Source organism: Podarcis raffonei, chromosome 1 (genome assembly GCF_027172205.1).
Source record: "Podarcis raffonei isolate rPodRaf1 chromosome 1, rPodRaf1.pri, whole genome shotgun sequence".
In the NCBI taxonomy this organism is placed as follows: domain Eukaryota; kingdom Metazoa; phylum Chordata; class Lepidosauria; order Squamata; family Lacertidae; genus Podarcis; species Podarcis raffonei.
Genome location: NC_070602.1, coordinates 1081133 through 1153221, shown reverse-complemented (window position 1 = coordinate 1153221; position 72089 = coordinate 1081133).

The window sequence follows — 72089 nt, the reverse complement described above, 5'->3', positions numbered from 1 at the left end:
CGCCAGACATGGAGAATCAAACACAGAATCCAGTCTGTGTTTGAAGGGGCCCTTATTTATTTATCTGTATATTACATTTCTATTCCACCTCTCCTCCCACCCCAGGAGCCGAGGGTGATGTACATATACAATTATAAAGTGTCCAGATCAAGGGAAGTAATGGTACTACTCTATTCTGCCTTAGTCAGACCACACCTGGAGTCCTGTGCCCAATTCTGGGCACCACAATTTAAGAAGGATGTTGACAAGCTGGAAGGTGTGCAACCAAGGAGGGTGTCCAAGATGATCAAGGGTCTGGAAACTAGGCCTTATAAGGAACGGTTGAAGGAGTTGGCTGTGTTTAGCCTGGGAAAGAGGAGAGTGAGAGGAGATATGAGAGCCATCTTCAAGTATCTCAAGGGCTGTCACATGGAGGAGGGGGGCAAGCTTCTTTTCTCCTGCTCTGGAGGGGAGGACTCGAACCAATGGCATCCAATGACAAGGAATGAGATTCTGACTAAACATCAGGTAGAAGTTTCTGAAACTGATAAATAAAATGTCCTGAGAATGAAGCTGAACTGAAGGACAAGTAGCATATATTTGTTAGAAAATAATCTCATGGCAGCGCCTGTGGTTCTATTTCTCTTAACTATAGCTTCTGTAAAGAAGGCTAGGCTGAGGAATATTCAGTGGCTGAGGACCACCTAGTGACCTTCATGGCTAAGTGGGGATCTGAACTGGGGTCTGCTCAATCTGAACGCAAGACACCACCTTTCTCCTGACCCTGAGAGCCGGTGGCCAAGAGCAGGGATCTGTCCATGGTGCTGCTGCTGACAGTACCAGTGTCAAAAGCATAAGAGTCCCAGAGTTTAACTGTGCATTGCATGAAGAGAGGCTTTCTTTTCTCTGCCTCGAACCTCTCAACATCCAGCTTTGTTGGAGTTCTCATGTTGTGAGAGAAGTAGAAAAGCTCTCTGCTACCCACTTTCTCCTCCCTCCCTAGAAAGACCCTCCAGGCAAGTTTCACTGCTGAGTTTCAGAAGAGGCTGATGAATATCTCCACTCTCGGAAGAGCCTTCGCAGAGCAGGCCTGGGTCTCTGGTCTTCGGTGGTCATGTTTTGATTTGTTTTGAAGTGTTGTGAGCTGCCCTGAAAGACCTTGTGCCCCCAACCCCCCTCCAGGGAAAGAGGATGGCGGTAATAAATGAAGCAGGATGAAGCGAGGCAGCGGATTTGGGCTCAATAAGTGCAGTGCCACTCAATAAACATAATTCCACTGTGGCCGTTTACAGCAAATGTAGAGCAATTATCTTGCAATCAGATGTTAATTGCCAATTGCATCTGTCTGCCCTGGTGAAGCCTCCTTTGATGGAAGCAGCTGAAAGATGTGATTATGGTTTGGGTGACTTTGGGTGTGAGACATTCTGCCCAACTCCTTCCACCACTTCCTAATTAGAAGACTGTTCCCAGGAAGGGTCTTTTACAAATGATTTTGGGGGGAAAGTTCGGTGGTTCATTCATTCCATCCCTGATAGAAGAAACTGATGAGTCCAATTTATTGTGAAAGTAATATATAATAATACTAATGGACAGTGCAACATTTTAAACTGAGACCAGGGAAACGGAGTGTAAACCATAAATGTAAACGGAGTGCCAAAGGGAGCAGAAGTCACAGAATCCCATGCAGACTGTTCTAGGCTGCCCATAAAAGGTAAAGGACCCCTGGACGGTTAACTCCAGTGAAAGGCGACTATGGGGCTGTGGCTCTCATCTTGTAGTGGTTAAGAGAGGTAGACTCGTAATCTGGTGAACCGGGTTCGTGTCTCCGCTCCTCCACCTGCAGCTGCTGGGTGACCTTGGGCCAGTCACACTTCTCTGAAGTCTCTCAGCCCCACTCACCTCACAGAGTGTTTGTTGTGGGGGAGGAAGGGAAAGGAGAATGTTAGCTGCTTTGAGACTCCTTTGGGTAGTGATACAGTGGGATATCAAATCCAGACTCTTCTTCTTCTCTTCTTCTATAAGCTGAGGGAGCCGGTGTTTGTCCACAGACAGTTTTTCTTGGTAATATGACCAGCGTGACTAAGCCACTTCTGGCAAACCAGAGCAGTGCATGGAAACGCTGTTTATCTTCCTGCTGGAGCGATACCCATTTATCTACTTGCACTTTGACGTGCTTTTGAACTGTTAGGTGGACAGGAGCAGGGACCGAGCAACAGGAGCTCACTCCGTCGCAGGGATTTGAACTGCCATCCTTCCGATCGGCAAGCCCTAGGCACAGTGGTTTAGACCACAGCGCCACCCGCGTCCCATACCCTGCACCAATTATCAGAAAGGAAGAGAAACCTATTTATAGGAATTCAGAATCCTGGGGGGCAAAATGTATGCAATGAGAAGAGGCATGAGAGCCCTCTTCAAATGTCTCAAGGGCTGTCACATGGAAGAGGGAAGAAGGAGCAAGCTTGTTTTCTCCTGCTCTGGAGGGGAGGAACCAAGACAATGGCTTCAGGTTACAAGAAAGAAGATTCCGACGAAGCATCAGGGTTGGGATCAATAACCCTTTGGTGCCCCTCTCAATTTTTTGATTCTGTGACCCCTCCTTTTCAAAAACAAAAAAAGCCAACAACTGTAATTTGACCTCTTTTGTTCTGTGAGTAGCCTAGTTATTTTTTTGCAATGGCAGGTGGTGGGGGAAGGGTTCCCACCTCCAAAATATTGATCAATGAGGAATGGACAAGACAGTTTGACTCCTCTAGCTGCTCTAGCTGCCCCCCCAGCCCACAATCTTGCAAATGAGTTCCTCCCGGGGGTCAGGGCCACCCTCTCCTTGCCCTTCCCTCTAATAGCTTCCTGCCCGACCAGCTAGTGGAGCTTGACAGCCCCCTGCCCCCCCCGCCAGCTCCCCAGGGAGAGGAAGATGCAGCGTTGGCCCCTTTTGCTTCCCACTCTCCTCTTCATTCCCTTTGCTTCATTAGGCCTGCAGTGGAAAGGCAGGTTAATAAAAGGTAAGATTTAGATCACTCACTACCCAGCGGTGCAGAAAAACAAAAATCAATCACGGGGCATTCAAACAATTCCTGCCCACGCATTTCATACGCCACTGAGCCGCAGAGGAGAGGAGGCCCTTCTGCTAATTGCCGTTTGTGTGTGTGTGCATGTTGCTAACCAGGAAACAAAAACTGGCATTCTGCTGCCTCTTTGGGGCTTTGCTGCTGGAGGAAGAATTTTCCTGCAGTGGAATCGTCCGATCCAAGATGTTTTATGGTGGACTGTAGCTAAACTGTGGAGGCAGAGCACAGGCATTTTGGCTAGTAGTCCTTTTTAAACCACGCACAAATAAATGGTTTTTATTGGTTTTACATATAATCACATTACATAACATCGTACCCTCTTGTTTTATCTCTTTGGGTCAACTGAGCCTAATGACTTCCCTCCCTCCCGTTTGATGGTTTACAAAAGGTTTGCAAAACTTTACATCTTCACATTTCGCTTCGTTTCCTATCCTTGTTGTATCATTACCTGAAATATTATATTACTCAACCTGAATAGGTAGCAATTTCATCTTACAGATCTTCAGATAACCCTGCCAATGATGTTAATTGCTTACAGTTCTCTTTCAAATATAATATAAATTTGTTCCAGTCCTTTTGAAATGCTTGTTCTCACTGGTTCCAGATTCTTCCTCTCAGTTTGCCAGTTCTGCAAAGTCCATCATCTTCGTCTGACGCTCTTCTGTTGTTCCCATCTTTGGGCTAACACATTTTGGCTAGCAGTCCTTGATAGCCGTCTCCTCCATGAGTTTCACCATCTATTGCTTCCTGAGCCTTGCTGTCTTCCTTTCCTTCTGTGAACATAGGTAGATCTACGGGGGGGGGGCCTGAGGCATGAACTGTCATGGAAGCCCCTTTGCAACCAGCAACGAGGGCTTGGTAACCACTGTTATCTTCTTCAATGGGGTTGTTCCATGACTGCCAAACTTTGAGCCAGTGAGAGCCAGTGTGGTGTAGTGGTTAAGAGCGATAGACTCGTAACTTGGGGAACCAGGTTCGCGTCTCTGCTCCTCCACATGCAGCTGCTGGGTGACCTTGGGCCAGTCACACTTCTCTGAAGTCTCTCAGCCCCACTCGCCTCACAGAGTGTTTGTTGTGGGGGAGGAAGGGAAAGGAGAATGTTAGCCGCTTTGAGACTCCTTAAAGGGAGTGAAAGGCGGGATATCAAATCCAAACTCTTCTTCTTCTTCTTCTTTGGGGTTGTTGTTGGCTTCCAATGGCAAGAAAGGAGATCCCGACTAAATATTAAGAAGAACATTCAGACTACAAGAGCCATTCAACATTGGAACGGTCTCCTTTGGGAGGTTGTGGACTCTCCTTCCTTGGAGGTCCTGTGATTCATTATCCTGTTGATACCCATTTGGACATTAAAGTGCTTACATTAAACTATATGCCTAACTTTAGATGGATGAAGGAGCGTCTCCACCCCCATCAGCTCAGACACTGAGGTCCAGCTCCGAGGGCCTTCTGGCGGTTCCCTCCCTGCGAGAAGCCAAGTTACAGGGAAACAGGCAGAGGGCCTTCTCGGTGGTGGCACCCGCCCTGTGGAATGCCCTCGCATCAGATGTAAAAGAGAAAAACAACTACCAAACTTTTAGAAGACACATGAAGGCAGTCCTGTTCAGGGAAGCTTTTAATGTTTGATTGATTACTGTATTTTAATATTTTGTTGGAATCCGCCCAGAGTAGGCAGGGTATAAATAATAATAATTTGTTGTTGTTGTTGTTATGTACTTATATTCTTGATGTGAACCTATGGTGGATTATCATTACAGTGGTACCTTGGTTTACAAACTTAATTTGTTCCAGAGGTCCTTGCTTAACCCAAAACCATTCTTAACCTGAGGCACGCTTTCACTAATGGGGCCTCCCGCTGCTGCCATGCAATTTCCGTTCTCAACCTGGGGCAAAGTTCTCAACCCAAGGTACTACTTCCAGGTTAGCGGAGTTTGTAACCCGAAGCGTCTGTAACCCGAAGTACCACTGTACTATTCATATATTATTTCTTTTTCTCTCATTGTTAAATTTGCAAATAAAAAAATTAAGGAGGGGTGGAAGGATTAAGAAGAAAGGACCTTGAGGTTGTAGTGGACAGCTTGATAATGGTTTCTATCCAGTGTGTGGCAGCTGTGGAAAGGACAAATTCCATGTGGGGAAAGGATTAAATGCCTGGATACAGATCCGTGGTTTCTTCTGACTTTGAATAATGTGCGCATTGCAGAGGGTTGGACTAGATGAGCCTTAGGGTCCCTACAACTCATTGACTCTTCACTTTTGCTCATCCTACTTCAGAAAGGATGTTGGAGGGCTGGAAAAGGTCTATGAAAGCATCAAGGGTCTGGAGCAACTCCTCTCTGGTGAAAGGTGTGCTTCTGAACGCTGCTTGCACCCGGATCCTGCTTGCGGGCTCCCAACATGGGCATCTGGTTGGCCACTGTGAGAGAACAGGATGCTGGGCTGGACTGGCCCCCTCTGGCCTAATCCAGCTGCTGCAGGCCTCTCCTGATGTTCTTGGCATGGATAAATGAGCAAATTTGGAGCAGCTCCAAAGGTCAGCTTCTTGTCCCTCTCTTTGTGTTCCAAATCCAAAGGAAGATTTAGCGGGGGCTCTAATTGCATGATGCATTACAGTCAAAAGACTCAGCACATTCAGAGCTGCAGGCTCTTGTAATTCTGGCGTACCCCTCGGAGTTCATCGTTAATTAATTCCGAAAAGGTTTTTTTCTTCCTTTCCCTGTCGTTCTTTGAAGCCTAATTAAACCAATCTAAGGCCAAAAGCTTTGTAAACCAGACCCTGCGGATTAGGGCATAATTTTGCGTCTGTCTGTCCATCCAAGGCAGCCAACCATCCATCTAGTTATCTGAGTTTCAAATTGTACACTAATTGCAGGCACTGCCCCCTGCTGATTTCCAAATGGCATTTGAGTTATTTCCATGTGAAGCAAGCCCAAAGTGCAGCTAAATGTCCTTTCGTGAGAAACAAGCCCCCCCCAAAAAAAATATCTGGCATCTCTGCGGCAGATTAATTGTTAGTAATTAATTTAAGGAGGAACCATCTGAAGAAAAGCCATGCTGCTGGAGACATCTGGTCCAGCACCTTTTCGACAGTGGCCATCGTAATCAAATGAAAAGAACGAACATATTCAGCATTGCATGAATTTAGGTTTTTTGTGGGAGGGTTGAGGGGTGGTTTTTTTCCTGCAAGGGGTCAAAAGTAGCTCAAGAGCTCTTCCTGTAGTCAAGGTTGCATTGTTAAGTGTCTGTGCCCCTCTCCTTTCCAGGCTATTATTCCTTGACTTGAACCCTTGGCTTGGCCAGGCGATACATTCCTGCACTCAACTGCCATGGCTTTGCCGACAGTTTCTCAGTTGCAGAACGAAGCAACATCTTGTCGTGAGCCTTCCCAAACTTTTGTACCGAAGGCACGAGGCTGCTCTGTATTCCCAGAGAATCTGCCGAGTTACTCAGTCTTCTGGTTCCATCAGTTTGGCTCTTGTGATATGATTAAGGCACATCTATGGCTTAACAAGACTTCACGGTCTTCCTCCTTAATATAAATCACTATTCATTGCTCATGCTGTTCCAGCCTGCGGAGGGAAATGCATTTAAGGAGTTTTATACCTGTTGGTGATTCATAGTTTGGAGATTGTAGAGCTGAAAGGGACCCCCTGAGATCATCTAGTCCAACCCCCTGCAATACATGAATCTGAACTAAAGCATCCACGACAGGTGGCCATCCACCCTCTGCTTAAAAACCTCCAAGGAAGGAGAGTCCATCACCTCCCAAGGGAGTCTGTTCCGCTCTCAAATGTCTCTTGCCACCAGAAAGTTCTTCCCGCTGTTTAGTCAGAATCTCATTTCTTGCAACTTGAAGCCATTTGTTTAGGCCCCAAGCTCTGGAGCAACAGCAGAAAACAAGCTTGCTCCAACTCTTTAGATATTTGAAGATGGCTATCATATCTCCGCTCAGCCTCTTCTTATCCAGACTAAACATCCCCAGCTCCTTCAACCATTCCTCATCAGGCTTGGTTTCCAGACCCTTGATTATCTTGGTCACCCTCCTCTGCACACCTTCCAGCTTGTCAACATCCTTCTGAGAATCTGGTGCCACCTCACGCAAGTTCCCTGCACTGTCCTTGGTCCTGAAAGCTGCATAGCTGACCTTCTTCCTTCTCTTGAACTCTAGGCCTGTCTCAGCTGCCTGAGGATAACAGGTGAGCCTTTCTGCCCTCTTAATCTGCCTTCTTGCACTCAGAACAGACTGCTTCTCTACACATGGACAGGGGCATTGCTTTCATGTAAGGTGGACATGTATGATTTCCCCATGAGATTGACTCTATACCATGGCAAAAAACAGAACAGAACAGAACAGAACAGAATGAAACAAAACTACTAAACAAACACACTTTTAAAATGTGGGGAACTCTTACTTCCAGCTACATGGAGTTTTCCTTACCCCCAAAAAATCAGTTTAGCTTTTCATTATCCAAAATGCATTTATCTGTAAATTAAAAGAACAAAGTATTCCAACCAATAGACACAAAAATGTCAGGTTTGCATTTTTGGGCACAGAAAGTATTGGTTTAAAGTGCAGAGATCTTCCCTATTCTAATTGATTCAAGAAGGTTCTGGAAGCTTCTCTGTGTGATATTAGCTGGAAGTTTCTAGCTGACAAGTAAGTTTCTATTCTGCCTGGAAACAAGCAGAAGGTTCCTGATGTTTGGCTTATTCCTTCAGAGAAGCTGAAGAGCTGGTTCAAACTGGTTCTGTTATCTCTTTCTTGAAGGTCATGCTGACTATAAGAACAGGCCAGAAGGAGCCTGGTTTTCACTTTCTGTCTCTCTTTCCTTCTGGTGTGGTGGTCTGTACTATATATAGTATGCTTAGTGCTAAAGTTTTAGTCTTATTGTAAGTTTCAGTTAAGTCTGCTGTAACTGGATTTCTTAAGGACTGCGCCCATCCTGAAAACTTGGATTTGTGACTGTTATGCTCATTTGCCTTCAGCAGTGAAAAGCTCTGCTGGGTGAAGCTGATTGCCTTTGAGTTGTTTTTTTGGGAACCCTGCACCGTGTTTGAGCTTTTGCTCTGCTAATTATACGTTGAAGTCTGCTCTGGATCAATATGGAGCAAAATCACGGTAAAAAAACTGATTATTTCATTTGAGCAAGGGCACATTGAAACACAGGAGGACAGATTTGCAATGCCCAAATAGGCAAAATTATAATCTCTGCCCCTATGCAGAACACATCACAACAGTCGAATCACAATCAGTCGAGATTTGGAAGAATATCTTTCAGGTTTAGGGAAGGATGTAGAGTCATGCAGGCAGACACAGAGCTTACACTTTTCATTTTAGAAATTTGGTGGTAAACTCACTAAAAACCAAGGTAGAAAGAAAAGCAAATGCGTTTTCCTCCATCCTTCTGCGTTCAAGATCTTCTGCACTTGAGCTTTTGGGAGTCAGATTCACAAGCTTTTCATATATATATATATATAATTAGTTTTCAAATACAAAACAGAATTATACACTCCATACATCTTAATTACATCTTATTTCTCTTTTTTGACTTCCCTCAATTTGTCTGCCAATCCTTCATATTTTAACTTTTTACACATTTCTACCTTATTATTTATAACATAACTGTAAACTTCCTCCCATTTTTAATACTTATTATAACATTCTCCCATCACAGCGCTTCATTGAAACTTACAAATGTAATTTTATTATCACTCAGTTTTTGAATATATTGGATAAACCTTTCCCAATCTTCTGTAAATCTTTGATCTCGTCGATTCCGGATCCTTCCTGTCATTCTGTCCAGTTCTGCTTAATCCATCATTTTTGTTCTCCATTCTTCTATCGTAGGTAGCTCCTCCTGCTTCCATTTCTGGGCCATCAATATTCTTGCCGCTGTCACTGCATATAAAAATAACTTCTTTTCTTTCTTATTTATCTCGTTACCTGTAATGCCTAATAAAAATGCTTCTGGTTTCTTAACAAATGTATATTTTAACATTTTCTTCAATTCATTATATACTATTTCCCAAAAGCTTTTTACTTTCTTGCATTCCCACCACATATGATAGAATGTACCTTCTTTTTCTTTACATTTCCAACATTTGTTACTAGTCTTGTACATTTTTGCTAATTTCACCGGTGTTACATACCATCGATACATCATTTTCACCACATTTTCACAAGCTTTTCTGGGGCTCAGAACAACCTGCCCAGTCTAACCCAGCAGCTTTGAAAAGGAGACTGCAAGGAAATGGTTAATGCAGTACGATCACACCTTAGGACCATTTGACACATGCATTTTCAGCCTTGGCATTTGAAGGCCAACTGGTTGACACTGAGGAGATTAAATGCATGCAATGTTTTCCCCGTGTGAAAATAGCTTTTCTGCTCTCTGCCTTGCTTGCCCAGCAAGGCTCTTGCAGTGCACTGGCCCTGGACGCCTGGGAACGGCCCAGCAAGATCTCGCGTGAGCATCCCAGAGTCAACGCATGGAGCAGGCTTTGCCTGGCTTCAGAAGGCTAAGGATACCCCCATAGGGGAAGTTCAGGTATATGCGTCTTTGCATATCCTTGGAGCCAATCCCCTGCATAAGATGCAATTCTACTGTGCAGAGTTTGTTGCAACACATATATTTACACAAACTACACAGTATATGGTGGAGGAGAAGGGCTTATTGGTTTGGTTTGTTCTCGTTCTTATTACGTATTTTGTGTTTTTTATCCTGCATTTTTTACATTCTGAACTGTCCTGAGATGGCTAAAGGGCAGTACACCACTTTAGTAAATAAAATAATAACAATAATGGCAACATTTCTCCTCGGAAGTTGGTCAACTCTCCTTCCCTGGAGGTTTTCAAGCAGAGGTTGGATGGCCGTCTGTCAGGGATGCATGAGTTGAGATTCCTTCGCTGCAGGGGGTTGGACTAGATTAGTGATTGATTGATCGATTAATTAATTACATTTCTATACCACCCTTGATCCGAGGATCACAGGATGGTTTACAATATAAAACCGCAAAAACTTATACCTTATTTTGTTGTTGTTTAGTCGTTTAGTTGTGTCCGACTCTTTGTGACCCCCTGGACCAGAGCACGCCAGGCACTCCTGTCTTCCACTGCCTCCTGCAGTTTGGTCAAACTAATGTTCATAGCTTTGAGAACACTGTCCCACCATCTTGTCCTCTGTCGTCCCCTTCTCCTTGTGCCCTCCATCTTTCCCAACATCAGGGTCTTTTCCAGGGAGTCTTCTCTTCTTATGAGGTGGCCAAAGTCTTGGAGCCTCAGCTTCAGGATCTGTCCTTCCAGTGAGCACTCAGGGCTGATTTCCTTCAGAATGGAGAGGTTGGATCTTCTTGCAGTCCATGGGACTCTCAAGAGTCTCCTCCAACACCATAATTCAAAAACATCAATTCTTTGGCGATCAGCCTTCTTTATGGTCCAGCTTTCACTTCCATACATCACTAATACCATATTAACAAACACAAATAGCACAGTTTAAAAAGGTAGAGATTGTTTAATCAGCCAAAGGCTTGGTTGTAGAGAAATGTTTTCACTTGTTACCTAAGAATATATGTCAGGGTACTGCCATCGGAACAGGGTAGGGAAGCAGAGGGGCAGTTGGGTTACAGGGTACCTCCGAAAATCTTGCGAAGCAGTTCCTCTTCCTGTGGTGAGGAAAGCCACACCTCCAGTGGGAAAGAGGGGAAGGGACCAGAGGATGCTGCTGGGAGCCTCAGCACTGCTCCTGGCCAAGCCGGTCAGGAGGGAAGCACGCCCCTTCCGTCACCCACCCTGCACAGAGGTGTAAGACACAAAGAAGGGAGGAAAAGGCTGGGGGTGACTAAGCTCTTAAGTTGGGGAAGGACCCGGAAACGACCACTCCCAGATTCTGCTGGCGATTGATGCAGACATGAACTTGTGGCTCTATACTGTAAATAGTTTTACAGCAAAATTAAACCTGTAAAAGACAGGTCGGAGTCCTGACTGGTTGCTCACGAGCAGCCACCATTGCCATCTGACAATATATAATAAAAGTGCCAGGCGAGCCTCTCTGGGGAGAGCATTCCAGACAGGGAGCCACCACAGAAAAGGCCCGTTCTTGTTTTGTCACCCTCCAGACCTCATGTGGAGGAGGCAAACTAAGAAGGTGATCTCAGGGTCTGGGGGGTTGACCATTGGGGTCCCTTCCATCTCTACAATTCTTTTATTCCTCCCAGTTCTGTACACAAAAATAAACACAAAAAGCGTAAGTATAATCCCAAGGATCCAGTGGTGGAGTAAGGTCAGGTGGCACCCGGTGCAGAAAATTTCTTGTCACGCCCCCCCCATTGAATTATTATTATTATTATTTGCCAGCAAAAATGGTTTGACTATATTTCATATTTTGGGGGGGGGGACCTCATTGAGCTTTTTTCAGGGAGCCAGGAGATTGTTGAGGGTTTTTTGCAGAGATTGCATGCCTTGCGACGAGGAGTCTGCCTGGCGCACTATGGCTGGGGGGCGGGAGGCGTCGTGTGGACTGTTTCGGCAGCGGGAAGCCTCCACGCGCCAATGCAACAGCGTCTCTCACAGAGAGCCGCACAGCATTTTGTCACCCCCCTCGGAGGTAAGACCCGGGGCGGCCTGCGCACACCGCACACACCTTGCTCTGCCCCTGCAAGGATCATCTAGCAGGAATCTCAACCAAAGCATCCATGACAGATTACTAAGAAAACTTATTTAAGGGAAGAAGTATATGGCTGTTAGTTTCTGTTTGCCACTGAGCAGTTGCTTGGAGTCACAGGACTCTGTTTACTTTCCAGAGACCTTTCAGGCTGTTGGAAGTCTCACGGGAGACGGGAGACGGGATGTGACGTTAGTCGTTTCCTGTTCCTTTGTTCCTTTGTTCTGTTGCCCTCTGCTTTCATAGAGAGAGGATTTCTTTGCTGTCTGTGTAGTAAGAAATAAAGCCTAGCAATGTAGCCCAAACCTCTTGTATCTTTCCTGTGCTGGAAACTCTGCTGAATGGGGGAACGGGCCTTGGAGCCTCATCAAAGGCTCAGGTCGTTAGTTATTCATTGGGAGGTGATTCCGAAGGCTCGGCCGGAAGATGAGCTTTATCAGCTTGGCTGAGTGGAGATTCCGACAATGACTATAGATACTGACAGCTACAGATTCGCTGAAGTAGTCAGGAATCAGAATGTGGGTTTTAATTGTTATAGGCGAACATTATTGAAGGTACACAGGCTATTACGGAACGTTAAAGCAAATAATTATTGAAGTTCTTTATTTCTCACAACAAACACAACAAAGTCGATATTTATTATAGAAAAATATGCAAACCTTGTCCTATTTATTCCAGCTGACAGAGTGGCGTTGGCAGAGCACATTTCTCCACCCTTGACGGCTGCCCATCTCTCCCTTGGCCCTGGACGGAACAACGGACCGTGCAGGCCTGCTTTCAGAGTTAATCTTCTTCCTTGCAGGGATGGAACTTGCCCTCACTTGGCAAAGGCATTGGAGAAGGAGATTTCCCCAAGCCCTCTTCCCAAATGAACAGGTTGGATCTGTTTGTTTTCCATGTGCCTGTCATTACCTTCAGATAATAAACAACATCACTTAATGGCGTAATTATGACAGAGAGCGCCGTAAATAGAACAACACAGTTTGAAAATCTTCTGCAGCAGAAGGTGAGCACACATGGATCCAAGAAGATGTGTTTGCCCACCTTTCTTGCATTATTAGACTAATGATTTTGTCCTCACCTTGCCTGGGGCTGAATAATAGACACAAGCTTTGCCACAACCAGTTGGGAAGAGTGATCGCAGGGCTGTCAGATTCAGCTTCAGTGCAAGGGGACGATGACCAAAATTGCCTTCATTTGTTGACATCCTGTGTGGCGTAATGGTGAGAGTGTTGGACTAGGACCTGGGAGACTCGGGTTCAAATCTCCACCGGGCCATGAAGTCCACTTCTTGGTAGTGGCACTCACCCTATGGAACACCTTCCCATCAGATGTTAAGGAAATAAACAACTATCTGACTTTTATAAGACAGCCCTGTTTAGGGAAGCTTTTAATGTTTGATGTTCTACTGTGCTTTTAATTCTGTTGGGAGCTGCCCAGAGTGGCAGGGAAAACCCAGCCAGATGGACCGTGTATAAATAATAAATTATTATTATTATTATTATTATTATTATTATTATTATTATTATTATTATAGCTCCCTGGGTGACCCTGGGGGCCAGTCACTGCCTATTAGCCTAACCTACCTCACAAGGTTGCTGTGGGGATTAGATGAGGATGAGGGGAACCATGTAGGCCAACTTGAGCTCCGGGGGGGGGGGAGCTGGGATCTAAATGTGCCAAATAAATAAAGTTCCCCAAATGAGGGGATTGGTCAAAAGGAAGTAGGAAGGGAAAGCCAGGGTTTGTGTGTCTCTCCATAAAGCTTGGGGATCGATCAACTGCCTCCTCCTCCTCTTCTTCTTCTTCTGCTTAAATCCTGCTTGTGGGTTGTCCAGAAGAGGCATCTGGTTGGCCACTGTCAGAAGACAATGCTGGTCTAGACAAGTCATTCATTCACTTGCTCCATCAGGTCTCTTCTTATGTTCTTGAAGATTCTGTATACCTGATGTTTTAGAGTTCTCTGAGGGTGTGGATTTGAGTGATCCAGTAGACATTGTGCCCAGCAGACAACGAAAACATGTGCCATTATGAACATGCTATTTTCTTAAAAAGCAGAGACATCACCTTGCTGACAAAGGTCTGTATAGTTAAAGCCATGGTTTTCTGAGTAGTGATGTATGGAAGTGAGAGCTGGACCATAAAGAAGGCTGATTGCTGAAGAATGGATGCTTTTGAATTATGGTGCTGGAGGAGACTCTTGAGAGTCCCATGGACTGCAAGAAGATCAAACCTCTCCATTCTTAAGGAAATCAGCCCTGAGTGCTCACTGGAAGGACAGATCCTGAAGCTGAGGCTCCAATACTTTGGCCACCTCATGAGAAGAGAAGACTCCCTGGAAAAGACCCTGATGTTGGGAAAGATGGAGGGCACAAGGAGAAGGGGACGACAGAGGACGAGATGGTGGGACAGTGTTCTCGAAGCTACCAGCATGAGTTTGACCAAACTGCGGGAGGCAGTGGAAGACAGGAGTGCCTGGCGTGCTCTGGTCCAGGGGGTCACGAAGAGTCGGACACAACTAAACGACTAAACAACAAAAAATTTAAGCTACTGCAAGACTCTTTTTCTTCCACCTTCATGGGGGAAGGGGGAGGCCGGCTATTTTTGGAACTGCACCAGGGCCTCCAATCCCATTAATCCAGGCTTCCTTCTGCAGTAGTGCAGAGGGAATAAGAATGATACCAAGGACTTGTGGTGGTGGTGACAATCTCCGCCAGGAGAGCCGCAAACTGTTCCAGGGCCTTGTCTTCTATTTGTGCTCAGAAACCGTTTGTGTAAAAAGTGTTTTGATTTTTCCAGAATAGCACTGGCTCCGAAAGCAGAGTTTTAATATTCAGAATCCTTGAAGGTGAAACAGTTGAAAGCAATTCTGATGGCTCTGCCAACAATTTGTAGTGAAAATCTCCCGTTTGTTTATTTCACCTGCACTCCTGTCGCTGCTTGGTGGTGTATTGAGAATGCCGTTAATGGCTGGCAATGTGGTTGCAAATGCAATTCTGCGTGGGAGCAGCGCTCGGTGGGTTTGTATGTGTGTCTTCGAAATTGCCTGCTTTCCGTCTTGGAAGAGGAAGAAATATTACGAACAAAAAGCCATCTGTTTGGCATATTTTATTCCGTGGCTTGCACACTTGATTAGAAGTCCCAGTCACAGAAAGAAAGGAAAGGAAAGGAAGACAGAGAGAGAGAGAGAGAGAGAGAGAGAGAGAGAGAGAGAGAGAGAGAGAAAGAAAGAAAGAAAGAAAGAAAGAGAAAGAAAGAAAGAAAAGCTCAAGCAAACATTGCTATTATTGAACAGGGCAGTGCAAAGGTGGTGGCAGGACTGGTTCTGAGTTCCAAATATGCCTCTCTTCAGTTCAGGAAATGCAACCATTGAGCTTAAAGAAGGTTTGGAACAGCAAATGTTTCCTGGCCCAAAACTAGGAGCAAAAATTTGCTTTCGAGGATGATGAAATATTACCCAAATCCCCTTGTCTTTTATATATTTATTAAGTATATTTGTTTTCTGTCTGTTAGTCAAAGAGCTCCAAGGGTGGTTCACAACAACCTGCAAACAACAATGAAATCGGTGCAATAAGAGTTCGCAGTGCAGTGCCAACGGGTACCCTAGAGCCAGCAATGAAGCTTGCACAGCATCGTTGTGGGGTTTGTGTGTGTGTGTGTGTGTGTGTGTGTGTGTGTGTGTGTGTTTGTGTGTCCATGCCTCCTATCTGCCTCAGCCTCTTGCTGGTTTGGTCCCAACCCTTTCACAGAATCGTAAAATTGTAGATTTATGTAACCAATAACAAAAAGAATGGACATTGAAATGCATATGTTCAAATTATTATTGGCATAAACTATTACTCACCAGTCTGAACACTATATGTCGTTGAACATTATATTGTAATGGAAATTACTCTGGCATCCGTCCTTGCCTGTAAGTTTAAATTGGTATTATTTTGACTGTTCTCATTTTATTTTATTAAGTTACATATTAATATGAAACCAGATTTGTAAGCCTATGCAACTATGCATGTCTTCTTCTTCTTCTTCTTCTTCTTCTTCTTCAATTAAAGTCATTTTTTAGCAACACCGAGGTCCCGGGTCCTAAGGAAGTCAGACTAGCCTTTTCAACACTGGCTCCGGCCTGGTGGAACACTCTGTCTCATGAGACCAGGGCCCTGCGGGATCTGATTTGTTCCGCCTGGCCTTTGGCTTGGGATCAACTTGATCTCCTCCCCCTCTTTCCTTTCTCCTTTCTCCTCCTGTGTTGGAACTCCTATTTGGGGACTTCCCTGGCTTTTTTCTGGCCCACGTAGGACCAGTCTGGATAGCTGGCCTTGGTGAAGACTTGATGTTTCCACCCCCCCCAAAGTTTTTGATTGAGTTTCCACTGAAATGAGGTTGCATTTTAATGTTTTTATGTTGTATTTTAATCTTGTTTTTTAAGCTGTATTTCAATCAATTGTTTTTATATTTAGTGTTAGCCGCCCTGAGCCTGGTCTTAGCTGGGAGGGTAGGGTACAAATTATTATTATTATTATTATTATTATTATTATTATTATTATTATTATTATTTAAAAATAAGCAAATGTGTAGAGTTGGAACCACAGGAGAGTCTACCACCAGCTGAATGACTCTTGTGATGCCATCCCCACATATCTAGATAGATTTGGCTATGTGACAACATTCACCACAATTCCTGTCTTGCAGGGGGTTGGTCTAAATGAATCTTGGGGTCCCTTCCAACTCTAAAATTTTGTTATTCTACGACCATCACTGGGGGCAGACGAAGGCAAAGTCATTGTGCTCCCTCTTGGTGCAGGCTGGGTGGAGGGGGTGGAATGGCACCCACACCAGCGGGGCAAGTGGGTCTCGTTCTCCCTTGTCTGTCTCATTGGAACAGTTCTTCTGCAGAGGTGCCTTCATCCATTTGGCAGCCGGTGATGATTGTTGTTGTTTAGTCGTTTAGTCGTGTCCGCCTCTTCGTGACCCCCTGGACCAGAGCACGCCAGGCCCTCCTGTCTTCCACTGCCTCCCGCAGTTTGGTCAGACTCATGCTGGTAGCTTCGAGAACACTGTCCCACCATCTCGTCCTCTGTCGTCCCCTTCTCCTTGTGCCCTCCATCTTTCCCAACACCAGGGTCTTTTCCAGGGGGTCTTCTCTTCTCATGAGGTGGCCAAAGTCTTGGAGCCTCAGCTTCAGGATCTGTCCTTCCAGTGAGCTCTCAGGGCTGATTTCCTTCAGAATGGATACATTTGATCTTCTTGCAGTCCATGGGACTCTCAAGAGTCTCCTCCAGCACCATAATCCAAAAGCATCAATTATTCGGCGATCAGCCTTCTTTATGGTCCAGCTCTCACTTCCATACATCACTACTGGGAAAACCATTGCTTTTACTATACGGACCTTTGTTGGCAAAGTGATGTCTCTGTTTTTTAAGATACTGTCTTGTTTGTCATTGCTTTTCTCCCAAGAAGCAGGCGTCTTTTAATTTAGTGACTGCTGTCAACATCTGCAGTGATCATGGAGCCCAAGAAAGTAAAATCTCTCACTGCCTCCATTTCTTCCCCTCTATTTGCCAGGAGGTGATGGGCCCAGTGGCCATGATCTTCAATTTTTTGATGTTGAGCTTCAGACCATATTTTGTGCTCTTCTCTTTCACCCTCATTAAAAGGTTCTTTAATTCCTCCTCACTTTCTGCCATCAAGGTTGTGTCATCTGCATATCTGAGGTTGTTGATATTTCTTCCGGCAATCTTAATTTTGGCTAGGGATTCATCCAGTCCAGCCTTTTGCATGATGAATTCTGCATATAAGTTAAATAAGCAGGGAGACAATATACAGCCTTGTCGTACTCCTTTCCCAATTTTGAATCAATCAGTTGTTCCATATCCAGTTCTAACTGTAGCTTCTTGTTCGATGATGATTGGCAGCAAACAAAAGAGGAATTAGCTCCTCGCTGTCCATGTAACAAGCTGTTGGGATTCCGAGATACCATAAGTGTTGGTGGTCACAAGACGGGCTTTAAAAAAAATGATTAGACAAATTAATGGGGGAGAGAGATCTAGCGGCGGCTGTTAGAGTAAATGGGTCCCCTGTGTAAAAAGGCAGCAAATGTATAGCAAACCGGAAATATCATTTTTGAAGAGCAGGTTGTAATTCCAACGAATGACTGAATGAATGATATCGGGGGCTGAAGCAAACTATTCCCTCCCTGTTTTGTTTGCACATTAACCAGAAGCCTTTGTCTGCCACTGTGAAGAACATAAATTGAGTCTGCTGGATGAAAGCCATGGACCCATCTAGTCCAGCCTCCTATCCTCACATTGGCCAACCAGATTCCCATTATGGGGAACCTGCAAGCAGGATTCGAACACAAGAGCGATGTCCCCCTCCTGCAGTTTCCAGCAATGGGCAGTCAGAAGCATTGCTTCCTGCAACTGTGGTGCCTCAATTCTAATCTGGAAAAGCCCTCATGGACCCACACGCCTGTTAGGATGTGTGGAGTGCAATTATTTCAGAACTGGTCTGGTCTTGGTAGGGGAGGAGGGATCCAAAAGAGAATTTTGTTCTGCCCCCTCCAAGGGCTTTCTCTGTAGGCCAGAATTTGGGACGCAGGTTTGGGGTAATTTGTACATTGCGGATCTTCTAGCCGAGCCTTGTAAATATAAACACTCCCGAGAGAGAGAGGAAGGGATTGAAATAACTCGAAACGTTTTCTGGGAGCTATTCCTTTCAAGGCGTTTCAAAATTCTTTCATGTGAGTGACTGTACGGTTCATTTTTGAGACTGGTTTTAGCATCAAAGGCTTTTTCAAAAACTTTAATTTATGGATCTATGGGAGAGGGGGGGAAAACCCCTGAACTTATCAGACTATAATTTCTACCGCTTTGCTGCTGTGGCTGTATCTTACATCACAGACTTCAAACATAATCAGGTTACACCCCCCTTTTTTTGGATCCTAGGTAAAGGGGGAGAGAGAGCATTTGATTGCTAAGCCAGCAAAAGACCTTCGCTACGTGCTGCAGTTTAGGGGAAAAAATGCACTTGCTTCTTGGTTGGAATAGGACTTCCGATACACACCCAGGACTGAGGCAGTCCTCCTGGGTCTGTGTGGGAATGTTCAGGGGTGCAGGAGAGGATATATTGACTAATTATATCCTTATCCAACTTGTGCTAACAAGTTCCCAAAATATCAGCAGAGTTTATAGACATTCCCCTTTAAGTTCACAACGGTAACGTGTGCACAGGTTCGCTAGAACCTCTATAATAATTACTCTGGTAATTTCCCCTTTGTTCCCTCTTAAAATACAAGACACAACACAGTCTTCATAAAAGTATAAAAGAGTTTACTCACGTTCTGTTCACAATATGATCCCAGAAGGCACACAGGCTTAAAAAGGTAAAATACATTTAGAATCTATCTTGTAGCAAGATAGTCCTTATCTCCTCTCTTGGCTGGGAGCCAAGAGAGCATCCTTAGATGTTTCCTCATCGAAGAAAGATGGCAGAGAGAGAGAGTGGCTGCCTGCCCTGTGCTTTTGTCATTACCTGCACAGGTGAGGCCACACCCACCTCTGGTCACATGCGGAGGAAGTCCGTCCCCAGGAAGTTTACCTGCTTGCTAGACAGACATCCCTCCCCATGTTCTAACATGTACACTCTAGGAATGTTGTCATTGACTGCTCCTGTGTTTACATCCCACATACCCCTTCTCAGGCAATACAACATATACAAAACATAAACAACTTTATTCAACCACCCAGAGTCCCAGCTTGACACGTAGATTCTGGAAACTCTCTCTTGGTAGGGGTTTCGTCAGGATGTCAGCAGTCATCTCTTGGGTGCTGCAGTAGGATAGTTCCACAAGTCCATCCTGGATCATCTGGCGTATGTAGTGGTATTTAACCCCAATGTGTTTTGTTCTGGCCAGGAACTTCTCACTCTGCGTCAGCTTCAGGCAACTTTGATTGTCCTCCAGCAAGCTGACAGGCCCTTTTCTCACCAACCCAAAGTCCTTTATGAGTTGATCAAGCCAGGCGATCTCTCTGCAGGCTTCTGTTGCTGCAACGTATTCTGATTCTGTGGAAGATAATGCTACACAGCTCTGTTTATAACTGCCCCATGAAACAGGTCCATCACCAAACATGAAAACATGACCACTTGTTGATTTATAGTCAGCATTATCCCCAGCCCAATCCGCATCAGTATACCCAACCAACTTAGGGTCTCTGACGGCTGGTAACCTTAATTTACAATTCATGGTACCCTTCAAATAACGCACCACCCTCTTTACACCTGCCCAATCATGCTCAGTGGGAGAATTCACTTTTCTGCTAAGAATCCCCACAGCATTAGCTAAGTCAGGTCTACATGTGGTAACTAAATACAAAAGTTTACCAATCGCCGACCTGTAGTCATTGTTGTCTGGCAACTGCTTCAAATCCTGCTGATTCTTCAGGAAGTCAGTAGCCATCGGTGTAGCAACTGGATGTGCGTCTTGCATCTGCATGTGCTCAACTAGCTCGTGGATCTTCTGTCTTTGGCTGAGAAGAAATGAGCCGTCCTCTTCTCTTTCCACCTGGATCCCGAGGTAGTACTGGACATCTCCTAGCTCCTTGACCTCCACCTCTTTGCTAAGGTGCTTTACTATCTGTGTATAGTCTTTCTCACTTGCTGTGGCAATAATCAGGTCATCAACAAATGCTAGGATATATGAGAATTGTCCATTATTTGACTTACTGTACAAGCACTTGTCAGCGTCGCCTTGCTTGTACCCAAGTTGCGTCAGCATTTTATGCAACTTCTGGTTCCAGGCTCTGGCAGCCTGTTTAAGTCCATAAAGTCCTTTCTGGAGTTTGCACACTAAATGTGCCTCATGTGGTTTTACAAAACCTTTGGGCTGTTTCATGTAAATTTCTTCAGAAATCTGCCCATGTAGAAAAGCGGTAGCAATGTCTATGTGTTTCACTCTCATTTTCTTGGAGGCCGCAATGCTTAAAAGCATTCTTACGCTGCTGTACCTCACGGTTGGTGCAAAAACTTCATCATAATCTTCACCAAAACGCTGTGAAAATCCCTGTGCTACAAGTCTAGCTTTGTAGCGCTGCACTTCTCCTTCTGACCCCTTCTTAACCTTGAAAACCCATTTACTGCCAATGGCCTTCTTACCGGGAGGCAGCTCAGTGAGTGTCCAGGTCTTGTTTTGATGCAGTGCATCCATCTCCTCCTGTGCGGCCTTCCTCCAGAGACTGGCTTCAGCAGCTGGCATCTCCTGTATTTCTTCCCAAGTGGAAGGTTCCTGTGGAAACGCCGACCCTGCAAAGTAGGACAACCGTAATGGTGGGACACCTTTGTTGGTTCTGGATGAGATCCTGACCTCTGGTTGTGTGACCGCATCAGCTTCCTCATCCTCCTCCAACGCAGGCATGTCCCCATCTGAGTCCTCCTCTTCGTCTCTGGTGCCACCAGGGTTCTGGTCCTCTGCGTCTTCTGGTGTGTTGCCTGTAGGGGGCGCTGTAACACTCGAAGGCAGATTATTACTTTGTGGGGTCTCAAAAGGGAAATATACAAACTCTTGAGTCCTTTCTGACTCATCTGAAGAATCCACAACAGTGTTCTTAGTGTCTACTTTTCCATATTCATCAAAATAAACCGCATGGTATGCATTTGTCTTACCAGTTTGTAAGTCCATAATTCTGTATCCTTTGCCTCCAGAGGCGTATCCCACCAGGATACCTGCTTTTGCCCTGGAGTCAAGCTTGTGTCTGTGTTCCTTGGGCACGTGGAAGTAGCACGGACTTCCAAACACACGTATGTGCGACAGATTGGGAGCTTTCCCATGCCAAAGTTCAAATGGTGTGCGCTCTGCACCTTTAGTTGGCAGTCTATTCTGCAAATAGACCGATGTGTATACTCCTTCGGCCCACAGCTTCTGTGGCAAACATGCATCCTTTAGCATGCACCTTGTCATGTCCATAATGGACCTAAACTTTCTCTCAGCTATGGCATTCTGCTGTGGTGTGTAAGGAATTGTGGTTACGTGTGCAATTCCTTCCTTGGCCAGGAGAGCCTGCATTTCATTTGAGCAGTACTCACCTCCATTGTCGCTCATTAGCACAGCTGGAGCTCTCTGGAATTTGTTCTTGACCATGGCAATGTATTCCTGGAGCTTGTCCACTGTCTCACTCTTCTCTTTGAGGAAATATACAACACAAAATCTTGAAAAGTCATCCAGAAATATTAAAATATATCTATTCTTTCCCAGTGAGGGAACATTCATGGGTCCACATATGTCAGTGTGCACTATGTCAAGCACTTTGTTGCTTCTTTGTTCTGCACAACGTGGAAATGAAGGTTTTACAGCCTTCTCAGTAATACAGCTTATGCACTTTGCTGGAGCTTTGTTGCTCTGCTTTACCTGCAAACCTCTTACAAGATCTCTTTTCTGTAGATCCAGAATGACGCTGGTGTCTCTGTGTCCAAGCCTTCTGTGCCATAGGTCCAGATCTGCTTCATCCTTCTGGCTCGAATGTGCCACTTTTGCAGACTGGTTCTCTGAAAGATCAAGCTCATATACACCATTTATTAGCTTTGCTTGAGCAAACACTTTGCCATTTCTAGTCACTTTACATTCTCCATTTCCAAATGTGATATGGAAACCTTTCTTGTCCAAAGTGGACACGCTGATTAAATTGCAGCTCAGCTCTGGTACGTACAAAACTCTAGAGATTGTGTTCTCAATGCATTCATTGTTTATATTGCATTTCAGACTCATGGAACCTGCACCTTTTGCTTTAACAATGTTCCCATCTGCAATTTCAATTTCAGATCCTTCTTCATCATTTATCTCATTAATCTCATTAAAATAGTCCCTTTTATATGAAAAATGCGAACTGGCACCTGAATCTAAAATCCATTTATTACGTCTATTCTCACGATTCTGGACAGCTAAATTCCTTTCTTGCAGTAGCCATGTGCATTCACATTTCCCCTTCTTTTCCCCTTTTGGCTGAAAGGGGTGGGGTTTCTTTGCTTTAGGAGCTCTGCAGTTCTTTGCAATGTGTCCTTCTTTGTTACAATTGAAACAAATCACTTTCTTAGGCATCCCTTTGGACTTTGTAAATTGCCTAGATGCATAACTACTGTCCTTGCTTCTAGCATTTCTCACTGGAGATTCAGCTCTATCTCTGCATTCTTCTTTTAAATAACCAATCAAGTCTTTAAAAGTCAGACCTTGTCTATGTTCCATCAAACTTACAAATGCGCTAAAGCGTGGTCCAAGTGATGATAACAAAAATGCTATCTTTGTATCTTCATCAAAAGCTTTGGGAGTCAAATCAATTCTTTGAATAATCTCAGTAAACTTGTTGATGTGCTCTGTGAATTCCTCTTTTGAATTCATCCTCACTCTGGTTAATTTACACACCAAGTTTCTGAAGCAGTTTATGCTAGATTCTCCATACACGCGCTCAATATCTCTTAAGATTTGAGATGCATCATCTGTACTATTTATTAATGATAGCTGCTCATCACGAAGTCCACTCAAAATTATGTGTCTAGCTTCGCTGTTCATGCGTTTCCAAGCACTTATCTTGGCTAAATCCTCCTCAGACGATCCCGTAGGTTGAGGCTCTAAAGCTTCCAAAATGTGCTTATAATCTAAACATGCTATCAAGCGCTGCTTCCAGTGTATGAAATTGTGTTCATTCAGCACAGGCATTCCTAGCTTTGCATCACTATCAAAAGCTGCTCTAGCCATCTCAAAATCCAAAATTTGAAAATTCTTCAAAATTTCAAAATTTCTCAAAATTTTAAAATCAAAATCTCAAAAATCTAAAAATGCAAAAACAATTCTTCACTGCCTTGGGTCACTGTGAACTCTGAGGGAAGGGGGGGGGGGGTTGCTTAATCCCCACTGCACAATGGAACAAAGGACCATGTGCTTACCAGGAAGTTAACTCAGAAAAATACTACTCAACTTAAAATCACAATCCAATGCAATCCTTCAAAAATACGCAAAAATATGCAATACTGGGCCATAACCCTTTGTGGGAATGTTCAGGGGTGCAGGAGAGGATATATTGACTAATTATATCCTTATCCAACTTGTGCTAACAAGTTCCCAAAATATCAGCAGAGTTTATAGACATTCCCCTTTAAGTTCACAACGGTAACGTGTGCACAGGTTCGCTAGAACCTCTATAATAATTACTCTGGTAATTTCCCCTTTGTTCCCTCTTAAAATACAAGACACAACACAGTCTTCATAAAAGTATAAAAGAGTTTACTCACGTTCTGTTCACAATATGATCCCAGAAGGCACACAGGCTTAAAAAGGTAAAATACATTTAGAATCTATCTTGTAGCAAGATAGTCCTTATCTCCTCTCTTGGCTGGGAGCCAAGAGAGCATCCTTAGATGTTTCCTCATCGAAGAAAGATGGCAGAGAGAGAGAGTGGCTGCCTGCCCTGTGCTTTTGTCATTACCTGCACAGGTGAGGCCACACCCACCTCTGGTCACATGCGGAGGAAGTCCGTCCCCAGGAAGTTTACCTGCTTGCTAGACAGACATCCCTCCCCATGTTCTAACATGTACACTCTAGGAATGTTGTCATTGACTGCTCCTGTGTTTACATCCCACAGTCTGGACGGCAGGCAGGGAGTCATGTGGCCAAATGCTCCTCAGATGCAAAATGAATTTTTTTCCCCAAGGGACCCCTGACCATTAGGTCCAGTCATGGATGACTCTGGGGCTGCAGCGCTCATCTCGCTTTATTGGCCGAGGGAGCCGGCGTACAGCTTCCGGGTCATGTGGCCAGCATGACAAAGCCGCTTCTGGCGAACCAGAGCAGCACATGGAAACGCCGTTTGCCTTCCCGCCAGAGCAGTACCTATTTATCTACTTGCACTTTGACGAGCTTTCAAACTGCTAGGTTGGCAGGAGCAGGGACCGAGCAACGTGAGCTCACCCCGTTGCGGGGATTCGAACCACTGATCTTCTGATTGGCAAGTCCTAGGCTCTGTGGTTTAACCCACAGCGCCACCCGCGTCCCTTCCTTGCACCCCATACACCTTAGATATTCCTATATAAATGGGGATTTAAGGATTGTGCCTCTGTGTGTTCACCAGTCCAGCTCACATGCTGAACATGTCCTGCTGGTCTCTTGGAGAGTGCATTCATTTATTTGGGGGGGGGGGAGCCGATTCAGGTAACGCTCTCCTGGTGACATACAACATAAAGTAGTAATGACAGCATAGATATGAAACTGTGCATATTTATTTTTAACTATCCCATCTCTGCATTTTCATTTGGCTTTAATTAGGCGCCGTATAAAATTTTGCAGTGGCAAAGTCTGTTCGCTGCCCAAGAGGAAAAAAACTCCCTGCAAAGCTTGAAACATTTCAAATCTTTTAGCAACCCAATAAAAAACAAATTGCCGCAGTCAGGAGAGGACCTCTTGAAACACTTTATTAAGCACTACTTAAAATTAAACAGGAGGGATTAGGGGACCGGTCCATTGATCTGGATGGAGAATGTACTGGCAGAGTCCAATCGAGGCTGGCAGCACCCAAGGGCAGGTGAAAGAGAAACGCTATCAGTCTTTTCACCAGGGGGAATCTCCTTCTACTTTAAGGTGCAATTTTCTTGACAACAGGAACATTCTCTTCCCTGTACCTTTCAGCAATTATTAAATCCGGTTGCAGGAGAATGAGAAAGATGGAGAAAGTTGCAGAGTCCTTAAAAAATAAAAAATGTGTCGGATGTCAGGGGAGATGCCACAACGTAAATATATCAAAGCATATCCTTTTGATGATTGTTCATAATACCTTTCTGAACTCTTTCTAGCTGGCTGGCTCACGTATGTAAAACTCCAATTCATCAACTGAAAGGCCATTCTATGTTCATCTCGCAAATCAGTAAGGAGCATGGGATTGTGGGCTCCGTGAAGGTCCCCCCAAAATGATGACCGATGACAAATTCCATGCAAGGGATCATTGGGAATTATATCCAAAATAAAGCAACTGATATCTTAATTGAAAATGTCTTAATTACAAATCTATGGTCTGACTGCATTTGGAATATATTGTGTGCAGTTATGGTCCCTTCAAAAAGGATATTGTGGAGTTGCAAAAAGTTTAGAAAACGTTTAGAAAAAGGCAGCCAAATTATCAAGCGGAAGGAGTAAATATCAAGATATCAAGGAGAAAGTTTGCAGCATTCGGTGCTTTTTAGTTCAGAGAAAATATTTTTCCTCCTCCCTCTCCCATTGTAACAAATGGAAATCTGCCCTTATTCCATTATGGGGGACACAAGAGCCCCTGTAGAGTCCTTTGCAGGTTCTCCATCGGTTGGAGAAAATAACAGAGGCCAACCAGAGAATATTGAGAAGCAAATCGGCTAGTAAGCCTGATCTTTATTGATCTGCTGCAACAAGGTGCCCCCTTCACATGCAGGAAAGGAGAAGGACCCCGAACAAAGGTGTGCCCGCCCTTATACAGACATTTTAAATTGCCCGCCCTGGAGTTCAAGACCACCCCCAGACACATCATACCTACATCACAGAAAAGGTGGTCTACAGCAGAAATCTGAGTGCTTTGTTTACCTCCTGTCTGCCAGGTTACCTGTTTAATGGTCACTTGATTGGATTGCCTGAGGAGCCTGGCCAGTCTTTCGTAATGATCAATACTTAGTTCCTGAGCCAGGTCACAGGCTGACACCCTATTCATATCTTAAATGTGCCCTTCAGACAGGATTTGTGAAGGTAAAGACAATGGGGAGGCTTTTCCATTTTACTTTGACCTTGCAGAGAAAACATTTGGCTAGTTTGGGAATCAAAAATGGTTTCAGGTCGGTCTTCCTGTGCTGATCTGTGTACGTGCTTGTTTGGTACACTTATGAACATTTATTATACATCTAAGACCTTAAAATCACACCATAACCCTAGAACCTGTAGACACCCACTGAAGCTGAATTTTGGAAGATCTGGGACAGATAAAAGCAATGACTTTTTCACACAGCTCATAGTTAAACTATGGAACTCCCTCCCACAAGAGGTAGTAGTGATGACAACCAACTTGGATTACTTTATAGGAGGATTGGAAAAATCCATGGAGGAGGAGACCATTTCTGGCTCCTAGGCATGATGGCTATGCTCTGCCCTTCACAGCTGGAGAGAGCAATGCTTCTGAATACCAGGAGCTGGAAGCCATGGGAGGAGAGAGAGCTCCTGGGTTCGAGTCCTGCTTTCAGGTTTCCCACTGGGGCATCTGGTTTTCCACTGTGAGAACAGGATGCTGGGCTAGGTGGGCCATGTTGGAATGCATCTGGGGAGACGGGGCATTTGGCAGGCCCCCAGCTGGCTCCAGTCACCGGCTGGCAGCCAGGAAAACTCCGGTTCTCAGAACAGCATCAATCAGCGACTCGAGCCTCCAAAACGTTCAGAAGCTGAGCACGCTCTAATCAGCAGAGTGAATAACTTCTCACAATGGAACAGGCGGACAGAGTCATGTGTAAGCATTATTTACAGGTGTTTATTCAGCATCAGGAACAAAGGAAAAACATGTCGGCTTCCCTTTGTGTTCAAGCAAAAAACGGCGGCATAGCAAAAGCAATATACAAACGGACAGATCCTGCAGCTGAGACTCCAAGACTTTGGCCACCTCCTGAGAAGAGAAGACTCCCTGGAAAAGACCCTGATGTTGGGAAAGATGGAGGGCACAAGGAGAAGGGGATGACAGAGGACAAGATGGTTGGATAGTGTTCTCGAAGCTACCAGCATGAGTCTGACCAAACTGCGGGAGGCAGTGGAAGACAGGAGTGCCTGGTGTGGACACGACTAAACGACTAAACAACAACAACAAAGTTCCCAGCAAGCCTGTGCTGGAAGTAAACAGGCATGTGACACACAACAGCCATGCCTGTTCCTTTTAAGGTGGAACGGAATTATATCCTAACAGGCTACTGGCCTGATCCAGAAGATGCTCTTCTGATGTTCAAGGAATACACACACCCTCCTCAATGTGGCTTATCTGGACTAGACTCACCTCTGAACATAGAACCATAGACTCATAGAATTGTAGAGATTACCTAATGGCAATCTAGTCCAACCCGCTTCAATGCAGGAATCTCAGCTAAAGCAGCCAGGACAGATGGCCATCCAACTGCAGCTTAAAAAGCTCATTTTGTTGCTTTGGGCCTAGTGTCCAATCTATTACGGCCAACCTGAATCCCAGTTCTGTCTTCTGCAGCACTGGCTGCCCCTCCCAGTTTGGTGCCTTGTGCCGATTGGATGAGATTCCCCCTCCATGCCTTCATCCAAGCCATTTAACATGAAGTGTTGCTTGATAGAGGAAGGACAAAGCTTCTCTTCTGCCCTGAAGATTATTGTGGATCGAGCTGCAAAGAGCCCCAATTCAGCGTTGTTCTGAATACCCGTCCGTTGGTTTGCGTCTGGGGAAGACAATGGGCATTTAGTCCAGCTCAGAGTCTGGAGGAACTTGACAATAGGGAAAAGATTTCAGGACCGTCTCGAGTGTCCCTTCAGCCACGGCTCTTATCTGGAATGCCGTGAGTGTAATTGCTTCTTTGTAGAAAAGTATTCAATTAAATTCACAAAATGTCAAGATCTTTTATGTTTCCACGCGGCCGTCAGCGGGGGCTTCCCAGGATCTTTAAAACGCCTCCAAAATAGGCTTATGAGAACGGTGCCTCTTACGAGCGGCGGAAACAAGAAGGGCTCCCGTGGAAGAAAGCATTTGGTGGGAAGTTAATTTTGTCCCCACACAGGTAAAAATTCAAAGGCCCAGAGAAACCCTTTGTGAGCAGAAATTCAGGGCCATGTCCTTGCCATTTGAAGAGCCGTCCTCCACACTGCCGATAACCTTTGTTAGTTCTGTGTTGGGTGGCGCTGTGGTCTCAACCACTGAGCCTCTTGGGCTTGCTGATCAGAGGGTCGGCGGTTCGAATCCCCGTGACGGGGTGAGCTCCTGTTGCTCTGTCCCAGCTCCTGCCAACCTAGTTGTTCGAAAGCACGCCAGTGCAAGTAAGTAAATAGGGACCGCTCCGACGGGAAGGTAAACAGTGTTTCCGTGTGCTCTGGTTTCTGTCACAATGTTCCGTTTTGCCAGAAGTGGCTTAGTCCTGCTGGCGACATGACCCAGAAAAGCTGTCTATGGACAAATGCCGGCTCCCTTGGCCTGAAAGCGAAATGAGCGTCCCAACCCAGAGTCGCCTTTGACTAGACTTAACTATCCAGGGGTCCTTTACCTTTGTGAGTTACAGTAGAACTGCTGAGTGTTCTACTGTGATTCCAACATTGCAGAGGGTTAGACTAGATGACTTTTGGGGTTCCCTTGCCATTCTGCAATTCTACGATCCTACGACCGATCAGCAGCATGCAGCCGAGCGGGAGGTGGGTCACAGTGAATTAACTTCATCAGACCAGCTTCCACCAGGTCGCCCCCCTTTTGTATCTGATTAAGTCTTCATGGGCAAAGTAATGAGAGGTGAAGGGGTAAAGACCCATGAAATTACCTTTTCTATTACTTCCCTTGTCATAAATACACGGCAAGGTGCTTAATTCACAAGCAGAGGTGAGTGGAGCACACGGCCTTGAAATCCCCCTTGAGCTGACCCCCAGCCACAGCCTAGCTCAGCTCTTACCACGACCGGCAGCCAGCTGGTGGCTTAACCCTGAAGCTGATTTTCCAGCTTCGAGGTTGCCGGGAACTTTCCAGCAGAAATCCACACAGTGCCGAAAGCTGCCCTCAGGTTTCCTGGTAGTTTCATTCTGAAAGAGAACGTAAGAAGGGGTGCCTGCTGGATCAGGCCAACGGCCCATCCAGTCCAGCATCCTCACGGTGACAAATCGGGCGGCCCAATGGGAAACCAGCAAGCAAGATTCAGGCAGAAGAGCCTTCTCCCCTCCTGTGGTTTCCAGCAAGGGGTCTTCAAGAGCGCTGCTGCCTCCAGTCAAGGAGACCCAGCACAACCATCACGGCTAGTGGACAGCCCTCTGCTCCATAGATTTGCCTAATCCTCTTTGAAAGCCATCTAGGGTGGAGGATGTTAGGATATTTCCGTTCCACCTTAAAAGGGAGCAGGCTTTGTGAGTCACAGAGTCTGCGTATTTCCTGTTCACAGGATGTTTATGTTGTCAGTTGCTTTCGTTTTCTTTCTTCTTGCCTGAGCATACCGAAGCAGACGGTCATGGTTTCTTTGTTCTGACCAACGCTAAATAAACTGTAAATATGCTCTCCTGCTGTGCATCTTTTGCTGTGTGAATTCTGCTGATAGAGTGTGCACCAGTCCAAGAATGTGGCAATCTATTCTTGAGGCTTCGTGTCGCTGATTGCTGATATTGCCTGTCTACGGGAGATCGATGGATCGTCCGGCAGGAGCTTGGGGGCTCAGATGGACTTTATCTCCCTGGCACTATCCCAACAGAGACCACAACAAGACCTGAAAGGATGAGGGAAAGAAAGAACCTCTTGGATTTCGCCTACGTAAGAACCTAGGAATAAAGACACATGAAACAGTATTTTAGGTTAATGGGCAAAAAAGGCCACAACTTTCTTGGTTACAGAGTGTGAGGGGTATTGGCTTAGACGTTGGAAACCACACGACTATATCTGACTCCTGACTCTTGGAAGGGTTAACCACCAGTAGGGGGAGCCCTGCTGATGCACATCAACTAGGAACTCCCCCAGGGTCACCGCTAGGGGTCGTGTCAAGGCCCTAGCCCCCCCCCGTCTGGGGCTTCGGACAGAGACCACACCCCCTGGATTCCTTTGACGGAATGCCCTTCAATTAGGAGGGGTAGCTGATGGCCACTACCGCCCCTCCCCTTCAACCGAATATTCCAATGCCTAACCACCTAACCTTGCAAAGTTTTGACAATTTGCTACGAGGTAGGTGAAAAACCAAATGGCCAGTGCCAATTTGCCAAGTGCAAAAAATTCCTACCAGGCCCCTTCGACAGGTGACCAACCGAGGTCCATAGCAAGGTCAAGAGATAAAGAGCCTAACCTAAGGAAGGGAGGGAGGGAGAACTGACCGAGCAGAGAGAAAAGGGGGCTCAGGGAGAAAAAGGGGGTGAGCCCCTGGCCGTGGGCAGTTTTCAATAACCTGTGCCACGCCCCCAGACCTTTCGGATTGGACAGCCTAGGGATGACGTGGCTGAGGACCCTCCAATGGCACAAGGGCTTTCCTGCCCTGTTCACGTGGAGAGGGCTTTCTCCCAGCCCACAACGTCATTTCCCCGGGAATGGAAATGGCTATGTCTCCACCTGTTGGTAATGGCCTTTCAGCAGGGATGCCCCAAGACATAATAATAATAATAATAATAATAATAATAATAATAATAATAATAATTATTATTTATACCCCACCCATCTGGCTGAGTTTCCCCAGCCACTCTGGTCGGCTTCCAATCAAGTATTAAAAACAATACAGCATTAAATATTAAAAACTTCCCTAAACAGGGCTGCCTTCAGATGTCTTTTAAAGATAGGGTAGCTGCTTATTTCCTTGACATCTGGTGGGAGGGTGTTCCACAGGGTGGGCACCACCACCAAGAAGGCCCTCTGCCTGGTTCCCTGTAACCTCACTTCTCAGAGGGAGGAACCGCCAGAAGGACCTCGGTGCTGGACCTCAGTGTCCGGGCTGAATGATGGGGGTGGAGACGCTCCTCCAGGTATACAGGACGGAGGCCGTTTAGGGCCGTTTTGGCACTGGAGGTGAAGCAAAAAATTGGTTGTTCCCTCCCTAACCTGGAAGGGTGAGTGAAGTTCTATATCAGAAAGAAGGGGAGAATAAAAATCTGCATTGCGATCTGATGGCCCTGTGAATCCAGCCACCTGAGGCAGCCGCCTCGCCTTGCCTCATGGGTGAACTGGTGCTGCCCTTCAGGGTGACAGCCAAGGAATCTTTCCCAGTCATAGAATCCTAGGATTGCAGACTTGGAAGGGACGCAAAGGGCCACCTGGTCCAACTGACTGCAACCTTCTCATGTTCAACCTGGAGATCCTGGGGTTGAACCAGGGACGTTCTGCATGCGTGACAGAAGCTCTACCATTGAGCTATGGCCTTAAGTAGCTTTTGTTTGTTTTAGGCACACTAAGTTTCATTGCCACGAAACATTAGGCTGCGATCCGTTCAGTGTCCTGCTGCTGGCATATCCCTTTGCTGGCCTTCCCGCACTCTCCTCCTTCAGCACCAGGTGCTCAGAGGCTGGCTATGGCCCAGCAAGCAGCTTCATCCTTAGCTAATGTGCCTCTGCTGCATTTGTGGTCTTCCCAGGAGGAGGGGTGGGTGGGGAGAGGCAGCCTCTTGGTTGCAAGCAGCAGCCTTTCTGCTTGGAGGAGATAAATGATGAGCTAATTTGCTGCTAACTGAGGTGTCAAAATGCAGGATGCATCTCAGGCACCTTCTTTGATCCTCCTGATGCTCCTGATGCATATTTCATGGGTCTGTCAAGATCATCAACCAGCTGCTGCTTCAATCACACACACACACAGACACACACACACACACACAGAGAGAGAGAGAGAGAGAGAGAGAGAGAGAGAGACTTTCTGTCAGGAGTGCGTGCAAGAGCCAGGCCCTGTGACCAGTTGATGGAAGCCACAGGAGGGGAGAGGGAGAGCTTCGCAGGAGCTTCACAGGAGAGCTTCTCAGGACTGGGGCCTTCCTAAGTTTGTTCTGAAGAGGCAAGGCACAGCCACACAGGTGAGGTAACTCACAGCACCTGGTGGCAAGAGCCAGGAAGGGATATAAGGTCAGCATTTCCCTTCGGCTCTTTGCCACAGCAACACACTTCCTGCCTTGCTGCATTTGGCTTCTTGCTTCCTGACGCTCTGACCCCTGTCTTCTGGACTCTCGTTCCTGCTCCCACCCTGCCATCTTGCTCCTGGTCCTGACATCCTCAGCCAGGACTTCGATCGCCCATAGACTGGACCGTGACACTTTCCCAGGGAGGTAGATGACAACAATCTCCTGTTCAAGAGTTGGGGCAAATGTACTCAGACATCCAGTTCCTGGGACATCCAGTTCCTGGGATCACAAAGCACCGTAATGCCCTCTGCTGGATCAGGCCAACAGCCTGTCTAGTCCAACATCCTGTTCTCACAGTGGCTGAACAGTTGCCTGTGGGAAACCCACAAGCAGGATTTGAGCACAAGAGCAGCCCTCTCCCCTCCTGTGGCCTCCAGCAACTGGGGTTCAGAAGCATCACTGCCTTGGCTACTTTAGAGCAGTCAGAGCATTTGCAGCCCATTCTGCATCCAAAGAGGCTCCCAGAGGGCCTCTCATGTCATTCATTAAAAGAAGAGATTCTCTGCTCCTTACAGTGGTAACAAGAACAGACCCCAACATATATGAAAATGAAAACAAACATGAATGAAAATAATATGCAAAATGCAAATCTCTTGAATGAACAGTGGAAGTGTTAATAAATGAAATGATGGAATGGACTCCGATGAGAGGTGATGGACCCTCCTTCCTTGGAGGTTTTAAGCCAGGGGTCAGCAACCTTTTTCAGCCGTGGGCCGGTCCACTGTCCCTCAGACCACGTGGTGGGCAGGACTATATTTTGGAAAAAAATATGAACGAATTCCTATGCCCCACAAATAACCCAGAGACGCATTTTAAATAAAAGCACAAATTCTACTCATGTAATCAGACGCTGATTCCCGGACCGTCCGTGGGCCAGATTGAGAAGGCGATTGGGCCGCATCCAGCCCACAGGCCTTAGGTTGCCTACCCCTGTTTTAAGCAATTGTTGGATGGCCGTCTGCCAGGAATGCTTTGGTTGTGATTCCTGCATTGCAGAGGGTTGGACTAGATCACCGTTGTGGATCCCTTCCAACTCTGCCATTCTATGATTTCCCTCCCCACGTGGGCTTCCTTCACAGCAAGGACAGATCAGCTTCAAATTCACTTTGTCACCTGCTCAAACAGAGGGAGCTGCTGCGCCTGACTTGTTAGTGATCTTCCCTGGATGTCTGGTGCCCAAGTCTCATTCATTGGCTTTTAAATGTTGCAGTTCTACATTCAGAGTCTCTGTGTTCTCTGTCAGGCAGCGAAAAGGCCCTCGGTGAGATCAAAGCAACCTGCCTTTGATGAGGAGGGGAAAGATGCTGCAAACTGACGCAAAAGGGACCCTTTGTCATTGCAACTGCCAGCCGAGTGTTCAAACATCTCCCATTTGTTTGAAGTGTATAATTTGGTGTCAACATGATCTGAGATGGCTTTGCAGACTAACGAGAGGGAATCAGGAAGTGGCAGTTGAATCTTCCAGCTCGGAGCTAACTTGTGCAGGAAAGGAGACCCACACAAGATGGGGAGCTGAGAAGCTTGCTTCTTACTCTTGGGATGGACAGCAGGACAGAAGGAGATCAGACCAATGACCCATCTGGTCCAGCATCCGGTTCTCACAGTGGCCAACCTGGAGGAGACAATCTTTTGAAGCCATCCATTTTGGTGCCCACACGCATGGTGTGAAGAAGGACTTTCTTTTCTCTGTCCTGAGTCGCTCAGCCTTCAGTTTCCTTGGATGTTCTCCACTTTCAGTGCTGTGAGAGAGGGAGGAAAACTTTCCTTTGACCGCTCTGTCCGAGCCATGAAAAGTTTTATGCTCTTCTATAGCGTTGCCTGTTACTCATCTTTTCTGCAAGTCCCAAATGCTGCATCCTTTCTTCATGGAACAGTTTCTCCAACCCCTTGACCATTTTGGCTGCTCTTTTCTGACCTTTGTCTAAGTCCACACTATCCCTTTAGAGGTGGGGTAACCAGAAATATGGTCATTCTCAAAATGTGGTCACACTATAGATTTTTGTAACAGACCTCGGCTGCTGGATGATGACAAGATTCTGACCTCCGTTTGATCTTCTGGTCCAGTCCAGGACCCCATCAAGTGAAAAAGGAACATCCAGGGAAGAAGGAAAAAGGAAAAAGAAAAAAAAAGATGTCCATAACCAGAAGAAGAACCTCACTCATTTGTTTATTACCCTTTTATCCCTTCCTCCAGGGAGCTCTTGATAGGGAGAAGGGCTGTAGCTTAATGGTAGAACATCTGCCTTGCAAGCAGAAGATCCTATGTTTAACCCCCAGTGGCATCTCCAAGGAGGACTGGGAATGTCCCCCCTCTGCACTGCTGCCAGTCAGTGCAGACAATGCTGAAATAGATGGATCCCAATGTTCTGATGCCATAGAAGGCAATTTCCTATATCCCTATAGTAAATCTGCCCCCATGTTATCCTGTGAAGCTCATTTTGTCCACAGTGGCTTTTACATCAAAGTAGAGACTGGACGCGGGTAGCGCTAGGAGCCTAGGACTTGCCGATCGGAAGGTTGGCGGTTTGAATCCCCACGACGGGGTGAGCTCCCATTGCTCAGTCCCTGCTCCTGCCAACCTAGCAGTTCGAAAGCACGTCAAAGTGCAAGTAGATAAATAGGCACTGCTCCGGTGGGAAGGTAAACGGCGTTTCTGTGCGCTGCTCTGGTTCGCCAGAAGCGGCTTAGTCATGCTGGCCACATGACCCGGAAGCTGTACGCTTCCTCCCTCGGCCTATAGAGCGAGATGAGCGCCGCAACCCCAGAGTCATCTGGGACTGGACCTAATGGTCAGGGGTCCCTTTACCTTTACCTTTACCTTTAGAGGTTTAGCAATGATTCCTGCATTGCAAGGAGTGAAGCTCTGTGATCCCTGGAACCCTTCCAACCCCACAGTTCTGTGATCCTGAAGTCTGTCAGTCCTCCTCAGAAGGACGTCCAGGATTTAATTACCCAGCCTGCTCAGTTGTTCCCTCTTCCCTCAGCACTGAGCCCCTCCGATCTCATTACATCTTTCCCATTATATCTCGGCACTGCAAGATTTAAGAGGCTGCTCTGTCTCCACCACATAATGAGTCCGGTGGCTCAGATTTCAGAGATGGGGGTGCCATGTGGCTCCTGATGAGCAGCCTGGATTTATTATGCCTGTATAAATCTTGATTGTCCCATCATATTAGGAAATTAACATAGTTGTCCACTGGGAGACAGAGCGAAATCCACCTTGCTTTACAGAGAATGGAGATTTGGCGGAAAGTGAGCTATTGAAATGGAGGAACAAAGCCCTCGACTGAGCAATGTCTCTGTCCATCAGTGACTCATCCCTTTGTTCTACATTAAAGCACCAGATCATATTTTAAACATGGAAGGCTCTGGGATAGCCTTGGAGAGCATTTGGTGCTCCACGCCTAACTGACAGTCTACAGATTAGTCTTCAGCTGCTTTTATTTGGCACTAGGGTTCCGTTCATAGAACGACAGAATTGTAGAGTTGGAAGGGGTTCCAAGGATCATCTAGTCCAGCCCCCTGCAATACAGGAATCACAACTACAGGATCTCTGACAGATGGCCATCATCTGCAAGGGAGAGGTTGAATGGCAGTGCCTGGAGACAGGCAGCCCAATTGTGTATCCATATTAGCGACCAGAGGAGAACTGGCCACTGGGAGGAGTGCAGAGAGAAGAAATGTCCTCGTGCATCTGCAGCAGCACAACTGGATGCCTTCATCTGCCCCTGCTGCAGCAAAACATGTCTCTCCACCATCAGTCTCTGCAGCTCAGCAGCTTGACCTCACCCCTCATCTCCTTCCTTGTCAATGGAAACGGTTGGTTTGGGTTCTCCCTTCTGAAGCATCAGAAAACAAGCTTGCTCCATCTTCCATGTGGTAGCTCTTTAGATATTTGAAGCTAACTCTCATATCTCCTCTCAGTCTCCTCTTTCCCCAGCTAAACATACCCAGCTCCTTCAACCCTTCCTCATATGGCTTGGTTTCCAGACCCTTGATCATCTTGGTTGCCCTCCTCTGCACATCTTCTAGCTTGTCAACATCCTTTTTAAATTGTGGTATGCAGAACTGGAAACAGAACTCCAGGTGATGTTCCAAAGTCATAGACTTTCTTGGTTTCCATAATATTGTAGAGATTACTTAAAAAAAATAAAATAAACAGGGGATTTGACTAGATGACCCTACAGTTTTATGGGCTTGCGGCGCTCATCTCATTTTCAGGCCAAGGGAGTGGGCGTTTGTCCACAGACAGCTTTCCAGGTCATGTGACCAGTAGGACTAAACCACTTCTGGCACAATGGTACACCGTGATGGAAATCAGAGCACACAAAAATGCCATTTACCTTCCCACCACAGCAGTACCTCTTTATCTACTTTCACTGGCATGCTTTCGAACTGCTAGGCTGGCAGGAGCTGGGACTGAGCAATGGGAGCTCACTCCGTTGCGGGGATTCGAACCGCCAACCTTTCGATCAGCAAGCCTAAGAGGCTCAGTGGTTTAGACCACAGCGCCACCCACGTCCCTATTCCTACTACGGCTCAGGCTGCATTAAATGGCCATGGATTGTGAGCAATCCTCTCTGAGGGATTCTGCTGTTGTTTGTGAGGCTGTGTGTCTGTCTGTCTTGCAGTCCTTTTCCTGAATATTTTGTACTTCTGCAACCGTTGAGGTTTTCCCCAACCCCAAAAATACTTAAGAACATAAAAATGATCCTGCTGGATCAGACCAATGGCCCTTCCTGTTCTATCTCCTCTTTCAGAGCCATCCAAGATGTTGCCCATCTCTGTCTCCTGAGATTCCACAGTCTGACTTCCCTCTCCCTGTGGGTGGTGCTGTTCTGGCTTCATAATTCATGGTACTCATTCTCCATTCCTGGGCACGAAAGGGGAATGATGCATTTTCAACTCTGCCTGGCCAGAGAAAATGCTGTTATTAAAGCCTTCCTGGACTCTGGTCCCTGTAAATGAAGCTCTTGTCTTGTTTGCGGGTTCAGTTGGTTTTATTCCTTCCTCTTGACCTTCAATGCAGAATTAGAGAGTAATTTCCCTGTTGAAATAGCCTGCCTGTGGATTTCCCCAGGTCCATTTCTTTTCTTGTATGGGTGTTTAATTACTGTTTAAGCCTCACTTTTCCCCTTTTCTTTTTGTATAGCAAGATATAGCACTATCTTGCTATTTTAAACAAAGGGGGAAACAAAGAGAAGAAACTAAACCCTCATTTCTTTCCAGCAAATCAGATCTTTGGCGCTCTCCCCTGGAAGAATGTAGGGGAGAGGTGGCCAGGATGGCACCTGTGCCAGAATACCAACATGGTTTCTTGGGCCCGGTGCACTGTATGTGGATTGGGCCCCTACATTACCGCCCCCCCCAGCACTCTATACATTTACAATTCCCTGAGATGTTTTACTTGGCTTTTGCCCCTTGAGAAGTATATTTTCAGGACTCAGGGTTTTTTCTGTAAATTTGAGTTGCCTTGCACTGTTTTTAATATTGTGTTTTGATAGTGGTGATGTTTTTAATTGTTCTAAGCAGCCCTGGTACCTTAGGGCGAAGGCCAGCTAATAGCTTCTAATAATAGTGATAATAATAAGTATATTAAGCAGGCTTGTCTGTAGTGTACAATAATGGTACACAGAGGAGTCTTTCCCATCACTGGTCTGGCACAGAAAGGAAAGGAAACTTTTGCATCGGTGGTCCACACAAAGTGCTGCAGCACAATTTTCCAGAATGCCTCAGAAACCCTCGCAAGAAATTCGAATAGGAGGAATCATAGAATTGTGGAGCTGGAAGGTACACCAAAGGCCATCTAGTCCACTCTGGTGTGCAATGCAGAATAAAAACACAGCAGTCGTGGAAATTTAACCCTGCCAGTACTCTGAATGAGAGAGGAGAGGGCCTTGCTGCCTTCACCCACTGCAGAAATCTTCCGATTCCACCCATTTTTTGAATACTGTGCATGGTTCCGGCAGCCTCACCTCAAAAAGGATATTGGAATGTGGGAAACGGGTAACCAGAATAACCAAGTGTGCAGTACTTCTGAATGCCCTTTGCTGGAAGATGCTCTTGTGCTCAAATCTTGCTTGTGGGTTTCCCGTTGGGGCAGCTGGTGGGCCACTGTGAGAACAGGAGGCTGGACTAGATGGGCCATGGGCCTGATCCAGTGGGGCTCTTCCTATGTTTAGACATTCAGCCCTGAGCCCATGCATCTGGCTCCCAGGCCAGGGCACAGGGAGTGTGCTTTGCACAAATCATAGAACTGGAAGGGACCCCAAGGTCCAAACTGGAAAAGACACCTGGTCCAAACTCCTGCAATGCAGGAATCTCAGCTAAAGCATCCATGACAGAGGGCCATTCAACCTCTGCTTAAAAACCTCCAAGGAAATGGATACATTCCCAAATCCTCGGGCAGAACATCCAAGGACAGCCATGTGTTGCACACAGCTCCGTTCTTCTTGGTTCTCTTCGCTTTGTACGAGAGCTTCTTGCTCTTGCTGTGAGTGGCACACTTTCAAGACCAGTCGTCCCCAACCCGTCACTCCCTGCGCAGGTTTCACACCAAAACATTCCTGCCCTTGTCTAGCGATGGTTGGAGGTATCCATCTCCATTTCTCATTTTCCCCAATATTGACTTCCGTTTTCCATAGTTCCACACCAATTTCAAAATTCTTTTTTAAAATTAAAATTGGTCAGCCTTGTAGTGCAAATTTCTCCAAATCTACACATTTTTATATACCATTTTGTCTAATTGGCACATTTTTTTTGCCAAGCAATTCTCCTGAACACAAGGCATTTTTGAATGTTGTTTTCACTAATATAAGCATTTCTGTGTAGGATTTATCCCAGTATGCATGTGACTTGGCTGAAGAACTGAACTGTGAGACTTGGAGCGGTGCAAATTGTGAAGAGGGTGTGTGTTTCGCTTGGCAGATACTTTCAGGAGGTGCAAATTAGGCAGCCTCATCTTTGAATGTGAACTTAATTGAACCACTCCTCCGTCCCTAACATTAGCCGTGCTGACTGGGTGTTGGGAGTTGTAGTACAGAACACCCAGAGGGCGCTAGGTTGGGATAGCCTGTTCTGGAGCTTCCTATCCTTCCATCCAAGTCACATCAAGCCATCATCGCTATTCCCTTGCTAAGAACTCAGCCCCAGGATGCTGTGCCCTATTAAAAAAAAAAATCATTATTAATTGGAAATCTCCCAAGAAGGAGGCTATGAACGGGAAAGTAATAAAAGCAATGAAGGACACTAATAGGCAGACTCCTGAAAGGGGGGAGCAGTGCCTGTATTTACACCAAAGGCCATTCTCCTCATTTAAAGAGATCTGCTCTCAACTCCCAGCTATTTAAAATACATTATGTGAGCAACAATATTACAATAATTTGTTAATGCTCTGCGATCTTTAAGAGGCTATGAGGTCGATGCGCACTGTGAATGCTAATGAATTCATTGCTTGGTTTGGGGGGAGTGGGGTTTTTCTTTTCCCCAGCAGGAGAAAGATATTAGGAGCTGCCAAGTGCCGAGTCATATATTTTCTCAGATTGGCTGGTCCCTGTCCTGTTCCTAGGCCCAAATCAAGCCCACAGATGGCCTCATAGGCAGGGAGTCGGGCCAGCAGTCTGTCCTGAGTAAAGGAGACAGACCAAGGAGACAGAAAGACTCTTATGATGTCCACAGACAGCTGAGACAGGCCAGGAGTAGTTCAAGAAAAGCAAGAGGGCCAGCTATAAAGATTTCAGGACCATGGACAGTGCAAGGAGCTTCTTTGTCCTGCATCTAGTTCTAGGCAGCGCAGTTTAATCAGAATATCGACGCACTGAAGAGAGTGCAAAGGAGGGCAGCAAAGTTGACCAAAGCTCTGGAAACCAAGCCATATGAGGAATGGTTGAAGGAGCTGGATATCTGGAGGGCCGTCACATGGAGGATGCAGCAAGCTTGTTTTCTGCTGCTTCAGAGGGGAGGACCTGAACCAATGGTTTCCACTGACAAGAAAGGGGATTCTGACTAAACCTCAGGAAGACTTTTCTGAGGGTAAGAGCCACTCAGCAGTGGAACAGACTCCCTCAGACGTGGGCTCTCCTTCCTTGGAGGTTTTTAAGCAGAGGTTGGATGGCCACTTGTCCATTATATTTTAGTTGAGATTCCTGGACTACATGATGCTCTTCAGGGTCTCTTCTAACTCTACAAGTCTATCATTCCATGAAATCTCTATGGATTTAACCCACTGAAATTTCCCTAGGCCATACTGGCATATTGGTATGTTTGCAAATCACCTTGAGACATCCGTAAACAGTAATTCATGTTATTAGTAGTAGTAATCCATCATCATTATTTCACCATTATTTCATCCTCATCATTCCCCCTTCAAGTTGTACATGAAATCCTGGCTGCCACCCACTGCAGAAGCCTCCCTCAAAACCCCTGGTCCCATTTTGCAGTGCCTTAATACATTGGGATTCACTTGAAAGCGAAATCTGCCAAAAAATCTTTGCAGAGCAAATTGCCTGCCTCCCCCGTCCGCTCAAGCGAGTGGCTCTCTGCCTTTCCGGAGGTCCAATTTATACTCTTCTCCACTGGGCTGCCATTTTTGGATGCTCAGTGGCGGCAGGCGGTAATTCAGAGTGACAAGCCACAAACTGACAGATGCGAACCCAGAGATCTTGGCAGCTGGAGGGCAGAGTGGCGGAAGGCAGGCAGAGCCGAGCCAGTGCGCTTGGCGCCGGCCGAGGCTGTTAAAAGCTGACTGGCCTGATTAGCTGATGAAGGGATTTCGAGGGTTCATGGGCCATCAGGCGCCCAAGTGGCAAAGACAATGAGCGTCAAGAAGTGGAGGCAGGAAATGCAGGGTGTGCGCGGAATTCGTTTTCAGCTTCAGCTGGAGGAGAGAGGCTGCGTTCAGAACACACATTTATCCCTTCCTTGCAGGGGGTTGGACTAGATGACCCCCAGGGTCCCTTCCAACTCTACTGTTCTATGATCAGGCCAAAGGGACCAACCAGATACCCCAATGTGAAACCCACAAGCAGGATCTGAGCACAGATGCAACTCTCCTCTCCTGTGGTTTCCATTGCAGCAAGCCTGGATAGCTCAGTCAGTTACAGAGTGGTATTAATAATGTGCTGTTGTTTAGTTGTTTAGTCGTGTCCAACTCTTCGTGACCCCCTGGACCAGAGCATGCCAGGCACTCCTGTCTTCCACTGCTTCCCGCAGTTTGGTCAAACTCATGCTGGTGGCTTCGAGAACACTGTCCCACCATCTCGTCCTCTGTCGTCCCCTTCTCCTTGAGCCCTCCATCTTTCTCAACATCAGGGTCTTTCCCAGGGAGTCTTCTCTTCTCATGAGGTGGCCAAAGTCTTGGAGCCTCAGCTTCAGGATCTGTCCTTCCAGTGAGCACTCAGGGCTGATTTCCTTAAGAATGGAGAGGTTGGATCTTCTTGCAGTCCATGGGACTCTCAAGAGTCTCCTCCACCACCATAATTCAAAAGCATCAATTCTTCGGCGATCAGCCTTCTTTATGGTCCAGCTCTCACTTCCATACATCACTACTGGGGAAACCATAGGTTTAACTATACGGACCTTTGTTGGCAAGGTGATGTCTCTGCCCCTTCATGGATCACTGCCTTGCCGTGGTGGAGGAGCTTGAATAACTCAGAGAAGCTATGAGCTATGCCGTGCAGGGCCACCCAAGATGGACAGGTCATAGTGGAGAGTTTTGTCTAAACATGATCCACCTGGAGCAGGTTAAATCCTGCAGGGCCCTGGCCTCATGGGACAGAGCATTCCACCAGGTTGGAGCCATCACTGAGAAGGCCCTGGCCCTGGTGGAGGACAGTCTGACTTCCTTAGGGCCCAGGACCTCTAAACTATGGTTCTTCATGGACCTTAATCACAGCTAAGGGGTCCCTTTCATATGACCACCCAACCTCTGCTTAAAAACCTCCAAGGAAGGAGAGACCACCACCTTCTGAAGGAGACGGTTCCACTCTTGAGCAGCTCTCGCTGTCACAAAGAGCTTCTTGATGTTTAGCCAGAATCTCCTTTCTTGTCATTTGAATCCTTCAGTTGGGGTCCTGCCCCCTGGAGCAGCAGAAAACAAGCTTCCTCCATCTTCCGTGGCAGAGCCCATATGTGATTCCTACATTGCAGGGGGTTGGGCTAGATGACCCTTTGGTCCCTTCCAAGTATACAATTCTATGAATTTATGGTTCTATGATTTATTCCGTCTCACCCCATAAGTAGTTGTGCATGAACATTGATGTGAGCTTGTAGTGCGGAGGGGCAGGAGATAACTTGAGCACCGTCAGATCCGAACTGAAAATTAATTTCCCCTTATTTCTTTGTCTGCTCTGAACTGTACTTGCAGCATATGAATGGAAGGGGGAAGCGTAATTAAAAAAACAGCCCCCCCCAGCCCGCATCGCTTTTCAGCAATAATATCTCAAAAGGCTGCAAGAGAAAAGCCAAGGTGTGAAATCCAAGATCATTTTCCGGTTGTTATATCTTAAATTGCAGCCAGCGTTTCGCCAGAGGAAGAGCTCATTGCCTCTCTTTCTCTGCCCCCCCATCCCAATACCCTCTGCTATAAATGGCACCGGTTCCATTTCATTATCACTTAAGGAATTAGAAACTCAAGGTCACCGAGAACAAAGCAGCTTCTGTGACCCTCCGTGGAATTACCTTATTAAGTCATCTAAGTGTACTTGTAATTTTCTGTCTTTTTTCCAATTAGGTTCCGAGATTAAGGTCATAAAATGTAGATTAGAGGAATGCGGCCTCCAAATCTTCCATCGGAAGGGGATAAAAGAGGCAGGCGAGGGCATCCCTTGGTCTCCTTCTCTCTTCTTGCACCATCTCATGGCTCCCAGGAAGGACCAAGGAGGCTCATTTCTCTGTCCTTTTGGACACCCACTTCTGAACCTTTCCCAGTTCCACAATAGGCTCCTGGAGGTGAGCAGGACTGGAAATGGGATGAAGTGGCTCCCCACGGAGGATGGGATTCACTTCCCCTCATTGTGCTGCTTTGAGCTGAAATGCGTGGCTTTTGTTGGTTTTTCAAATTGTCCCTGCATTTGAAGCTTCGCTTGACATATGCCTAATTCCCCATTCAGGTTCTTCATCCTATCATGCCTATTAAGAAAAAGAAAGAAACATTCTTTACCTGCATGGAATGTCAGATGAATGGGGAGATGGTGCTTAATGCTTTAATTTGTACAGTTAAGTGTGGATAATGTTCTTGCCTAGAGATAATACCCAAAATGTGGAAACTAGTCAAAGAACAGTGTGGGAAGGAGAGGAGAGGTCTCTTGTGCTTGGCCCGGCTTGTGGGTTTCCCACCGGTTGGATGCTGGACTAGAGGGGCCTGATCATAGCTGTCAACTTTTCCCTTTTCTTGTGAGGAATCCTATTCGGAATAAGGGTATTTCCCTTTAAAAAAGGGAAACGTTGACAGCTATGGGCCTGATCCAGCAGGCTCTTCTTATGTTCTCATGTCTACAGTCTTCAGAAGAGTTGTGGGTTCTAGGGTGACCGAGGGTGATCCATCTTGCCTTGCCAATGGGTCTTGAGTTGTGTCTCTCAACCTCTGTATAAATGAATGTCATGAATATATATCAACTAGATATGTCTGTTTTTATTACTCAGCTGTGATTCCAGCACTACATTGGGTCGGACTGGATGAGACCTTGAGCACCTCCCCACTTTGATTCTAAACTTCTGTTTGTCCTGGATGTGCCAGATTGTTAGCTGCATTTTCAGATTAATTACAAATGATGCCCATTGATCCACAGACTGAAAATGTGTTTACAGCACATCATAGAAGGTTTCAGACTAAAAATGGCATTTCTGTAAGAAAAGAGCTGACTCCCCTGCCCCCCCCAAACCTGAGCCTTTAATTCCTGCCATTCCCATCCTATTGACTGCTCAGATTCTTTCTAAAGGACTGGAAATCAATTCCAGATCCAAAACAATGCATATTCCTGCAAGCCAGTCCGCGGTGATTTCCTCTCTTTGGGCCAAAGCCCTCGCGAAGGCTGTCTTCTTCTTAGAGGATTGCCTGCTCTTTATTCTGCAAATATCGACCTGCTTTTAATAAGGCTGAAAACGACTCACAGCAAAGATCCAAAGTGCCACTGTATTTGTTTTGAAAGGAGGAGCTGACAGCAATTGGTGGGACTCCAGAGGTTCTTATGGATTTTGTTTTCCACTCCTTCTGCTGATCTAAGCTGGGCGGACTCCAGGCTCGAGAACGTGCCTGCCTCAGTGTTTAATGATGCCTCAAAGACCTTCTGGGCAAAGCCGTTCCCAAAACAGCACCACGCCCTCCGCATCAGATGATGCCATTAATCTGATTTGTTTCCAGGTTCTCTGTCTCGCTTTGGAATTTTAAATAAATGTCCAAAGTGGCTCGTGGTAAAAAATAAATGAAAATGCTGAAACACATTTAAAACAGCAGCAGAAGAAAAGGAACATCAAAGACAAACAGAGTAAAAACCTGATGAAACAACCAAGAAGGATCCTGTGTAAAAAGTTCTCCACCAAGCAAATTAACATTGCTGACCAATAAAAGCTCAGACAAATGAAAAGACACTGATTAGTAGCCTAAAACATAGGTTCTCCAGGATCTCAGGGAGAAAAGAGTCCCAGTCTGAACCTGGGATCTTCTGCTTGCAGGCAGATGCTCTGCCAATGAGCTATGATGACCCTTCCCCAAAGATTTGATAATGATGATAAGGATAATGTACATATTATTAGAAGCATCAACACCCAAACAGACCTCTCTTCTCCTGTAGTCACAGCTTTGGATCCAGCTCAGAGCAAGCAGGTCTCTGTGTGCCCAGCTTCCAGCCTTCTTCCAGCTCTGCTTACACACACCTCTGTCTCTTGTTCTCCTCCCGAACATTAAGGTGAGACAGGGAGAGGAAAGGTTCGTCCATCAGCCTGGAGGGCCCCCATCCCTCGGTTGCAGCTCTTGCAACCTGGCTCCTTCTTTTGGGATGCGAATGAGGACACTCGAGTGGCCAGCTAAGGTAAATAAACTTGTCTCACCAGTTCAGCAGTAGAATCCTCTCTGGGATTCTAACCTTCCCCAGGTATAGAACCCCAAGAACCGGGAGGGACATCATCCAGACTGGCTGCCCAAACCCAAATCATTATGTTCTGCATTGCTCAAAAAAAAAGGGCTCCATTAGCTTTCCATGTCTTTGTGGGCACAATTTAAAGAGCTGGTTTTAACAATTTAACCTTTCATGCCCCCTGTGGGAGGATCTGGGGCACTTCTGGGACACAAGGGGTGTTTGGAACACGTGCTGCACATCCGTGAAGAAAGCACTATGTTTCCAGCATCAGAAAAGCAACCAGCCCCCAGCTGCTTCCCTTTCTTGGCCTTTTCCAGCTCAGCTCCCTTAATTCCTGCCATTACATCCCCCTAAAGAATGATTTGGCTCTATAATCAGACCCATTAAAGATTTCAGCAAACCCATAAAATCTTGCATTTAAAAAGATTCAGATTTAGAGCTTTTTTATTTTTAATTTTTGGAGAGTACGAGCCAGGAGCCTTGGAAGAGGAAGCCTTCTAAATGAAAATATCGTTCCTGCTCTTGCAGCGGGGGGCATTTGCCCTCCCCCAGACCCTTCCTCCAAGAAAACTGGGCAGAATGACTTCCAGAAGAGGGGGAGTTGAGGAGTGGCTTATCCTCCTTGCAGGATCCTCCCCTCCCCCTGCGCACTGTGGCTTTTGTTAGCTGCCTGTCAGGAGCGGCTGAGTGGGATTTTTGGGGGGGAGGGAGTTCATTGATTGACCCCAAGGATGCCTTCCTTCCCAACCTAGTCCACAATCCTGGGAATAATTTGATTGGCATTCTAGGGAGCAGCAGAGATCAGTGAGTCAGGGCAGGCAAAGCAGTTGGGGAGAAAAACTTCAGCTATACAGAGGCATTACTGGGTTACGGGCACCCTTTAAGGGTAAAGGGACGCCTGACTGTTAGGTCCAGTCACGGACAACTCTGGGGTTGTGGCGCTCATCTCGCTTTATTGGCTGAGGGAGCCGGCGTACAGCTTCCAGGTCATGTGGCCAGCAGGACTAAGCCGCTTCTGGCGAACCAGAGCAGTGCATGGAAACGCCGTTTACCTTCCCGCCGGAGCGGTACCTATTTATCTCCTTGCACTTTGATGTGCTTTCAAACTGCTAGGTTGGCAGGAGCAGGTACCGAGCAACGGGAGCTCACCCCGTCATGGGGATTCGAACCACTGACCTACCGATCGGCAAGCCCTAGGCAGTGTGGTTTAGACCACAGCGCTACCCACATCCACAGGCACCCTTTAGGAAACTGCTAATGCAGTATTCATAAAAGCATGCTATTGTAGAGTTGGAAGGACCCCAAGAGTCATCTAGTCCAACCCCCTGCAATACACAAATCTCAACTCAAGCATCCCTGACAGATGGCCACCCAACCATTGCTAAAAACCTCCAAGGAAGGAGAGTTTGCAACCTCCCAAGGGAGACTGTTCCACTGTTGAAACAGCTCTTACTGTCAGAAAGTCCCCCCGTCCCCCCGATGTTTAGTCAGAATCTCCTTTCTTGGTTTGGATCTGGAGGAATGCTCCCCTCCCATAGTTAACTAAAACCCTCAGCTGCCCAGTACTTTCTGAATCTGGTTAAGTTGATCAATTTGCTTTTCAGTTTCTCCGGGTCATTCTGTTAATCAGTACAAACATTATCCTTACGTTTGGTCTGGTGAGCGTCCTTTAGGGCAACAGACAAATGGAGAAACTGCAAAAAGATCGAGTTGGTGGTGGAATCAATGCCACCCCATTAGCAATCGGGTGAATCCATTTTTTAAAAAAAACCAAAGGCAAGAGTGGCACAGGGCCCTGATCTGAACTGGAACCCTGGAGTGGGTGGTGGGCTCCAATCCCCCCCCCTTTGCATTGGAAGGAATCTCACACCCAGAGCACCTTTTGAATGCTGTCAATTAGATATCTGTGCTTTGGTTTGTACCATTGTACGCTGCTTGTGAATATTTTTTCCTTAAAAAGTGAATTATAATTTCATTGAACTTAAGGAAGGCTCCAACACAGGCTAACAGAAATGAGCAGCATCACTGGGAAGAAAAGATTCCCATCATTAATTTTAACACATTTGAAGCTCTTTTGTCAGTAACACACCACGGAACGAGTTACTTAATCACACAGTATCTTGAAAAAGATGGTAAAATCCATGGACGGGTGAAAGCTTGGGAAGACTACAAGGACATAAGTACATGGGAAGCGTCCTAATGGGTTGGACCATAGATGTTGACTTCATTGCAGGGGTTTGGAACAGATGACCCCAGGATTTCATGCAAGGGGAACCACCTAGTCCAGCCTCCTGTTCTGACAGTGGCCAAGCAGAGGCCCCAGTGGGAAGCCCACAATACCATTATCTGGTATTCAAAGGTAGACTGTCCCTGAGCATGGAGGTACTGCTATTGCAGTAGACCTTCACGTGGAGAGTCCTGCTGGGCAAGGCCAAAGGGGACCCATCTAGTCCAGCCTTCTGACCTCTGGGTATCTCACCAGATGCCGAGAAGCAGGAGCTGAGGGTAATAGTAATTCTTCACATTTGTGATGCATCCCAGCAACTGCCTCTGAAGCATCATGGCTAATTGGTCTCATCCCCTTTTAAAGATGCCCAAGATGATGTCCACAACTACATGTTGCAGGATTGAACTCTGCATTTTGACTCTGAGCTGAAGGAAGGAGGACTTTCTTTTGCCTCTCCTGGATCTTCCAACATTCAGCTTCATTGGATCTCCCCACTGAGCTCTAGTGTGATGGCCTGGGATTCAGACTCGGATGCTGAACCTGAGGGATCCCAGCCTGCACAGGATTCCCCGCCTCCAGATCCAGCTGAGCCGGGGCTGGGGCATGAGCCTGAAGGGTCCTCACCTGTGCTGGGTCCTCAGGTGCAGGCATCAGCTGAGCCTGCTCTGGCTCCTGAGGTGAAGGAGGACCCATTGCCTGCAGGTGCTCCACTCTCAGCCCTGTCAGGGGAAGCTGAGGTTGCCTCTGGGTCCGGTCACCCTCCAGCCTCTCCTGAGCTGCAGAGGCTCAGGGCAGAGAGGCGGAGGGAACTGAGTTCTCGCAGGAGGAGTGCTCACCTCCAGGCCAGGAGAGGCAAGTCACCAGAGGATCGGGGCCGCCCTATGCCTCGGGGCAGATAAAAGGCAGCCAGCCCCAGGTTGCGGGAGCAACTTTGTTGGTTGCTAGTTCCTGCCTGAACCCTGTCCTGCTTTTCTGCTAGAGTTCCTGACTTCACCTGACTCCCTGCCCTGCACCCAGCTTCAGCTACTATGGACTGCCTCCATGTTGCACCTTTGACCACGGGCCGGACTTGGACCTAGCCTCTCGGGTAACCCACGGGACCAGCACATTAGTCTTAGGAGAGAGGGAGGGTAACTTTTCTCCCTCCACTTTCTCCACACAGCGCACCATTTCCTACATTTCTATCATGTCACTTTTACTTGCCTTTTCTCTGCACCAAAAAGTCCCAAATGCTGCAACCTTTCCAAGGGGAAAGTCACTCCATGTTGCAGATATTAATATTGCTCAGTTTGAAGTGACTGGAAGCATAAGAACTGACTCCTTTGGGAAGAAATCATTGTCTAGGCCCAAAAAAATTTATTCAAACTTTCACTTGCAGAACTCTTTAAAAACAGAACATAAGCATCAAAGATACATCCAAATTGTCACACAATGACTTGTGCTGTACAGCACAGGCTCGAGATCTTAGAAATAAAAAATAACTCCAAAAATGAAAATGTATCTCCCCTGTTCCAGCTCTTTTTGAAGAGTCATTTATATGCATTGTTCTCCCTATAGCATTTTGGGAGACCAACAGCCACCACCCTTTCGAGATGGCAAATTTGCAACTTAGTACCTTCATCACATGATCAAAGGTTACAACACTTACATGTTAGCTACCAGAGAACAACAATCAGATAATCATTAACTCAGCAACAGCTCAGAGTGCTCTTCTTGGAATTAATATAGGCCAGGGTAGGCAACCTAAGGCCCATGGGCCACAAGCCCATGGGGGTCATTTAGCCGGTCCACGAGCCACCCCCGAATCGAGCCGTCCGCTCAGTGAGTCCTCATGTGCTGCACTAATCTGGCATGCCGCGGCACGGGGACTCGCTTCCGTGGTGCCAAAAATGTCTGTGGATGTGCAGACGCTGAAAATTGTGTTGACGCAGACGCCGGAAATTGTGTTGACGCAGACGCACGCGCTCACGCGATCCAGCCCAGAGAGGGATCTCTGCTGGAGTGAACTGGCCCAGGCGAGGTAAACCTTGCTGACCCCTGATATAGCCCCATGGAAAATCTCCGTGTTAAACCTTTTCAGCAACACACATTTAGGCATTCTCAGTTCCACACCTGGAAAAGATCGCACAATACCAGAGACCAGTCATTACCTCTCAAAATGAGGATAAATAGATTTACAGCTTTGCTTGCTGTGGTTCGCAGGCAGAGTCTGATCCCTGGAATATTTTCCTAGACTCGTTTTCAAAACATCTTTGTGGTATATTTAGAGGATGATTGACAGGTGGGTAATGATTTATCACCTGGCAAATTATGGGTTCATGCCTAGTTCCAGCTTGGTGTTAACGTTCAGAGGGACGGATGTGCCTTTCTCACAATCTCTCCTGCATTTCCCCCGCCCCATGTGGCTCCAGACACCTGAGCTAGCTGAAATAATGTGTCCACTTGATATAATGGCTTCACAGGGTACCTGAGAGGGGAGAAAACATATTTTAAAAGTTTTATTATCTAACCACTGCATAAGTGCTCTTGTGACAGCGAGACAAATGAACTGAGTAGGAAGAGAATGAAGTGGTCTATCAGGACTGTTGATAAACACAGCCTTAGTTTCAAATGAATGGAGACGAGCAGCCAAATGCGTAATATACATATCTGGTCGCAGCCTGCTGTCTGTTAGCCTGTGTTGGTAACAGTGGGTGAGCTGCTGGGCTGCAGTCCATTCCCTGCGCAGGCAACAGATGCCTCTGCAAGCTGTGCGGTCAACTCCATATCTGCAGAAATCTGTTTCCAAAAAGCAATTGCATTTGTGGAACATCAGAGCATAAGAAGATCCTGCTGCACCAGGCCAAGGGCATCTTGTCCAGCCTCCTGTTCTCCCAGTGGCCAACCTGATGCCCTCAAGGGAAATCTCTAAGCAGGATCCAAGCACCAGAGCAGTGCTCTCCCCTCCGGCGGTTTCCACCTACAGTGGTCCCTCGGTTTTCAAACAGCTTAGTTCACGGACAACTTGTAACCCGAACACTGCAAAACCAGAAGTAGATGTTCTGGTTTTCGAACTTTTTTCCGGAAGCCGAACGTGCTCCGTTTCGAGTCCCCCTGTGTTTCCTGTCGCGCTGCTAATTTGCACCCCACCTCACATTGTAATTCAAGCCTTCCGTTTCCGATTGCAGTGTTCTGAGTTGATATTTGGGCTTATATTTGGTGCTTTTGATTTTGCTATTTATTTTGTGTTTTTTGTTTTGAGGCTTTTTCAGTTAATTTATTTTTGTGACTATGTGGATCCCAGCTCAGCTACTGATTGATTGATTGATTGTGTGACTGCAGAAATGGATAAAAGCCCGCCATCCAAACAATGACTATCATCAGTGCAGGTAAGAATTTTTTTTTTTACTTTCATCATTTATAATATTGTTTTATTTATTTTATAGTACAGTACATTGATTATTGCTTTCATTTTATGGCTCAATGATATCTTTAGATGGTAAAAGTCATGTTAAATTGCTGTTTTAGGGGTTGTTTTTAAAAGTCTGGAATGGATTAATCTGTTTTGCATTACTTTCTATTGGAAAGCGCACCTTGGTTTTGGAACGCTTTGGTTTTGGAACGGACTGCTGGAACGGATTAAGTTTGCAAACCAAGGGACCACTGCACTTGTGTTTAGGAGCATTAAGAACATAAGATGAACCTGCTGGATCAGGCCAACGACCCATCTAGTCCAGAATACTATTTTCGGGACTTCCGGGTTAGCGCCATCGGCAATGGCGGAATTCCTCTGATCAAGAGGAACCCGCTCCGCGAAAATCGGGTCTTGCCGCCATGGCAAAGGCGGAGACCCTTTAAAAATCCCAGGCAGAGGAAGCCTGGGAACGTGGGATTCGGCTGACACCAGGAGCGCCCCCCTACTCGCAAGGAAACCCCTTTTTCGGGGAACCGAAGCGACGTGAGGTGAGTGGCGCGGCTATTTTTACGGAGTGAAGCCGCACAGCCGTTGCCGGACAGCGCTGACTTTTTCCTGTGGACAATTGGACTCTAAACAAGTACCCGTGAGTAGAACGGAAAATTAGATTAAGAAACATTTTAATTTGGCACTGAAGCGGGAAGGTTCTAAACAGGAAGTCCGCCTTCCGCTTTTTGTAAATAGACTGAAGCAAAAATTGTGCAAGCTAAAGTCAGGAAAGTCGTATATAAAGGTTTAAAATTCCTCCCGTTTTAACCACCAAAACTCCTCTTGGAAGCAGGAGTAAAGAGGGGGAATTATGATTGTTCAAGCCTGCAGGAGAGAGAGTTAAGAAAGAAAAATTTCCACTGTCTCAAACCTGGGAACGGGGTGTCAGAGACAGAGATTTTTGGGGAAGTCCATTGACTGTGAATGGAACGCCTTTTGACAGATAGTTAAAGAAGAGAAACAAATTGATTCCAATGTTGCCTTTTGCATTTAAAAGAAACAAAGAATTTGAAAAATGAAAATAATTTTTCTTTTGTTGGACCTGCTTTCAAAAGATGGATACAAATAGAAATTGTCTCCTCTAGAGGGAGCTTGTTAAATTGTTGATGGAGTCGATCTGGGGATTTCACAGCTGTGGAGATTAAGATCGTGGGACTAGACTTTGACCTTGAATAAAAATGTGTTTGGAAGAAGTTTTGGTGCTTGCTTTTTGCAAGACAATTGCTTTGTTGGAGCAGATGCATGAGAAGATGGATTTGATGACTGTTGCAGTCAAAAATTTTGGACAAACTGAATATCTATACAGAAACCATTCAGGAGCCAACGCAGGAACCTGTTTTGACAGGGCAAGTGCAAATGCAGAAGATAATGGAGGAGGTTGTTGTTGAACCTCAAGTAACACAAATGGAGAGACCCGAGGCCCTGCAGGAGCATAAGCCGCTGTCCTTGAAGACTGAATTTGGAGTGGGCCAGGGAGGGTCCCTCCTTAATCTTGGAGGGACTTTGAAACATGCTTTTAAATATTTTCTGGACTACACAGCTGATTGTGGGGAATGGGACTGTGGGGAATGGGCTGATCTGCTGAGGAGAGACGGAGTTATTTTTGAGTTGGAGTATCCCCAAGACCTACTCCTCAACGAGAGAGAAAAGAAATTAAGAAAGAGATCAACAAAAGACAAGGTAAAGTGCAGGTGCAAACAAGAAGAAGATCTGCAGAAGGGACATGGAAAAGACTTAAGAGCCTCGGACATAAGATTACCAGGTTGATGGACTAGATGGAATGGACAGGAAGGACTGACATAACCCGAGACCAGGAAGAAGAGACGTTGGAGGAAGATTGGAAGAATTTTTTTTTTTAAAAAAAATATTTTGGGAATTAGTGCAAAATTAATGAGCATTAGGAAAAATGTTGGAATGAAAATATTTGGCTTTAGTAGAAATGATATAAGGAATTATGTACAAATAAATATTAAGTTTTAAGTTTTAAGGTATTTTATGGTAAGATAAGGTTAAAATAAATTAAGGTAAATTGAATGACAGAATATAGTGAAAGATGGAAAGGATTTGCTGAGTTAATTAATAGGTTAGACTGTTAAGTTAAATTACTCAATAAAAATTGAGAAAGATGGAAAGAATTTGCTGAAACAAATAATTAAACTAGAATACAAAAAGGGAGGTGTGAGGAGGTCGATGAAACAAGTAAATGAAAGATAAAGATATGGAATATTGGATGTGTGTTTTTTCTTTATTCTTATTCTTATTGCTGTATTGATTTTTATGTCTTTTTTCTAGTTTTTTTCTCCTTTTTTGATGTATTGCTATGTATGTTTTGTTAAAATTTTTGTTGTTTCCTTTTTTTCTTTTTTCTGTAATTTTTGAAACTCCTAATAAATATCATTTAAAAAAACCACAAAAAACAGAATACTATTTTCACAGTGGCCAAGCAGGTATCGAGCGCAATAGCAACTCTCCCCTCCTGCGGTTCCCAGAATCTGGCCTTCAAAAGCATCACTGCCTCCAGCTGCAGAGGCAGAGCTGAGCCATCCCGACTAGGAGACATTGGTAGCATTTATCCTCCATGAATTCCTCTTAATCCTCTTTTAAAGACATGCAAGTTGGTGGCCATCCCTGCCTCCTGCAGAGCCCCTTCTGCCTTAGGGAGGAGATGGGGTTGTGGGCTTCACAGCCCCGCCACATGCTCAGGGGGTGGGATGCCAGCCCCTGGACGAATGGGGGGATTCCCAGCCGCATCACCCCCTGGCCGGCCAATTGGCTTGCTCAGGGGGTGTGGCCTGCCCCTTAAAAGGCAGGACGCAGCAGGGGATCTCCCTCTTTTGCCGCCTCCAGCTGTTCCTGCTTTTCCCACCCTCCCTCCCTATAAGGTTTTCATTCCTTGACCTTGCTATGGACCTTGGCTGGTTGCCATTGAGGGGTCTGGTAGGAATTTTTCCACTTGGCAAATTGGCACCAGCCACTTGGTTTTCGCCCACCTCCTAGCAAATCGCCACAGCTTTCTTGATATTGGTGGTTAGGCATTGGTATTGCTCTGTAGATGGAAGAGGGGAGGAAGCACCATCACCCACCCCACATATTGAAGGGTAGTCCAGTAAAGGAGTCTGGGGGGCGTGGCCCTGTCCGAAGCCTAGGGAGGTGAGGTCCTAAGGCATGCCCCCATCGGTGACCCTGGGGGAGTTCCTAGTTGATGTGCATCAGCAGGACTCCCCCTACTGGTGGTTAACCCTTCCCGGACTTCAAGCAGACGGGCTGGAGTCGTATATAGTCGGTTAGGACCAATGCCTAAGCCAATACCGCTCATCACCTGTAACCAATAAAGTTGTGGCCTTTTTTAGCCCATTAACCTTAATAATTGTGTCATGTGTCATTATTTCTACCGGGGGGGGGGGACTCTCCACGCAAGAGTGAGTTCCACAGTTTAACTCTGCCCTGTATGAATAAGGAATTCTAGCATTATTAGAGAGGCAGAAATACTTCTCGCCTCCTTCCTCCACGCCAGGCATAATTCTATAAACTGCTATCACATCGCTTCTTCCTTGGCTTTTCTCTGAACTAGAGAGTCCCAAACGCTATCCATAGGGGAGTCCCTCCGTTTTGGTTGCTCTTTTCCGAACCTTCTCCAACTCTGCAATATCCTTTTTGCAACAAGGGGACCTGAACTCTCTTCCCTAATGAGCCTGAGTAATTCTTATTCTGGGTGCTGTTAAGTGGCTGGCTGGCTGGCTGGGGAGAGCGTTGCTTCTGTAAAAGGCGCTTTTGATGGCTAGCAAAATAAATTCTTTTGCTAACTGCAGGGATAAAAGACACTGCTTGAGCCATAAAATTAGCAGGCCCACTGTGCGTAGATAAAGCATATTAACTGGGGAAGCCCATGGTGAGACAATAAGTTGGGAATCAAATAGGTTTTTAAAAGTGAAATATGCAGCAGTTTCTCAAAGGGGATGTGGATTGGGAGAACCGAGGAAGGAGATTAAAGTTAAAATAGGACATTTCCTTCTCTTGTGTACGTGCATCTCTCCTGCACCAGGACAAAATGCTACTTGGCTTCCTGAGGTTTGCATCCCTATTGAGATACTCTGGGAAGAAAACCTCGTCCTTCTGATAGACAAAGGTGGAAAGCTGAGGTTAAATGTTTTGAGACTCTCCGTGGTGGTTGCTGCCGCTTCCGCTGCCTTTGACATGGCCATGTTTTTCAGAAGTTTGATTAACAATAATAAAAAGATGCCCATTTGTTGGGTGCTTCTCTTGTGAAAATGCTTTTAGGTAAAAACAACAAGGTGGGAGGAAGTTCTGAGTTGGGTATCTTAAGCCAGGAGAAGAGAAGACTTAGAGGTGATCTGAGAGCCACCTTCAACTATCTAAAGAGCTGGCCCAGGGAAGATGGAGAAAGCTTGTTTTCTGCAGCTGTTCCAGATGATAGGACCCAAACTGATGGATTCCAAAGTCAAGAAAAGAGATTCCGACTAAATGTTAGTAAGAGCTTAAGAGCCATTTGGCAGAGGAAGGAATCCCTCAGAAGGTGGTGGACTCCTTCATGGGAAGTTTTTCTCCGCCATTTAGCTTGCTGGGTGACCTTGTGGGAATATTAAGGAAAGTAGGAGAGGATCTATTGTTTTGATATTATCCCTCCTCACTCACGCTAGAGAGTAAACAGCAGAGCACATTCCCTTTGCAACTTATTGGAAGCAAGTTGATGATTTGTTAGAATCCTTTAATTAAGCAATCCTGTCTGGCTTCTCCAGCCTGGATTGTTCCTGGTGAGTTTCTCCTTTATTTCCCTCTTAAAATAATAATGACGACACAACACAGTCTTCTTTAAAAGCAAGAATGAAGTTTGACTCACATTCAGTTCCCAGCAGTAATCTGAAGGCAGCCTTTACCTTGTGGTTACAGTGAAAAGAAGTCTGAGCTACACCTTGGACTTTCTGCTTGTGGGCTCCATCCTATGTGGAGAGCCATGCGCTGGCTAAGAGCCAGGAGAGAGAGAGTCCAAGAGGAAGAGGAAGAGTCCAAGAGACCAAGAGGGAGATGGTTGCGTGGCTAGCCCTTTTATCTGGTCAGCTGGGGTCATGCCCACCCAACTGGTCACCCACAGGGGGGAAAAGCTCCAAAGCAGGTAGGACAGGAAGTCCTACGCATTCCCCCTTGTGTCCGTTCTAGGCAACAGGAAAATGCTGTACTTGACTGATCCAGTAATAAAACATCAAAAGGATCAAAAGGATCCAAAAGTCCAAGAGGGAGATGGTTGCGTGGCCAACCCTTTTATCTGGTCAGCTAGGGCCATGCCCATCTCCCTGGTCTCACACAGGGGGAAGAAGCTCCAGAGCAGGCAGGACAGGAGGTCATCCCTGTCTGGAGCCACATTCCCCTGGGTGTCCACTCTAGGCAACAGGAAAATGTTGTACAGTCGTACCTCCGTTTACGTAACCCTCTGGTTACGCAAACTTCGGGATGTCTGCGCGGCAAACCTGGAAGTATTTTACTGGGTTTCACCACACATGCATGCACAGAAGTGGTCCTCAGGTTGTGGAAGCCTTGGGATTCAACCGGACCTCTGGAATGGATCCTGTCCACAACCAGAGGCACCACTGTACTTGACTGCTCTGGTAACAATACATCCCACAGACCTTGGTGGGCCAAATCCTGCCTCTCTCAGCCTAATCTACCACATTGGGTTGTTTTGAGGATCAGATGGGGAGAGGGAAAACCCAGCCAGATGGGTGGGGTATTAATAAATAGATAAATAATAATAATAAATTATGATTATACGCCACCTTGAGCCGCTTGGAAGCGGAGAGGTTGGTACATAAATGCAGTAAATGGAAATAACAAAAGTATCGAAGGAGTGGGGCGCTCTCCATGAAGCAGATGATGAATGAATTGTTGGAAAGGGGGAAAGCATGCAAAGGAACAGAATGCAACGTTGCAAACACAGTATTGCGATTGCCCTGAACGCAAAGAGACCGACTCTTGTTTCATTTCTCTTTGGCTTTGTGCGAGGGAAGGAAACGAGGCAAACTTGAACTTTCTGTTCTTGCAGAGAAAGGATCCATCACGGCCGAGCAAAACCCCAGGGTCCCTCCGGCGCATTATCAGGTTTCCAGCCCAGGATGGATGTTCACAGCTCAGCTGCGAAGCCCCGGAGAGACGAGGGACTTTGTAATGATAACACCGGCAGGCAGGCACAATGCCAGGGAGATGGGCCCATTGTAATTGGCTGAAATGAAAGGTAATGAATTCGCGCGGCGGAGAAGCTTTTGCATAGCTTTGAACATTGCTTTTAGAAAGAAAGTTGAGCGAGTGATTAAATGGGGATGGGGAAGATAACGCCACCGTTTTCCCACAGCCCCAGAAGGCGGGGAGAGGAAAGGGGGCTCCTGGCATTTCTAAGCGGAAGGATCGTTTGTGCATTTCAGACATATAATTTTCCCTCCTGACAGCGGAAGAGAAGATGACGAGGAAATCTGCTTGTGCAGCTAAAAGGAGCTCCAGTGTATTTATCCCTTTGTAAATAACAAAACAAGGCAAGGCCGTCCCAGCAGATACAAAGGCAGCGAAAGATCTCTCTGTATTCTTTGACTCCAGAAAGCAGAGCAAAACCATCACTTTTCTAACCTCGGGATATGATAACAGTAACATCTGAGCATACATAATACAGCTAAGTGCAGTTTCATCATCAGGTAGATAGAAGATGGGCGTTTGCAGGCGTTCGTGTGGCTTTTGTGAAAGCAGCCGGAGTGACCTGGGATAGTGATCTGGGATAAGAGGGACCATCAGAGGGAGGAGAAGACAACCGTGGTCTACTATCCAGGACGGCTGTGCTCTGCAGGGGTGCCTACTTGAATAAGAAAATATTGGGGGGGGGCAGGTTAGCCCCACCTGGCACAATCAATCGCATGACATGGCCTATTGGAGTGGCAATGCCCTTAAACTTTTGGGGGGCCTGGCTCCTTCAAATATTTTATTGGGGGGGCTGAAGACCCCTTGGCCCCTAGCAGTTGGCTCCTATGGTGTTCTGCCTTCATGGCTGCTTCTGAATGCCAGTTGTTGAAAACCACAGGAGGGGAGAGGGCTCTTGGGCTTGAATTTTGCTTGTGGGTTTTGTGGGATGTGAAACCCAAGAGCAGTCAAGTACAACATTCCTAGAGTGAACATGTTTACACATGGGGAGGAATGTTTGTCCAGCCAGTAGGTAAACTTCCTGTTTCCTTCTGGGCTGGGACAGAATTCCTCTGCATGTGACCAGAGGTGGGTGTGGCCTCACCTGTGCAGGTAATGACAAAAGCACAGGGCAGGGCAGCCATCTCTCTCTCTCTGACTACATGAATTGAAGAAGCAACATCTGCTTAGCCAAAGAGAGGACAAAGGGACTGTCTCCTTATGAGATAGTTTCTAGGTATGTGTTACTTTTCTAAGCTAAGTCTGCCTTCTGGGATCCGACTGTGAACAGAATGATGTGTGAGTAAACTCTTTTTATACTTTTGTAGAAGACTGTGTCGTGTCTTATCTTTTGTGAGGGAATAAGGGGAAAATACCAGAACAGTTATTACAGAGGCTTTAGCGAGCCTGAGCAAACGCATCCGCTGTGAGTTTAAAAAGGCGAATGTTACTCTGCTAAATTGTGAACTTGTTAACACAAGTTGGAAAGGCTATAATCAAACAATATATCCTCTCCTGCATCCCTGAACATTCCTACAACATTGTCATCAAAATTCTTAAAAGCATAAAGCCACCCAAAACTTGAAAATAAATAAATTCAAGATGTAATGGTGACTTTGGGAGAAAAGCAATGACAGACCTAGACAGCATCTTTAAAAGTAGAGACATCACCTTGCCAACAAAGGTCCGTATAGTAAAAGCTATGGTTTTCCCAGTAGTGATGTATGGAAGTGAGAGCTGGACCATAAAGAAGGCTGATCGCCGAAGAATTGATGCTTTTGAATTCTGGTGCTGGAGGAGACTCTTGAGAGTCCCATGGACTGCAAGAAGATCCAACCTCTCCATTCTGAAGGAAATCAGCCCTGAGTGCTCACTGGAAGGACAGATCCTGAAGCTGAGGCTCCAATACTTTGGCCACCTCATGAGAAGAGAAGACTCCCTGGAAAAGACCCTGATGCTGGGAAAGATGGAGGGCGCAAGGAGAAGGGGAGGACAGAGGACGAGATGGTTGGACAGTGATCTCGAAGCTACCAGCATGAGTTTGACCAAACTGCGGGAGGCACTGGAAGACAGGCAGGCCTGGCATGCTCTGGTCCAGGGGGTCACAAAGAGTCGGACGCGACTAAACAACAACAATGGTGACTTAGTCAATGTGGCAGATTTTCTCTGCCCTGGATCTTCCAGTGTTCAACTTCAACAAGTTCTAGTGTTTTGAGAGGAGAAGGAGAAGAAGACCTTTTCTCTGCTAACCAAGCTGCATTTCATTTTTCAAAGTCAAGATGAAGTTGCTAGGAGTAAGTTCATGCCCGCCTGGCTAATAATCCCATTCAGCCACTATCACAATTGCACACACACAACCCAGAAAAATGAAAAAACAAACAAACCAGTACTTGTTGCTTTCTCTTCACATGAAGCACTGAGCTGATGAATGATTTGCAACACCCTTTACGTCCTTTTAATTCCTCATTGGGAGTTTTAAACAATATACACTGAATCATAATTAAAAAACCCTCTGAGAGCTCTTTTGCCAAATTGAACACTCTGCATTGGGGGGGGGGAGGGGTACTAGAAGCAAGAGATTTCCATTAGGTCCCGGAAAAGCGGGGGGGATCAGAGCGCTCCATTGTCTGATTAATCGAAATGTCACTTCCATAAATTGCTCCTTAAAAAGAGTGTATTTGCCGTCAGCAATTTGCAACTGGCAATTATAAAACAACCGAGAGTGCCAGGAGCCATCAAGGGAGAATCTGTGGCTCCAACTCTCTCGGCTCTGATCTCTAGACTTGCACCCTTCACACAAACACTGCTCTTGAAAAACATGGGGAAAGGCAATAAAAGAGGGGTCAATTCATGTTCGGCAGTCTGGCTAAATCCCAGGATTTCCACAAATAATTTTAATTTTCAATGCATGTGATCGTGGACACACATCTTAGGTTTGTGGCACATCAGGAAAGGGATGCAGACCTTTTTGACCTGAATCCGGCATTTTGCTGAAATTCCTGCATTGCAGGGGGGGTTGGACTAGGTGACCCCCAACCCTCCCAATTAGGATTCCATGAAAAGGAGTTTAAAGAACTCACTGGCTCCCCATTCGGGATCTGCATTGGATGGGAAACGGCGTTTTGATATGCAATGCTAAATGAAAATAATTCATGAACGGAATGAGAATAATAATGAAAATGAAAATAATAATAATGCGGCACAAAATCTGTGGATAGAAATCTTTTAGCAGCAGAACTTGCGGAACCAGTGGTGCTGAATGTTGGGAGATTCATGATGGATTAAAGGAAGTCCTTCTTTTTAAAGAATTTTTTTATTGATTTTTCAACAAGGTATAAATAAAACTCAGAGATTCTTCCCCTGTTTCCAGCCCTCCCCCTTGGAACAGAAGTTTAATTTATTAAATCTTGCCATAAACCTGCTTGCAAATTTGGTGAATGCCAGTCATCAGGGCATTCAATAGAATATTTTATAAAGGGGTACAATAAAATCATCTTTGTAGCATGTGCTATTCAAAGCACGCCTCCTTTGGATCATGTTTTCAGGTAAGGCCTTGGTTTTCATCACACCTTGTGTTGCCATCGTGTGATGTGCAGGTAAAGAAAGTCCTTCTTCAAGCAGTGCATGGTTAAACTATGGAACTCCCTTCAGGAGGCTGTGATGGCCACAAACCTAGATGGCTTTAAAAGAAGATTGGAGAAATTCATGGAGGATAAAGAGACTGGTGGCTCTGTTCTGCCTCCACAGTTTGATGCAGTCAAGATTCTGAGCACCAGTTGCTGAAAACCCCAGGAGGGGAGAGGGGTCTTGTGTTCGAATCCCGCTTGTGCGCTTCCCTTAATGAGCATTTAGGTGGCCACTGAGACAAAAGGATGCTGAACTAGATAGGCCACTGGCCTGATCCTGTTCTCCTGCTGCTGAGCATGCAGATCCTGAAACGCTGCCAGTTTAGGACCTGCTGCGGGTTCAAGTCCTGCAAAACTGCTCCCTGCCAGAATGGAACAATTTCCAGCTCCGTTTACTCAAGATTTATTTTGCATTATTTGTTGCGGGGGAGGGCGAGGGGTGGCTGTCAACTAATTAAAGATTGCAACTCCCTGGACTGTAATTGACTAATTAATCTTTTATCTACAAACACCATTATGCGCCGCTTTGCTTTAATAAAGGCTCTGTTTTATGGAGCCTGAGCAGAGGTTGACAGTTTACGGTAAGCTTTTTATTTATTTATTATTTTTTTAAAAAAGGACGTTGCATCACTCACTGTTTCGAGAAAGGAAATCAATTTTTATCTTCTTCTTTTTCCCCCAAATTTGTGAAACACATAAAATTCTGACCTCTGACGTTTATGAGAAGCACGGGGGATTTCTGAGAAAACAGAAGCGGAGAGCACTGTGCTTCTTGTCTCTCAAAGAGGGCATCAAATGGGTTCATTGACCATGATTTAAACATGTCAGCTGGTAGATAATTTGAGAAGAGCCAAGATGGGTATTTAGCATCTTCACAAACAGGAAGGCATAATTTCCACAAAGGGGGAAGTGCTCAGAGTTTGCCTGCACTGACCTCCATGTCCTTTTGCTCAATCAGTGGTATTAGTTACTAACAACAGAATCATAGAACAGTAGAGTTGGAAGGGTACCCAGAGGTCATCAGTTCAACCCCCTGCAATGCACGAATATCAGCTGAAGCATCCATGAAAGATGGCTATCCAACCTCTGCTTTAAAACCTCCAAGGAAGGAGAGCCCACAACCTCCTGTGAGAGGCGGTTCCACTGTTGGACAGCTCTGACAGTCAGAAAGTTTTTCCTGATGTTTAGTTGGAATCTCCTTTCTTGTAGCTTGCAGCCATGCGTTCGAGTCCTCCCCTCCAGAGCAAGAGAAAACTGTTGCGATGCATCCAAGGGAACGGGGGCATTTGGCAGGCCCCAAACTGGCTTCAGCCAACTGACCAGTTGCCGGTCAAACTCCAGTCCTCGGTTCTGCATCAAAACTGTGACTCAGAGCTTCAGAAGCCTTTCAGAAGCTGAGCTCGCAAGCCAGCAGAGATAATCACTTTATGACGGAAGGGTGGACAGAGGCAAATGTAAAGCATATTTACAAGCAGTTTATTCAGCACAGATCAAGACAAAGAAAACATGTCTGCTCTCCTTCGTGTCTAAGAGCAAGAAGCATAAGGCAAAAGCTATACACAAACGGAAGTTCCCAGCAAGCTGTGCTGGAATGTAAACAGACATGTGACATACAACAGCTCCACACATCTGTTTGGGTGGAACGGAACATCAATATCCTAACAAAAACAAGCTTGCTCCATCTTCCGCTTTCCAAGCATCACCATGAACGCTGTCCGGTTTCTCCACCCCTTGATTAACATTCTCTTACCATTCCTCAAGGGCCATCTCTCTCTTTGCCACTGATAGGATCGGTCTGTAGTCCTTGTCATGCTAATTGAGAAGTGAGGAATTATCCTGGACTGCAAGAAGATCCAACCTCTCCATTCTGAAGGAAATCAGCCCTGAGTGCTCACTGGAAGGACAGATCCTGAAGCTGAGGCTCCAATACTTTGGCCACCTCATGAGAAGAGAAGACTCCCTGGAGAAGACACTGATGCTGGGAAAGATGGAGGGCACAAGGAGAAGGGGACAACAGAGGACGAGATGGTGGGACAGTGTTCTCGAAGCTACCAGCATGAGTTTGACCAAACTGCGGGAGGCAGTGGAAAACAGGAGTGCCTGGCGTGCTCTGGTCCAGGGGGTCACGAAGAAGAAGAAGAAGAAGAAGAAGAAGAAGAAGAAGAAGAAGAAGAAGAAGAGGAGGAGGAGGAGGAGGAGGAGGAGGAGGAGGAGGAGGAGGTGGAGGAGTTTGGATTTGATATCCCGCCTTTCACTCCCCTTCAGGAGTCTCAAAGCGGCTAACATTCTCCTTTCCCTTCCTCCCCCACAACAAACACTCTGTGAGGTGAGTGGGGCTGAGAGACTTCAGAGAAGTGTGACTGGCCCAAGGTCACCCAGGAGCCGCATGTGGAGGAGCGGAGACGTGAACCCGGTTCACCAGATTACGAGTCCACCGCTCTTAACCACTACACCACACTGACTTTCACACGAAGACTAAACAACAATCCTATCATCTCTTAGTCTCCTCTTCTCCAGGCTTAAATATCCCCAACTCCGTCTACGGTTCCTCCTAAGGTTTGGTTTCCAGACCCTTAGATCCTCTCCTCTGCCTCTGCTATAGGTGCCTCACTATCCCCCTTCTGTACTTATAAGAACTCATTTTTTTAGTGTGGCAGCAGCCACCCTTTGGAACTCCCTGCCTATTGATTCCAGGCAGGTGCCATGACTGTGCTCTTTTTGGTGCCTACATTCTTGTTTGGACATTTGGAAAGTGGATGCGAGCTTTCATCTGTTTTTCGTCTATTGTTACTTTAACTTTTTGAAAGCCATAAATGATTATTAGTTCTTCATATTGATTGATTGATTTTTATTTTTTGTAACTTGTCTTAAGAGAGGTTTTATTGCAATCAAGGAGTGTATAAATTCTATGAAATAAATTATATATAATAAATAGAAATGTTTGGAAGAAAATTTATGATTTTTTTTAAAAAAAGAAACAAACTTGAGCCATTCCTTCCTCGTCTCTCAGCCTTTTTGCTGAATGCTCCTTTACAGTTTTGACTCACTCAACCCTTTGTTGCAGAGCTTTTCATTTTTTCAAAAAACCAGCAACAATAAATCATTATCAAAACCACCATCTCTTTTAAAGTGTCATTTTGGAGACGTTTTGAACATTTTGCTGTTCCCAGTGACTGACAGGTAATGATTTGTTGAAGGCAGGAAAAAAACCGCCTCCAAAATCAGCAAACTTAATATGATTACAGGAGAATATTAATGCCCTTTTATTACACCTTGTTGCTTGGAGACGGTCTTGAGGTCGCTCCTCTGCAACTACCCCTGTCTTCTGTGGAATATTTCCGGGGGGGGGGCATTCGGGCAGTTTGCCAAGCACCTTCCATTCTGTGGGTTTGCTAAGCCTCAACTCCTTCCCACACTTCTCTAGGAAAATTCAATGGAAATTCCTCTTCTTTGAGCATTCAGACAACCAAGCAGGGAATTCTTTGTTGTGCTTGACACCTATCTGTCTGGGAAGGCAACGGAGGAGTGCGCCTTTGCAGGTGAAGTCAAAATGTTGGAGAGTTACAGCGCCTGCTGTGGCTGCAGAAACTGATAGGGGAGAGACATGTTTTGTTGCAGCCAGGGCAGGTGAAGGCGTCCGGTTGTGCTGCTGCAGATGCAATATGGCGTTTCTTCTCTCTGTGCTCCTCCCGGCTGTCATTCCTCCTCAGGTCACTGCTGTGAGGGGAGAGGCTTCATCAGGCAAGACCTTCTTCCACCTGCCTTGCCACACCCTCTAGTGTGGTGCCAGTGTGGTGCAGTGGTTAAGAGCAGCAGACTTGTAATCTGGTGAACCGGGTTCGCTTCCCCGCTCCTCCACCTGCAGCTGCTGGGTCAATTTTATCGACTGTAGTTTAGAAATTATTTCTTGTCATTGTTGAGAGTGAATTTCTGTTTAATTTCTATATGCTGATATTATTGTTCTATAATATTCTGATGACTGTCAAATGTTACGTTTTTTATGTAGGTTGCTTATTTTAAAGTTATGTTTTATTATCACATTTTTGTATTGCATTAGATCAGGCGTAGGCAAACTCCGGCCCTCCAGATGTTTGGGACTACAATTCCCATCATCCCTAGCTGACAGGACCAGTGGTCAGGGATGACGGGAATTGTAGTCCCAAACATCTGGAGGGCCAGAATTTGCCTATGCCTGCAGTAGATTATTATCAGGTGTACATCCCTTGTTTCTTCAGCCAGTGTGGTGTAGTGGTTAAGAGCGGTAGACTCGTAATCTGGTGAACCGGGTTCGCGTCTCCGCTCCTCCACATGCAGCTGCTGGTTGACCTTGGGCCAGTCACACTTCTCTGAAGTCTCTCAGCCCCACTCACCTCACAGAGTGTTAGTTGTGGGGGAGGAAGGGAAAGGAGAATGTTAGCCGCTTTGAGACCCCTTAAAGGGAGTGAAAGGCGGGATATCAAATCCAAACTCTTCTTCTTCTTCTTCTAAACCACCTTGGGTATTGTAAGATGGAAAGACGGTATACAAATTAAAAGTGATGATCATGATGATGGTGATGATGCTGTGGATGCACAACCTGACGGACTGCCTCCAGGCTGTCTGCAAGAGATTGGTGTGCCAGTCTTCATGCCATATTTGCTGGTATCTTTCTAATGCCAAGCTGGTCTGCCAATGGGCCTGGCGCCTGAAGCCAGCTCCTTAGAGATCCTGCCACCTTCCATTCTACATACAGGACCAAGCCAGTGTAGACATGGCTGAGACAGGCGTGCAAACATTCTGGGAATGTGGGCTTAAGGAAGCACATCTTGGCTGGAGACTCTGTCCTGCCATGTGATGCCCAACACCTTCCTGACTCAGCACTTATGGATGGCCTCGGTCCAGTATACCTGAAGGAGCGTCACCACTTCCATCGTTCTGCCCGGACACGGAGGTCCAGCGCCAAGGGCCTTCTGGCGGTTCCCTCACTGCAAGAAGCCAAGTTACAGGGAACCAGGCAGAGGGCCTTCTCGGTAGTGGCACCTTCCCTGTGGAACGCCCTCCCACCAGTTGTCAAAGAGAAAAACAACCACCAAACTTTTAGAAGACATCTGAAGGCAGCCCTGTTTAGGGAAGATTTTAATGTTTAATAGGTTATTGTATTTTATTGTTTTGTTGGAAGCTGCCCAGAGTGGCTGGGGAAACCGAGCCAGATAGGCGGGGTATAAATAATAAATAATAATAATAATAATAATAATAATAATAATAATAATAATAATTACTTCTGGGTCTAGAAACATAGCAAGGTGCCTTAAAACAAGTAAGAGAGCCGGTGGTAGTGCAGACTAGGACCCGGGAGAGACCAAGGTTCAAATCCTCACCGGTGTGACCTTGTCACTGCTTTCTCTCATCCTAACCTGCCTCACAGGGTTGTTGATGCAGTCTAGAGTTGCATTAGCTTTTTTTGATGCTGGAAAACATTTCCCAAGCTGTTATAAACACCAACGATTGGGAATCACTTGACTGCGGGCGCTCAAATTGGAGAACAGCCTTTACCAAAGGTGTCATGGGTTTTGAAGACACTCGAACTCAGAACGCAAGGGAGAAAAGTGCTCAGAGGAAGGCACACTTGACCAAATCCACACCATGACCAACTCCCTCCCGGAAACCAATGTCCCCACTGTGGAAGGACGTGTGGATCCGGAATTGGCCTCCACAGTCACTTACGGACTCATTGTTAAAACCGTGTTTATGGAAGACAATCTTACTCGGCTACGAGGGATCACCAAAGAAGAAGAAAGGTACTAATACTTGTGGAATGTGAAACACAAGAGCAGTCAAGTACAACATTCCTAGAGTGAACATGTTTACACATGGGGAGGAATGTTTGTCCAGCCAGCAGGTAAACTTCCTGTTTCCTTCTGGGCTGGGACAGACTTCCTCTGCATGTGACTAGAGGTGGGCGTGGCCTCACCTGTGCAGGTAACGACAAAAGCACAGGGCAGCCATCTCTCTCTCTTTCCCCACATGCATCGAAGACACAACATCTACTGAGTGAAAGATGCCCTCTTGGCTTCCAGCCAAGAGAGGACAAAGGGACTATCTCCTTATGAGATAGTTTCCAGGTGTGTGTTACTTCATTAAGCTAAGTCTGCCTTCTGGGATCTGATTGTGAACAGAATGATGTGTGAGTAAACTCTTTTTATACTTTTATAGAAGACTGTGTCGTCTCTTCTATTTTATGAGGGGAAAAGGGGAAAATACCAGAACAGTTATTATAGAGGCTTTAGCGAGCCTGAGCAAATGCATCCGTTGCTAACTTAAAATTTAGGGGAATGTTACTCTGCTGAAATTTTGGAACTTGTTAACACAAGTTGGATAAGGATATAATCAGACAATATATCCTCTCCTGCATCCCTGAACATTCCCACAATACTAACATCTTGAACTTGGCTCAGTAGCAAATTGGCAACCAGGTTAGACCTGCACTCACTTTATGTGTTTGAAAGCAAACACCCCCCCCCCGGCTGCAAGACATACTTTCTCCTTAACTCCGGCTGCATCTATATCGCTTCAAGCCTCCACCATCAGCAACTTATCTTTGTCCAACTTTTTCCGCTCTTCTGCATCCAGGGAGTTTGCCTGCTTCCGAGGAAAATGTCATTATAGCTATCAGCTTGCAGCAGAATACCACAAGCCATCCATTTTTAATGCCCCACTGTCTGGCACCGAGACAGAGGAGGTACTCAGGGAATCTTGAGGATGAGGAAATTGATGGGGGCCGGGCGTGGGCAGCAGTGTCGCAGCTTTGCAAAAGAGAACATCGACTGGTTTCTCACAACTGTTTGGAACAGGATTGCCAATGGAGGAAGCATATGTGAAAAGGATCCAGGGGTCTTAGTAAACCACCAGCTTAACCTGAGTCAACCGTGTGATGCAGCAGCAAAGAAAGCAGATGCTATTCTAGGCTGCGTCAACAGACGTATAGTGTCCAGATCAAGGGAATTAGTAGTACCACTCTGTTCTGCCTTGGTCAGACCACACCTGGAATACTAGGTCCAGTTCTGGGCACTACAATTTAATAAGGATGTTGGCAAGCTGGAAGGTGTGCAGAGGAGGGTGACTAAGAGGATCAAGGGTCTGGAAACCAAGCCTTATGAGGAATGGTTGAAGGAGCTGGGTATGTTTAGCCTGGAAAAGAGAAGTCTGAGAGGAGATAAGATAGTCAGCTTCAAATATCTCAAGGGCTGTCTCAGGGAAGATGGCACCAGCTTGTTTTCTAGGGAAGAGAACCTGAACCAATGGAATCAAATGACAAGGAAGGAGAGTCCATCAAAATGTCAGGAAGAACTTCCTGAAGCGATGAGCTTTTCAACAGTGGAAGATACTTCTTTGGAAGGTGGCGGACTCTCCTTTCTTGGAGGTTTTTAAGCGGAGGTTGGAGGGCCACCTTCTGAGGGGATCTATTCCGTTGCTGAATGGCTCTTTCCATCAGAAAGTTATCCTTGATGTTTAGTCAGATTCTCCTTTCTTGGTTCAGGTTCTACCCTCCAGAGCTGACCTTCTTTCAAGGAAGCAGAACCCTGAGTAAGTGCCTGGAAACCCAGGATCTTCTTACTGCTCAGAGACTGGGGTGGCACTTAACAATTGCTTCTTATCACCATTTTAAATGTTTCTTTTCACAGCTAAAATCACCTTTCCAGGTGCTAAGAACATCATTGAATACAATATTCACAAAGCACCTTTGCCTATATCACATCCCATATATTTTGCTTTATTTATTTATTGAATCAATGTGTGTCTGCACCTTCAGTTCCCAAGAGTTCCCAAGAGTTAAGCAACTAAGTCCTGTGTATATTTACTCAGAAGTAAGCCCCACTTAGTTCAGGAGAGTAAATATGGGCTGAAACCTTTCCTGCATTATCTGCCTTTTCCTCTCTGATCCTCCTGCATGAATTCAAACTCTCCTTCCTTGGAGATTTTTAAGAGGAGGCTGGGTGGCCACCTTTCAGGGATTCTTTTGTTGTGACTCCTGTACTGCAGGGAGATGGACTAGATGACCCTTGGGGTCCCTTCCATCTCTACTTTTTTAGCATTCTATCAGGTCCCCTGACTTGCACAAGGATTTCTGCTTGTCCAGTGGAACGTCCCCTGCCCCCAAATGCCCTCAAATCTCCCTTGGGGGTTTCCCAACCATCTGCAGCAGGATGTAGATGACACAAGTTCATTACCTTTAAATGTGCTTGTATTTAAACACTTCCATCCTCAGAAGGAGATGAAGCAAAGTCAGGATTCTGAAGACAGCCCAACTACAGAACCAAGCCCTAACACCTCCCCACAACTTAAAGGTAAAGGGACCCCTGACCATTAGGTCCAGTCATGGCCGACTCTGGGGTTACGGCTCTCATCTCGCTTTACTGGCCCAGGGAGCCGGCATACAGCTTCCGGGTCATGTGGCCAGCATGACTAAGCCACTTCTGGTGAACCAGAGCAGCGCATGGAAACGCCATTTACCTTCCCGCCGGAGCGGCACCTATTTATCTACTTGCACTTTGACATGCTTTCGATCTGCTAGGTTGGCAAGAGCAGGGACTGAGCAACAGGAGCTCACCCCATTTCAGGGATTCGAACTGCTGACCTTCTGATCTGCAAGTCCTAGGCTCTGTGGTTTAACCCACAGTGCCCCCCCAACTTAAATCTGGCTAAATACTGCAGGAATCCTAAAAGCAGACAGGATATGTCTCCCCCATTGGTCTGAGGTAGTTTCTGGAAACCGCAGAAGGGGAGAAGGGTCTTGTGCTCAGATCCTGCTTGCAGGTTTCCCATTGGGGCAACTGGTTGGCCATTGTGGGAACAGGAGGCTGGACTGGAGGCACAACTGGGCTTATCCAGGAAGCTCTCCTTAAGCTGAATGAACCAAAATGCACCTGGTCATACAAATGCATTAGTGGAAGTGCAAAAACGCAGCCCCCTCCCCCATTGCACACCTGCCTGAATTGGATCCCTGCCCCCCTCCGCTGGTTTCAAGGCTAACACCAAAAAAGGATGCTCAGTCAAAATCTTGTTCTTATCTTGGATCCCCTCATTAGTGGAAAGAAAGGCTTGTTTCAAAGAGCTGCGTCTGCACTCCATGGTTCCCAAGCAGAGGCTCTCTCTCCCTGCTCACATGAAGGCGCAGCTCCTGCTGGGAGAGGATTCCTCAGAACAGGGACTCCAGCAAAGGCTTTGCCACGGATGCTTTTGCTGCGATTTCTGCATTGGAGGGGGTTGGGCTAGATGGCCTTTGAGGGTGCCCTTCCAACTCTGCAGTTCTGTGATTCCATGATTAAAGGCGTCTCCTTCCTCTAGCACAAAGGGTTGCATCCCCAAATTTTTATACAGGCATTCAAAGGCAAGACTTGGGCCATGCGGCTTTTCTCCTGCCCACGACAATGGATCACACGCATTCCCCGGACTCTGCAAGGCAAAATGGGCAAATGAGAAGGAGCTGCCCCAGAGGTCATGAAATAATAAGGGACATGATGGAAAGTTTAGAGAGTCTCGCCTGAGGGGAGTTGGGTTTGTTGCGTGTGGCTGAGTGGACACACATGCACTCCCTTTATAAGGAGTTTGCTAAGCATCAACAGGCTCGTGGAATCAGCATTCATTCATTCATTTTGTCTGGTGAAAGCCATTACCAAAGGCAAAAGGCATAAAACAGAATAAAAACAGAATAAAATACAGTACACTGTAAAAAATAATTAATAAAACCAGATGGTTTGCCAGACAAGACTTTGCTCCCCTGAAGAATTTCACTTATCATTCCTACAAATGTTTTTCCTTAAAATTGCTGCTGTAAAGGCTAAAGAGCCCCTTTTCCAGAGGTATAGGGGGACCTCTTCCCTTATAAAAAGTTAATCAAATTCCCAGTCAATCTCCATGCTAGGAGATTTGAAACTTTGAACAAGGCTGCTCTTCAGTTTCTGTAGATTTGGCAAACCAGGAACTACCGTATTTTTCTCTCTATAACACTCACATTCTTTCTCCTAAAAAGTAAGGGGAAATGTCTGTGCGTGTTATTGAGCGAATGTGTGGTCCCTGGAGCCGACTGGCCCGAGTACAGGGGCAAAAATCAGGCAAAAATCAGATCGCAGAGGAGGGAAGGCTAAAAAGAGGAGGTTGCTGCTTTCCTGCATTCTGCCTCAGGGTCTTACTGCCCACTGTTTTTGCTAGGAGCACAGCCGACAGCCACACCTCCTCCTCTCCGTGCTCCGCTGCTACTGCGTCCAGCATCGCAGGCAGCTGAAAAATGCAAGTGGGAGAGAGGGGGAGCTGGCTTGGGTGGGTGGGGGAAAACTTTTGCCTTCCTTTCCTCCCTCCCGTTAAACCCCTCTCCTGCATTGTTAGCCAGCTGCTTCTTCGCACACCCCTCTCGTGCTCCTTGTCCCTTCTGTGTTTTTCCTTCCCTCCCCACTTAAAACGTGGTTACAAAGCACGGATCCACGTGGATCCTCAGGATCTTTGCATTGGGTCACCCCAAATTCACCATCAGATCACATTACATGTCCACGGCTACAGCCTGCACCAAAAAAATCACGCACCCACTGTTGCCTGGGGCTGCAATGGTGCAAAAACGTGGTTACAAAGCATGGATCCTCAGGATCTTTGCATTGGGTCACCCCAAATTCACCATCAGATCACATTACATGTCCACGGCTACAGCCTGCACCAAAAAAATCACGCACCCACTGTTGCCTTGGGCTGCAATGGTGCAAAAACGTGGTTACAAAGCATGGATCCTCAGGATCTTTGCATTGGGTCACCCCAAATTCACCATCAGATCACATAGCATGTCCATGGCTACAGCCTGCACCAATAAAATCACACACCCACTGTTGCCTGGGGCTGCAATGGTGCAAAAACATGGTTACAAAGCATGGATCCACATGGATCCTCAGGATCTTTGCATTGGGTCACCCCAAACTCACCATCAAATCACATGTCTGTGGCCACAGCATGAAGCACAAAAATGATACATCCACTGTTTCATTCAGAATTTTTTTTCTTGTTTTCC